The following is a 72,089-nucleotide window of genomic DNA, read 5'->3' as shown; positions in this document are numbered from 1 at the left end:
AACTATTTATAAATTTTTTATAACTAATTTTTTTTATAAAATAGTAAAATATATATTATTAGAAATATAAAAAATATATAATTTTTCTATTATTAAAAAAAAATTGAACTAAAGGATTTATGAAAAGTAATTTTATAAGAATAATAATATTTTAAATACATTATTTATTATATAAAAAATTAAACGTTTTTTTTTTAGGAAAAAAATTATTTAATACGAATTTTAATATATTTTACTTTTTTTTATTTTCATGTTAATTATATTTTTCTTTGTTATTATTATTTATTTTACTACTTACTATTTTCTTATGTAAATAATAATATTAAAAAAAATTACTTTTTATTTTTAAACTCTTCTATATTTTTATCAATTTTAAATTATTCATTTTACTTTTTATTATTTTTATTGTTTTTATATGTAATAATTATAATTTTATATTTTATTTATATTTTTTAATTAACATTTTATTGCTTTTTAAAAAATCTACATTTGTTTTTATTATAACTTATATAAAAAATTTTATAGACTTTTTTATATATAAAAAAATACTTGTTTATTAAAAAATTATTAATTTATTCATTTTTTATTTAATATAACTTTTTATATATTTTATACTTTTATAATTTTTTTGAATATAAAACTAAAATTAGCTTTTTTAAACAATCTTTACTCATTTTTATTTTTTTATATATATAATAATATTTTTTATAAATTTTATATATTTTATAATAACTTTAACAGTTTATTATTAATAAAAAACATCATTTATTTTTCTTTCTTTTATTATAACTATTTATGAAATTTTTTTAGCATTTTTGTATACAATAATCTATATTTTTTAATTTAATAATAAATTTAAAAAAAAATTATTTATCTTATTGTTGTTAGTTTTTATTATAACTTTTTATATACTTCTATACTTCTATAATTTTTCTATCTATTTATTTAATAATAACTTTTTATGTACTTTTATATGTTTACAATTTCTTTTCAAATATATAATTTAATACTGAATGCTTAAAAAAAATAAAATTTATATACAATTTTTTATAAACTTTTACAGACCTTTTAATAATAGAATAATTTATTCCTATAATTTCTTGTATTTCCTTTTTATATATAATTAACACAAACTATTAATACAAAATATATCGTTTTCCTAAGAAACACTCGTTATAGTTTTTTATTATGAGTATTAACAAACTTTATTAGACTTTTTCTTTGTATATATAAATAAATATATATATAATATTTATTAAAAATTTATCAAAAAAAATTTTATATTATAAATAGTAATAGTTTTATTATAACTATTTATTTACTTTTGGAAAGTAGAAAAAAGATAAAAATTTATAGTTAAAAAAAATTATATATATATTTGCTTCATTTAAACTAATTATATACTTTTGTAGACTTTTTGTTTACACAAAAAAAAATTATTTATATTTGCTTTTAGATTTTTTTTATATATTTATATCTTTATATTTACTTTTATATATATTTATTAAAAATCAAAATAAGGCTTTATTATAACAATTTATTAATTTGAAAAACTAAAAAAAGATTAATATTCATTATTTATAAAAGTCTTTATATATTTGTTTCCTTATAACTATTATACACTTTTATAGACTTTTGGCTTACACCAAAAATATTTATATTTTTTATATTTGCTTTTATATTTTTGTTTACTTTATATATTTTTTAATAATAAATAAAAATAAAAATTAACATAAGTTTTAATATATATGAATTTATACTGTTTTATCTTTATACATTTATTGAATTTACTATTTTATAATTATATTTTTTAATATTTTTTAATATTTTTTATATGATTTGTTATATTTACTTTTTTTTTTCTCTTTCATAACCAATATTTATTATTATTATTTTTTATAATAAAAGTAATAATAGTATTAAATATTTAAATTTTTTTTCTTTTTTTTTTCTTTTTATACACTATCTTTTTTAATTTATTCTATTTTTTATTATTTTTCATGAAAACTCGCACTTACCACATTTAGAAAATTATTTTTTATTAAAAAAAACTTTTTTTATTTTAAAAAATAATATATTATATCAAATTTTTTTGTATGTATACTTTTTATATATAAAAAAATATACTTAAAGTTTTTTATTAACCACAGAAAATATTTTATCATCTTTTTTTATCTATTAGTGCCATAAAGTTATGAAACAACAATATTTTGTATAATAATTTTTGGTGGATTTCAATTATTTTATAGTAAAAGAAATAAAAATTAAATTCTTAAAAAACTTTAAAGAATATTAATTATAATAAGAAAGTAAAACAATTTTTACATGTAAAAAATTTAATAAGCTCTTATAATTAAATTTAAAAAAAAAGTAAAAAATAAATCATAAAAAAAATCATAATATAGTTATGAAGTACAATAAAATTCCAAATTAAAATATAATTATGCTATAATTAATCAATTAAAAAAACATAATAATAAAGTTATAAAAAAAATATTATAAACTATAATTATCAATTTGAAAGAAATTGAAAAGAAATAATGAATATAATAATATTACTATTAACTTTTAGTTAGAAATGGAAACTTTCTGTTAACCACCCCTCACCTTCCAAAATGGTCTCCAAGCGTGATTCACACCTGCATTTTGTGCAAACCACGTGCCTTCTGCCACGTGATCCATCTTGGCCTGTATTTATTGTGTTAAAGCATTTTTATGGGTTAACAATTTATCAACATTTTCTTCAGAGAAATTTTTATTACCGATATTTATAATAAAATAAAAATATAATTTTTTTTAAAAGTATATGTAAAATTTATATAATTTATAAGGAAGAAAGTATATAAAAAAATAAATTAAGAAAGGCAGCAGGAGAGAGCAATATCAGGCCATTGGTAAAAATCTAACACGTGGTTTAAAGATCTTTAATGCTACCAAAATACACCAAAACATCCAAATTGATTGCTTTATGCTTTATGAAAACTTTTTATACTTAATCGGTTTTTTTCCCCTGAAGAAACCAATCAAAAACAGTATTAATCTGATAATGAGATAGTAACCAATCAACTAGAAGTGTTAATAAACTTACAAATAGAAGAGTGAATAGTTTTAATATAAAACGGAATATCAATGATCCACACATCAAATTCTCTACTATTTTTGTGTTGTTATTGGTTTGCTAATAATAACTAATTAATAACTCAAACCCGTTTAATTATATATTTTTTGTATTATCTTTTATAATTTTACATATTTTTTATTTTAATATTTTTTTCACCTTTAATACTATTTTTAATTTTCTTATACTATTACATTTTGTTATTTATGTTATTATAATTATATATATGATAAAATTTATTGCTAAACACAAAATATATAAATAAAAAGTTAGTAATATGAAAAGATATTTAATTATATTTTTCAATTTTTTATTTTACAGTTGCAAACCCAACTAAAAATATGTTTAATTAAGTTTTTCTCATACTGCATCTCATTTAACATTTTTTTAGAATCTTTTAGATAATCTTATTAATACTTCTAGATAATAATGGAGATATTTATTATAATTCTTGCTTTTTGTAAAAAAGAAATAGCATTAAATAAACTAATTATAATAAATAAGTTAAGTTTTATACTTTTAATTGTTTTCGCTTATTTATTTAATACTAAACTATAAATAAAAAAATGAAAAGAAAAGTACAGAAGTTGTATTATATTATTCATATATACTTATATACTTTCAGTCTTTTTATATTTTATATATTTTTTACTATTTAAATGTAAAAAAAAAAAAACTTAATAAAAAAAATTTTTACTATTGACTAATAAAGCGAAATTTATAATATTAATAAGGGTTTCAAGAAGGTGATTCAATGAAAATAAGACTCAACGTTGATGCCTTTTATATAGAAAAAGCCATTAAAACGGATGCTGATATTCAAACTTCATTATTATGAATAATAAATTAATAACACAAATTTACACAAATAATTTATTATAATGAACGTAGTATACTAAAAGTAATTTATAGTCATATAATAATAAATATAATAAACCAAAATATTATAAATGTATTATTTCTTGATTATTATTATTAACTAAAATATTAAAAGCGAAATATTTTATGTGCTTTCTACCACTCAAGGCCTTTTTCTTTACCGAAAATTAATTTAATTAATAACTTAAAAAAATATTATATTAGATCTTAATAAATTTTAAAAAGTTACTAAAAATAAGATTAAAAAAAACTTTGAAAAATTTTTTTTAAGGTAGACCGCTATTTCTATTTTAACTTTATATAAAAACGTTTTTACCTTTTTTTCAAATATAAAAAGTATTGTAGGCAAAACTTGTTATAAAACTTGCAATGCTTTTTAAGCAGCGTTAACGCATTGGACGCATTTTTATGGACACATGCTAGTGGGTTTTCATAACAGAAACAATAAATAAACTTCTCTCTTTATTCTATTTCATATTTAACTTTATGCACCGTTAAAAAACTTTCATTTGTTTATTATATACCTTTTCGTTAGTTCCTAAGCAGCAATTTTTGAAAAAAGTCGTTAAGCTGTTTGATTGGCCGAGATTTGTGGGGTCTCCCAGTATTCCGACGACTGCAGCTGGAGTGGCTCTCTCGAGGCCGGCGTCATCTGTTTCTACAAGATCATTGGTTATGCCATTCAGTGGATTGGCTCTTTGTTGATTGAATGGTTTATCAATTGCGCTAACCTTATTGGTCTTTGTTAGAAGTGTAATGAGCTTTGGGGTTGTTTTACCGTCGCTCTACGCTTTACCTTCTTCATTTGCGAAAACGCCCTTCAGCGCCGCCATTAAGTGGCTTTATCATAAGAAACACAGTTCAGTTTCAAGAAATTCGTAGCATCATTGCATAGCAATTGCTGCGTATATTGTTTTTTTGATATATAATATCAAGACAGTTCTCAGCAACCCATTAGATTACTAGTTTCGTTTATTGGTTTGGTTTCTCTTTTTTTTCTTTCTTAATTCCAGTTTTATATAATCGTAAGCTCTATGGACGAAATAAAAAGACAGGAAAAATCTCTATTAAAAACAATCACCTATAAATGGTGCACCCCCATTAACCATAAGTTTCATGGTTAATTACGGTATTCAATGCCACAAATTGCAATTAGCTCGCAATTTAAAGTAATGACTGGCTAATGAGGCACCCTTTTAATTTATATAACCCGGCGGAGTTAGTGGACGACGTCCAATAAATTGGTTGATTTTTAAGTAGATTTTTTGCATGACAAACTTCACAACTTGTAACCCTAAAAACGTATGCAACCGGATTATTTATTAGGACGGAAGTGAATTTTTGTCTGATTTGGGAATGACCGTGTACATAAACTTTTTGATGATATACACTCGTCCCAACTTATATAAGAAGGGCGGGTGATTTAATAAAAGCTTATTTTAGCGCCTCGATCGCTATCGACAGTGGAGACCCTTAAAAATTGCTTTAACTCTCTTTTTCGACTGTGCGTCAGTTTTAGAGTTGCTAACACCCGTATTATCTGCGTGCTTATTGAGAACATTTCAATCAAATTCTGTACTCAGTTGTTCCTGGCAAAGTGTTAAGTTTGCTTTTTACTCCGCAAAATAAGATTTAGCTATTCGAAATTATATAATGGTGCTTGGATAACTCTTCGGGGAATCTGCGTTATGAATAAAGTACATATTGAAGCCTTTCTCTTACCCCTCCGTAGCTTATTCTACTGTCCATAGCAAACGGAATAGTCGTAATATGTTTTTCTTTGAGGTTGGCACCTTTATACAGTATATACTTTTAAACATAGCTATTGCATTAAAATAACTTCCATTAGCACACTAGGTATCAGTGTGCTACTAGCATTTAGTAGAAATACTCCCTAAATAATGTAAAACTCGGTTAAAACCTAATTATAATAATGCTAGGAGTTCCTAGCTTTCCTAGAAATGTGGTATTTGGCTAATTAGTTTCCAACTCCATAGTATAATAAGGATCAGTTTGGCTAAAAGTACCAGAATTTTGTTTTTAGGGAAGTTGCACACTTACCTACCAGACCAGAAAATGTGAGTTGGCGCTGTCGGGATACGAATCCGTGACCTTGAGGGACAATGTTCTAACCACTGAGCTACGGTGACAACTGACATCTTCGGTCGCTAAATTATGTATACAACTTTTGTTAAAAAGCTTAAGCACTAAGATTAAAAAAATGCAGGCAAAAAACTATTATCCAACGATAGCGGCAGACGAACATTTGCACATAGCGACACTTGTATAATTAAGAATATTTCTAAGTACAGCCGGCGGTAATGCGTACTCGGTGAGAATTCAAAGATAGAACCTTCCTCGGGTACAACTGCCCACAGCAAGTTCCACCAATGGTATTTTAACGTTAATAAAACATCACCAATGACTCTCAGTGGTACTACTCAGACCCTTAGTTCTAGCATCAAGGTACGGTAAACACATTCATAATTATTAAGCTGCTGTGTGTCTGGTCTTTTTCGAATAAGTAAGATGCTCCCGTATTCCGAAATTGGCTGAATAGCCTGAATCCACAAAGAGTGTAAATGCTATATAAGCATTTCAAAAATAGTGCTAGTCAGTTAAAAATCTATACTGTGCAAATCCTTTTTAACTAATTTTGATTATCCAGTTATTAGAATGATTTTGTAAAACTACTTTAAAAAAAAAATTTTTCAAAAATGACTTATTTTATCACCAAATTATTTCCCTAACAACCTCTAAACTTCGAGTTTAATTTTTTTTTTATATCCTAGTGATCAAGATTGTGAAACTCATACGTATATCTATTTTTACAATTTTAAATCTATACTATTCCAAGCTGACTAAATATAATTGAAATCTAAGAAGCACAAGCACATTAATAGTTTAACTAAATAAGCTAAGGTAGGAAATTAGGATATTTCAATTTAAAAATAAATTACTCCTTTTCAATCCAATTTTAGTTGCTAAAGAGATTGTAATAATTATTAATTTATGTTCTACTTATCTCGAAAGAACAAATTATATTAAATAAATTTACTAGTCAAGCATGTTAGAATTTGTTATCTCATCCTAACTGGAGGAAGTAGTCTAAGGTGGCTAGAATTGAGCTAGTATAAGTAAAGAATCTAAAGGTAAGACATAGTTCAGTAGTCTAAATTTGAGGAAAAGGGCATTTTCTTCTTTATTCTATTCAGGTAAGCCCATTTAACGGGTAGTAACTTCAAAAGTAGTTTAATATTAATATAAAACTTAAAAAAAAACTTCCTTCGTAAAATTTACTAAAATAACTGATTTGATTTTGTTTAACAACTTTGATTGTTTTTTTTTAGCTAAGGTTTCCAACAAAATAGTTCAATTAAGTTGGTTCCTTTAGTAAACTGCAAATTATAAAAACACCTAATGTAGGTTTTTTTATTTTATGGCTTATAATAAAAGGGAAATACCTTGATACCTTTATCTTTCTTTTTTATTTTATCTCCTATTTTAAGGATTAGCTTTACATTTTTCCCATTGTAAATTAACTAGTTCTATTAAAATATAAAGTATCTAAAATAATGGATAAGAAAAGATATATATATGCACAAAACAAGAACACAACGCTACACAGGAAAAGGAACAAGAAAAAAAAGAAAAAAAGGATTTGTTATTTAGATTATATGGAGGCGATTGAATTCTTTTAAGTTCTGTGTAAACAAAATGTTCATTGCATCGAAACTCTAAATTAGGGCCCTCCCCTCTAGGTGAGGAGTTTGTAGGCGCCTGACTGGCAGCGGTGCTGGTCAGTGGCTCCAGGTAGTCTCGGGTCTTTATGCCCAAGGCTGTCTCTCCCGGGTGATGGTTTTTAGTGGTGTTCCACCGCACCAGGCGTTTCTTCAGTCCTTCGGGACAGTCATTATAGCTCTATAAGGAAGGCACACCTGTGAGCACTCGTGCTTTAACTCCTACAGAAGAGAGGGATTCAGACTGAACGGTTATAGATCTTCGGCCGTAGTACGCCAGTGTCTAAAAATAAAAAAATAAAAGTTTTTAAGAGGATTGCTAATTCTTATATACTATTTAAGTACTAATTTAAATATTTGTAGTTTATCAGTTTAGCACATATTTTGATCGTTAAAGGTTACTAGCTAAATAATTTTTCCGCAGAATAACAGCCAATAAATTCGGTTGGAGATGCCTGCAAGCAAGTAATCGACTTTCTGCTAGTTTTTACGGCAGCAGCATGATTTCTCTCAGTCCAGGACTGTCTTACGTATAATCAGGTTAATCCGTTAAATCTCAATATTATAATTTGAGGGCCTATTTGATACCTTCAAGTCTCTGTTTGTAAATATTAACCTTTTTTAATTATAATCAGTATCGGGGCTTCATTAGAAAAAAGTGAATAGATGAGTAAATAAAATTAATTGAAAAATAAGAATTAAGTTAAGAGATAATAACTTAAAGTAACAAAAACAAAATAAAGGAAAAAGAAATGCGGAATTGTATATACAAAAAAAAGGAAGAACTGAGATTAAAAATCCGATGTTGACCTTTATATATTTGTTAATTATTTGTTGATCGTTTAACATACTATAGTTGTTATATCTGCTATAACAAGAACTGCTTAGTCTGAATTTCCTTAGTATGGAGAGGGGGGAGGCTGCCGCGTTTATTAAATTTAAGGCCTCTCGGCCATCTCTCTAAAAGTAAGGCAGCGATGTCTCTACAATTGTATCATTTAAAACAATTTTTTCCTCCCTCTTTATTATTTCTCTAATTATCTATATCTATTCCTAGAACTTCATCATAGAAAATTATACTTTTTACTTGTGTAATAACCCCTGCTTTTAATAATATAGTAAGCTGTACTAAGAGCTGTGAAGTAGCAAAAACAGTGAGCCCAGGCCTTGACTGTTACAAACCCAAAATCGTAATTTCTTTGAAAAAAGTAAGAGCCCATTAACTAAACTCTTTAACATCTAAGGGTAGATAGGAAATAGAGAAGAAAAAAGAAGTAAAACTTTTAAGAGCTTGGTAGAGCAAGATTGGAGGTAAGACACAAATAAGTTAAAGTTGTACTCAAGAGAGCATGGGACTAATAACCAAGAGCTTGAGATGGAAATGGAACTCAGAAATTAGGAAAAGTAGAAGAGAAAAGCGACTAAGCAAAAAGTTTCTCATATAAGGAAGGTATCAAAAACGGATCATTATTATTTGTGTATTTACGACAGTTTCTGGTGCTTGATCGAGTCAAAAAACCTCGAAGCCTTGAGCTCTCTGTCAAGAGTGTTCGCAGACATATTACAAAACATTTTTAATCGATAAGATGTCATTTTTTTAACATTACCAAACGAAAACTAGCAAAAACTCGCGTCGGGGGGCGGTGATAAGGCGCCCCGTCCTATTGGCTCGTACATTAGTTTGCTCACTGGCAAAAAATTAGTGGTGCCTGGCTTGCCTACCGTAAAAGGCGTTAGCATTGTGTTGGAAGACGACATCTAAAGGGCACAACTCAAGAGCTCAATGAAGAGCTTCATTTTTCGTAAACCACGAAGACGCTATTGCAGTGGAGTTGTAGGTCCAAGCAGCAAAAGCGCATGTCATTATTGGCTGGATGTACGACATATACGATTGCCATTTGTTGCGCAAAGAAAGCTTGCGCTTATCACAAATCGGGACTTTACTGTAAGTGGGTAGCCTTAAAAAGAATTATGAACAATTTATATTGAATTGGTTGCAACCAAAAATTAATTCTACCAAATAAAAAAAGCTGAAGAGTTATTCTTGATCATAGCATTACCTCACCAATAAATACTACAAATGAAAAGAGGCGGATCACGAAATCCAACTTTTGTTACTATTATTTTTAGTAGAAAAGGTTAATTGCGCTACTGCCGGTCCACACTAAAGACCATTTGTCGTTTATGGCTTTGTGGAGTCTAATTAGCTAAGTTAATATAATAAGCTGAGCTGAAAGGCAAAAGTAAATGTTTCCACAAGCAAAGTTAGGACTGTTGTATCACTTAGTGAGAATGAAATAGCACTTGTGCTTATTTTCTACTGTTAGTATTGTTTAAGGATTTTTGGATAGAGGCTTTGATTGAACTTTAATATAATTAAAACTAAATGACCCTACTAGTACTCCACTGTTTCTAGAAATCTGACTGGAGAATTGTACTAATATAAGAAGAACATGTTTCTGCTGGGCTCATAGACGCTTTAATATTGTTATTTTCCAGTTATTACTATATATAAACGATGATGCGTTAAACATTAAAATATTTAAAAGCTATAACCAGCTTTCTTATTATTATATATACATTTAAATATAGTCAAAAAAATAGTATAATTTTAGTTGGCCCGTTGTGTAATTTGCGTAAAAGCATTCAGTTTAACTAAAAGAAGCTACTGGGCTCTTCCTTCACCAAGTTTATTTGGTTTTAACTTAACTTTGCTTGATAACTCGTCATAAGAGGTAGTTATTATAATAATAAAATTCTTTTTAGTATTATATCAAAGCTATATAGTATATACCGTATCGTATACTCTCACTTTTAATTGCTATATAGCTGAGTTTTCTTGGTAGGTCCCTTAGTAAACTTTTCGAATTATTTAATTTAAATAGGCTGAGTTAAATAAATCTTCAAATGAGGGTGGGGGGCGGGGTACGAAGTAAAATTTATTGTTTAGATAAAACTTTCTAAGGTAAAAGTACTGATTAATAATTTATTTATTAAATAAAAATATTAATTACTACTGAATAATTGTAATGAAATAACTTTCTTACGTGTAACGTACAATCGGAACAATATATAATTTCTATTAAATATTATGTGGGTAGACTTTTATTAAGCTCTGTACAATCTCAACATAATCTAAACAAGTTACCTTAAGGTATTATGAGTAGCTTCAATAACTTAACAAGCACGCTAAAATACTGAGTCGAGAAATCATTGGTTAAATGAGAGTTATTACGTTGTCTTATTGTTATAACCAAGACAACTATAAAGTTGGAACTACCATCAAGCTAGCAAAGAAGATAGAACTAAATCGCAGGTAAACTAAACGAGCGCACTAAGGATACTAAGACCGTAGAAATAGAATTAAGAAGATCGCAGACAATAAACGAGAACAAGAGAACTCTAACCACGTAAAGATGGCATTTTACTATAAAGAATTCAGCAAATCCGTTCCACCCGAGAAGACGTTTAATTTATATACCTGCAAGAGAGAAGAGAAAATAATTAATTGCGTCTCATTATAACTAAATAAGGTTAATATTTTTATGGTAGGCACTTAATGGCGTTAACTATAATAAAACCCTCGAATTATAGGTTTAAGATAAATGGAATAATCTATAAGGCAATAAAGTGCGCTGAGATGACGCTGTTGCCTTAACACTTGTAGCGTTAAGATACAGATTTTAAACAATGCATTGAAACACTACTTTAAAAACTAAATTCGGTTTCAAGTGCATTAAAAAAAAATTGGTCATTACTTTTTTTTTTTAAGTGTTTTTAAAATATATTCCTCACCTTGAACATTCTTAGCCTTTATTAATTCGACATCCAATGTGAAAGTAAAATATTATAGTTAAAGCCTCCTTAAATGAATCTAAAGTTTGAAGGCACAAATAAATTTTATTTGTAGGCAGAGAAAAGTTTGTAGGTTGTACAGTTTACATCAAAGTTACAATCATATATACAATAAATTTAAAAGAATACTATATATACATTGTTTAACAGATAGAGAACAAGTAGTTTAAATTAAAATTAATTATACAAGCTACTGTTAGTACCAAACCTATTCATTTCTAACTTTTTTCTTGCATAATAAGTCTTTGCAAACAGAAAATTATAATTATTTTTATATAGAAAAAAAAAATAATTATCATTTTTATATGATAGAAAGGGCTCAGTACAGGTTCAGTTATAAAAAGCATATATATTTTTGAGATTCGTGAAAAAAAAAGGGTTGGAGCCTTCAAGTGTGATTCGTTAATACATCACGCCAACGCCAATATAAAAAGTAAAATATTTTTTATCACTAAAGAAAATGCTTCTAGTTATTATGCGTAGAGTAATTACTATATGTATTTCGGTAAAAATTATTTTAGAATAAAAGTTAATAATTTTTTTTAGTAATATCTTATTAAATTTAGAACATTTATAAAAAATTTAAGTTTCTTAAAGTATTGATATATTTAAGTATAAAAGCATAATAACAATAGTTTATACGAATTGGGAAACATAAGTGTATAAAAAGAAAAGAAATTAAATACTTTTTGGTAATAAGGTTTGCTAATTTAATATAATTTATATTTTTATTTTATTAAAAAGTTATTATCTGGAAAAATTTAACTTTTAATAATATGATTATGATTTTTTACAGTTTTTTTATTTTAGCTATGATGTCCCCTTCTGGTCATCATTTTAAAATTCTGGTGCTGCTATTTTCTATAGGATTTGTTATGCTAATGGGTGTGTACATCTCTAACAATGTTAATACCATCAAAATCCATAACAAAAATTAAATAAGATTTTTTATAATATAATATTTATAGAATAGTTTTTTTATTTGTTATATATGTAAAACTAATACTGAACTTGTATTAACAGAAGAACTTTTTAATAAAGTAATATTTTGATTTTAGTCGAGTTTGTTTAGAATATGAAGTTAGAATTTTATATTTTGAAAAATCGTTTAAATCTTTCCTTAAAACAAATTACATAATAGTTAACTTTTCATATAAATAAAAAGAAAAACTTAATTTTTTAATGCCGGATTACTACAATTTATACTAATACTATAAAGTTTTATTATGGAGGGCGCATTACCATAAAGAAGATTTTCTTTTGAAAAAGTGTAGAAAAGATTTAGGTTAACTTTATTTCGAAGGAAACAATTTTATTAATTTTTAAATTTACTTTCATCTTTTATTAAAAAATGCTCGTTAAGTTACAACCGGCGATTTTGAAAAAGTAAAGCAAAAACTCGAAGAAATGAACACGTGGCTTAACCGAGCTTTCAAAGAAACTTCTTTTATCAACGTTAATAAAGTTTTTGAGCCTGGTAATTTTCAATCTCTTTGTTTTGTTATAAATTGATAGTTAGAATTAGTTAACCTTCTATTCATTTAGCTTTTTTCATATAAAAATAACTATAAACTATCAAATTTATTTTAAATTTGATTTCTTAAGCAATTTATATTTGTACCTGGTAAAGAAAATTTTCAATCTTTTTTTATAGATTGATTAAATATTCATTTACCCACTTAACATATTTTAATTAACTGTATTACTATTTAATAAATCTTATATAAATTTAACTTATTTAAATTTAACTTATTTTTTTATGAAATTTATTATAATATAATTTTAAGCTAATTTAAAGTTGTTTATACTTAAAATTTTTAAATCTTTTCCCTATAGGCTAATTGCCTTCATTTTATTTAAACTTTAATAAAACTTTATTGCCCGGTAAATTAAATTATAATCCTTTTTTTATAAATTGATTGAAAATTTACTATTAATCAATAAGCTTTTTTTAAATTTTAATTTATTGTATAAGAAATTATTATTAAAGTCATTTTAATTTTAGTAATTTTAAGTTTTTTTAGATTTTAAAATAATTTTTTTCACAAAGTTTATATGCTTTCAGTTTATAATAAAGTAAATTTATTAATAGGTTTTTTTATTAAGGAAGTTTAAATTTTTATTTGCTAATTTATTTTTAATTTACTTAATTTATAGTAACCTTTAAATTTTAGATTATTTCAAGATTTATAGTTTTTTTAAAAAAGTTTACATGCTTTTAGCTTTAGTGAATATAATTGTTTTTGGTTACTGAAAAATATAAACTTCTATTTTCTATTTATTTTTTTAAATATTACTAAATAATTTAAATCTTCAGCAAACTTAACATTTCCAGATCGTTTATTTTTAATAACTTTAAATTCTTTTTTCACAAAGTTTTTACTTTTAGTGAAAAAAGGACTGATTTTAGTACGGTTAAAATTTAATACTGTTTTTTTTCACTACTGTTAGTCATGTGCGTTTTATTAAATTAACTCTAATGGTTCACCACGAATAAATACAAAAGTTAGATTAAAAATCGCATGTACTTAAGCAATGACATCACTTAAAGATGTTTTACGCGTGGGCACGTATGTAGCGTATATAACCATAAATATAACGAACTTGCTTTAGAGATTTAAAAATCTTTCGGGTGTAGTGCGAAGTAATATATTAAAAAGTTTACTTCTACTTTCCTTTTATTATGTAAAAAAAAGGCGCTATAGTGAAATCGTAAGGACTCAACAATACCGATAATTATAAATTTCCATTGCTAAATTCTACTTTTTAATAATTTTTTATTATTATATAAAAAAAAAATAGTTCGAACTATTATATATATATAAATTTTATTTTTTTATAAACTCTATAAAAGTATTTTTAAAAAAAAGTTAATATGTTCTTTTTTGCTTCTTTTAATTGACTCCAAAAAGTTTTCTTATGTCATTATTATCACACAATAATCGTAATTATTATTAATTATTATAAAATAGTTATATTTTATATTGTTATTTATACTATATTATATAAATAAATTATTTTTTATTATATTCTATTATGCAATATATTTTTTCTATTATTTTAATTGTTTACTTGAATTTCATAAAATAAGTCAATATTTTTTTGTATTTCAATAAAATTATTTATAATTATATATTATAATAAAAAAGTTTTCTATTATACTAATTCTCACATTAGATAATAAAATATACTTTTTTATAGTATTTTTAGAAAAAGTATATTTGATTGAAAAAACTTTAAAAATAACATAAAATAATAAAAATATAATGGAACTATCATAGTAATTTTATTGTTATTATTATGTAAATAATAAATAAAATTTACCTAAAATTATTTCATTAGTGACTATTTTTTTAATAAAGGTATATTTAAATCTTTTCATTAATAATGATTATAAATTATAAAAGGTATAATGAAGTTAGTTATTACTATTTTATTTTTTTAAAAGTTTATTATTGATAAAAAAGTTTTTTATTACTAATATATTATAATTATTATATTATCCTATAAAAATTTTCTAATTATATAAAAGTTTCAGTAAAAAATTCATCATCGTCTAAAGTAATAAATAATAGAAAATTATATTTTTTAAATTTTTTATTAGTAATATTTAACTTTAAGTTTGAAAAGTTTCTAAATTTTATTGTTATGAAAATGATATATTTCTTTTCATAAAATATATTTTCTCATAGTTAATTGTTTATTAATAAAAGAGTTTGTTACTACTGATATATTATTTTATGTTAATCTATAAAATTTTTATAACTATAAAAAAGTTTGCTTAAAAAATTTATTATTATTTATAGTTGTATATAATAGAAAATATATTTAATTAAACTTTTTAGTATTATTAAGATTAAATATGTAAAAATTTCTAGATTTTATTTTTACGGATAAAGGAATTTTATTTAACATAATATCTTTTCTTATAGTTATTAATTATTAACTAATAAATCAGTTATTACTAATTTATTTTTATTAATACGTTATTCTATAATTAATTTAATTAAGAATTGAAAAGTTTGCATTTAGTTTTTTTAATAATAATTCTAATAACTTTTAATTAGCAATATATTAAAAATTATTTTCATTAATGGTTTGCTATGTATTAATATTTTAAATAATATAAAATTTACTATATATAATTAATAAAAAAATATTTTTTTTATATAAAAAATAGTTGAGATATAAGAAATTTTTTTTATTGGTATATTATTAATAATATTTGTATATAATTTAATAAATAAAATAATATTTATATTATAAAATTCACAAAATATAATAATTTTCAATAAGAAACATTTAAAATTATAATACAATTTTTTTCTATCAATAAATATATATTATTATAACTTTTGTTTTATTTATAAAAAAGTTATTGTTTATATTAATATAGTTAAATTATATAATAAATATCTCAATAATAATAACTTAAAAAAAATTTAATAAAATAAAAAAAAATTTTTATTTATAAATGAATTAATAAAAAACTTTTAAAAAGTAAAAAGCACAATTTTTATTCTATTTATAAATATATTTTATTATAATATAATATTTAAATAAGTATATTATTATAAAAAGATTTACTATAACTTTTGTATCATTTAAATAAAACGTTACTCTTTTATGCAATTATAATAGTATTACATCATAGTAACTTATATTAAAGATTTAAAATTTAATATAATAATTTATTAATCTATAAGTTTTTAAATAGCCAAAAGGTTATAAACTTCATTTTTTATAAAAATTTAAAAACCTTTAGAGATGTAGTAACTAATAACTTGGAACCTGCCGTTTTAAACTAAAGTAAACTCTTTATTAAAAGAACCAATAAGAAAAAGACATCAATCAAACTATTGGCCGTCTTTAAATAAAACTTTTCCCCACTTTTTTGGCACCCAGCGATCCCTCTTTGAAAAAACGACACATCTTTAGCGGTTGTCCAATCAAAGACCCATCCTTCGACGTTTTCGTACAAGTCAAAATTTTTTCAGCAAGCACGTAACAGTCGGAAGGAGCGCAGTCTGGGGCCCCATGGAGTGGAACTTCCCAGCGAAGTGGTTCCTGAGATTCCCTAATACCCTTAGTGACGCGGGGTCGAATATTATTACTGGTAAATAATTCATAAATACATTAAATAAACGGCTTCAAAATAATAATAAGGAAAAACTCGTGAGCAAGAGGAAGAAATAAAACGAGATGAACTTTATTGAGCTTCACGAGTAAAATATATATTAGTATTGCGCCTGACTCAGGACGCAAGATTCATCATCCCTATGAAGATTATATGGCAGCAATTGTTGTTCTAGGGTAGTATTATTTAACAGTCATGAGCACGATTACTTTATGCTTGTCTTTTTTGCACGCAATGCTTGACTGATAGGGAACATGTACTATTGGTAAAGATCGTGTTTGGCCAAGTTACAGTATTTACTAAGATACTATACTTTCTGGTCCCACCATAAAAGAGCATGACCTTCTCTTCACGTGTATTGCGTTTTGGCGTAGACGTTGATGGTTTACTTGGATCGACAACAGTCTTTCGGCGTTTAAAGTTATTGAAAAAATTCTTTTTTCATCGCCAATCACAATTCGGTATAAACATCCCTTAATATTTTTGTCTAGCAAGCAGAATTCGGAGATGGTATCTTTTGATAATAAGTAAAAATATAAAAAGAGTTGGACGTTTAAATTAAAATATGCAACTTTTGAAGATTATATAAAGCTAATAAAAAGTAAAATTTGGATATTGTCCCGCAGCTTTTAAACTTTAAAAATAGTAAGGATCAACATTTCGGCAACAATCTTCATCCACTAATGCCAGGAGATCTTTACGGATCGTGTCAAGATCCTTGTCTCCGATAGGTTAAGTTCTCCATTGGCGTCAAAATAATTCAGCAGCAGTTTTCTATGATTGTTTGGAATACTGCCATTTCTCAGGAGGTTAAGAACTGGCTTCTTTAGACAATAAAAAACTTTTTTAATACTGAATATTGTTGGTCAAATATGATATCTGCTTGAATTTTACACTTTTTTTTGCTAGACGGCGGGTTTTAAGCTTTGATTTATTAGATAATTATGATAATTGCATTACGTGATAAACATTTCATTATTACTTATTATGTAAATAAAAACGTTATTTTTATGGCATTATTATAACACTTAAAATTAAAGAATATACTAAATTTATTTTATAATAATATTTATTTTATATTTGATATAAAAACTTTGAAAATATAACAACTACAATTTTTTTCTATTAATGAATATATTTTATAATAGTAGTAATAATAATGTTTATTTTTATAAGTAAAAATTATTTTTTTATATTATAATTACTATTAATTTTTTTTTTAAAAAGGATATTATGATAATTATTGTTTTAATAAATATTTTATTATTATTAATTCATTATATAATAAGAGTGATGGTCATAACTTATTTAAAAAATGTTTTTAATTTATTGTTCAAACTCAATTTATTATTTTATTAATGAATTGAAATTTAAAAATATTACAGTAATTTTTTCAAAATTATTTTTTAATTATCAAATTAATTTTATTAAATGAAAATATAAAATATTTTTTTTTTGTTACGTTATATTTATATAAAAAATTTTACTATATAATGTATTTTATAAATATTTCGATAAAGTAAGAGATTTAGTGTATTACTAGTGTACAATATAAAGTATTTTATATTTACTTTGATAAAGTAATGAAATTTAGGATGTCATACAATTTTATAGAATATTATATAATAAACTTTTTTTTAATATTAAATATACGTTATCATTATTTTTAAAAAGTGAAAAAGATTAGCATATTAAACCATTTTTTCAATATTTTATATTACTAGTATATTTTCCTTTATATATTTTAATAATAACTTAAAAAAAAGTTTTGGCAAACAAACTTTTAATATGAAAAACTATATTATGCATAAATTTATATAAATGCGATGAATATTAAAAATTTTTTTTTAATATATTAATATGAATAATAATAAAAAAAGTTAATATAAATTGTATTTATTTTACTAATAAAAATTATTATCATAATGATTTTGTATATAAATATTATCACAATTTTTATTTAATTTTATTCCATTATTTTAAAAAATTTGTTAAGAAGGAAATTTTTATTTTTTTAGTTTAAATTTTTTTAATATATTTATTTTAATAACGTAAAAGAATTATATTATTGTACTATTTTTTTTAATATAATATAATTTAATATTATTATAATAAACACAGTTAATATAATATTTTAGTATTAACTTTTAAATAAAATAATTATTATAATTATAATTTATATGAAATATAGAAAATTAATATATTAGAAAAAAAAATTATAATTAATCAAAATTTATAACAATATATACTTAATAATATGATTATTTTATAAAAGTAAAAATTTATATTATTGTTATATTTGTTTCTTATATAGTTTATTATTATTATAATAATATTTTCAAGTTAAAAAAAAAATTAACATATATTTTTTAAAAAAGTTATTATTACAGTAATGATTTTGTCTTTTACTTATTTTTTATAATTATCTAAATAAGTAAAGGATTATTGTATAATCATTTTTTTTTATTCGATAATTTTTTATTTTTTTAATATATTTTATTATAATAATAATAAAAATTAAAAATTTACAGTAAAAAATCATTATTGTATTTAAAAAAATTTATACAATAATTTTTTTTTAATATTGATTTTCTTTCACTATCTTTTAAAGTATTTTTTTTATACTAATAAAAAAATATATGCAATTTTTTTAAGTTATAATTTTGTTAAATATAATTATTACTAAAATAATTTTTTATTAATATCTATATTTACTATTATTATTGTAAAAATTGATAAAGGTAAAGGAAGTAATATTTTTATTATTAACGTATTAGTATTATTTTCATTGTTATTTAAAAATACTTTATTAATTGTTATCATTTTTATTATATATAATAAACTTATTTATATTTTATAATTTTATATAAAAAATTATTATTATACTACCTTTATATAATTATATTTAGATTAAACTATTTATATAATAAACAGTTAAAAAACGAGACATTTCCTCCCGAAAGCGAATACTAATTACTGGGGGTGCTGGGTTTGTAGGGAGTCATTTAGTGGACGTTTTAATGAAAGATGGTCACGAGGTTTTTTTTTCAAAATAGTTTATTTTTAAATATATATTTATAAAGATTTACCTTTTTTATTTTTAATATTATGATAATATATTAATAAAAGTATAATAATAATTATTATTATGCAACATTTTTATTTATTTTATAGTTGATATACCAAAAAAAACGTTTTTTGTAATATTAATTTTTATTTTATTATTATTAAATAATCTTTTTTCAAACTTTCTTTATTTATTTATTAATATAAGAATAAGCCTTTATTTTATAATTTTTTAATTATTTATTATAAGATGTATTATAAATTTGTTCCATTATCTTATTTATATATTTTAGGAAAACTTATACTATAAAAATTGTTTTACCTTTTTATTATTTCTTATATTATTTATATTATAATAAAACTTTTTCGATAATTGTTTGCCTCTCTTTTTTATTTATTTATTTACTTCTATTACAAAAAAAACTTTTATAAAAATTATATTATTTTAATGTTTTAATATATTATAGTTATGATTATTAATATTTTAATGACTTTTTAGTAGAAGTTTATTTATCTTTTGATTATATATATCTATTCTATTATTAAAACTTTTAAAAACTAATAAGTTTTTCTTGTACTTTATATGTTTTGTAAAATAAAGATAATTTGATATGAAATGTTTATAATTTTCTATATTATAAACTTATACAAAAATTATTATTCTTTTTTTTATTTTATTATATTTATACAATAAAATAATATTGTGATGAATATTTTGGGTTTATTTTTTAAAACTTTTTTAATAATTTATTTTTTATATGATTTATTATATAATATTAAATATTTGGGTATAAATTGATAATAATTGTTGTAATAATAAAACTTTTATTATTTATATAATAAAATATTTAACTCCTAATAGTGATAATAAACTTTTTTTTAATTTTTATATAATTTATTATAAAATATTAATAATTTGGAATAATAAAACTTTTATTATAGTTTTACTCTTTTATTATTCCCACAAAAAATATATTACTATTAGTAAAATTTATTAGGAGCTAATAAACTTTTTTCTTTATTTTTTATATTTTTTATTATAAAATATTAATAATTTGATTATATTTTTCGGGTTAATAAAACTATTATCATATAAAATAGTTTTACATTTTTTTAAAATACATATGTATAAAAAATATATTACTTTTATAAAAACTTCTAAGAGCTAATAAACTTTTTATTTTTTTTCATTTATTTTTTAATTTATAATAAAATAGTAGTTTTAGTATGAAATGATTATAATCTTCAGTATAAAAAAATTTTTTATTCAATAAAGTTTTCTTTATATATATTTACTTTTTTATTAATATAAAAATAATTACTTTTACTTTTATAAAGATTTTTGTTTGTGCTTTTTATAAAAAACTTAATTTTACTTTGCTTTTTACTGTAATTTACTTTTTATAGTAATAATAAATATACACTTTACTTTTTTATTATTTCTTTTACTTTCATTAAAAAGATTTATTTAATATAACTTTTTAAAATATTTTTTTATAAAAAATACAGAAACTTTTCTAAATACTTGTTAAACAAAACTTCTAACATTACTATATTATTATAATGAAAGATGATAAATTTTTATGGGAGAATACTCATGAAAAAATTATATTTCCACTAAAAAGTATAAAACTTTATAGAAAATTCGTTATTTTTACTAAAAAAAGTATTAAAATTCACTATAAAACTTGAAAAAATATTATTATTAGTAAAGAAAAGTAAGAAGTTTAATAAAATAATTAAAAAACATATTTTTTCTATTAAAAAATATTTATAAAAATCATTAAGATTAATTAACTTAAATTCATACATTTTTATTGTTAAAATTATTTGTAATTTTATAAAAACTTATTAAACCAAATTTCATGTTATAATTAAAAGTTTAGAATTTTTATAAATTTTTTTTTAATATTATTATTTAAAAGTATTTACCTATATAAATTCAGTAAACTTAATTTTATATGACTATTAAAAGTAATAAAAATTTATTAAGGACTTCATTAAATATAAATTTAGAATTATTATTATTAAAGTTATATAGCAAAAAGGTTTATTAAATATTGTTATGGTTATTAGAAATTATAAAACTAGGATATTAAAAATTTTTTATTATAAAAACTTTTATAATATTTACTTTTTAAAGTTATTATTATCATCATTATTATTTCAAAAAAAACCTTTAATGATATTTTTCATCACCAATAATTTGTTATACTTTTATTTAAAATTTATTTTTAAATATTAAAATTTTTTTAGTTTATTATAAAAATAATTAAAGTTATTATTAATATTATTAAAATAAAACTTAAATTCTTCTTTTCTTCTAATTATATATAACACTTTTATTTAAGATTTCCATTTTTTATGTTATTATAACTTTAATAAAAATAAAAAAAATATATATAAAGTATATTTTAAAAGTTGTTATTATTATTACTAGAAGAGTAGTATTAAAACTTTAATAATTTATATTTTATTTATAATAATTTACTTTTAATAAAACTCATTTCTATTTATATTACTTTTTCTTATTAAATTTATCATATAAAATAATATTTATATTATAATATTTAATATAGAAGAACGTTTTATTATATATGAAAATGTTTTTTTAATATTTTTTTCTCTAAAGATTTACGTGATGGACAACTTTTATACTGGACGCCGTTGCAACGTTATTTCGTGTATACTAATAAAATAATAATACGCCCAAAACTTTATAAATATAGTAATCGCTGATAAATTTTATAGTAAACATTGAAAATTTTTTTCTAATTTAAAAAAATTTATATATCATAAATATATAATTTTCAATAAATAAATTTTAGTAATAGTAGTAAAAAAAATAAGAAATAAATATAACAGGCGTTTTAAAAATAATTAATAAAGATAATAAATAATAAATTAAAAACGAAAAAGTACTGAAAATATAAATACTATTTTTAAAAAATAATAACACTTTTTTTCTACACTATAAATATATTATTATAATAAAAACAGTAATAAAAATAAATGAGTTATAATAATAGTAATGAAATAAGAAAAAAAATGTTAGGGAGTTAAAAAGGATATAATATTAATAGGAACACCTTAATAATAATAATTATAAAAAAAAATATTATAAATACATAGTTATAACAAGAAAACAACAATAATAGTGGGTAATAATAATAGTAATAATGTTTATGATCATGATAATAATAATTATATGTGCGTTAGAAATTAAGAGGTTTACTAAAAATAAACTTTAACACTATTAGAATAATATAAGTGCTAATATTAGTAATAGTAATAGAAATAATAAAAATTGTAATAATAAAAATACTAAATAAAAGATAGAGCACTGGATTGGCCATCCCAATTTCGCGCTTCTCCATCACGACGTTACGGGTACAGTTTAACTCTCTTTTTTAATTAAAAGTTCACAATTTAGTTAAAATTCATCAATATTGCCATTCGACGTTTTTGACTCTTATTAAGTAGTATATCTAAGTGTCGCAGTTTACTAACTTTTGGGTATATTTTTAATAGTGGAATTTTAATGTGTACAAAATAACGCGTCTAATTTTTTTTAAATAAAAATTATAATCGGATGCTTAATGATTATGCCAGCTCAAATTTTTGGTACCGGTTACGAGGCTTGGACCCCATTTAAAAGATAGTTACTATCTTACGGGCTTATTAGCAGTCGGCATTAATATAAGTTTATTCTGGTGTATGTTATTAAGGGACTAATGAACTTTTATCTTTCATTCTTATCGGTCTAATTATTATTTATCTCGAAAAAAAAAAATTATTCACAATGTGTGTATTACTGTTTATTATTATTTATTATTATCCATTTATTATTATTATTTAATATAATTTTTTTATTATGATTTATTATCAATAAGTACTAATTATAACTTTTTTTTGCTAATAATAATATTTAATAACTATAGAACCGTACTTACTGGAAGTTGATCAAATATATCATTTAGCTTGTCCCGGTTATTACTTATAATTATTATTTATATAAATATCAATAGTTTATTATTATCTATTGTATTATAAATCATCTTTATTAATTCATATCCTGTTATTTATTTTCATTTATATATATTATTCTACTAAAATTATTATTTATTTTATATTATTACATTTATATGTTAGAATTATTTTATTTCATATTAACATTTATTACTTAATTTAATACTTTTATTTATTTTATTTTAATTTGTTATATACTATTATATATATATATATACCTGTTAATATTATATAATATTATATTTATTCACTATAAATTATTATATTTATATTTTTTTATTTTAATTATTTAATATTATAATACCTATATGCAATATCTGTTATTATTTAATAGTATACAGGTATTCATAAGTTTTTATTTATTATTAACATATTAAATATTTTTATATTTTTAATTTTACATGTTATTATGTGCATTCATATGAAAATTATCATTAAAAATTATTATATACTGTTATGTATATTTATATTATATTTTTATTTACTTTTATTTATTATTATTATATTTCATGTTTTTTAATCATTTTTATTTTTATAGATAATTATTTTCCTTTAATTATTAGTTAGTAATATGTTCGTACTTTTTTTATTTATTATCAAACTTCTCAAAATTTTTTACTATTATTATAAATTTCTTTTATGATATTTGATTACATTTACTAATAATTATTAGTATTATTAAAAATATAATATAACAAATTATGGTAGTTTCCTTTCTTATCGTATTGATAAACTTTTTTTATAGCATCTCCCACCCATTATCAGTATAATCCAATAAAAACCATTAAAACAAACACACTGGGCACAATGAACATGCTCGGATTGGCCAGGTGTTATGCTGTTAGCCTTTTTTTTATCATTATTTTTACGTTTTATTATTCTTTATATTATTATTATACTTTTATAAGTCTATAAATATATTTTTTACATTTTCCTAATGATATAAATTATATACACATTTTTTTATTCAAAGAAGATTTAAAACCTTATAATAGAAATTCGTGACTATTTTTTTGAAACGAATATATATTTATACTTTATTAATTGAATGTTATATACTTGTTACATAATATTTTTTGTTATTATATTTTAAAAGTCTCCTCTAGTATAATTATATTTATATTATTTATGTTTAACTTTTTTTATAAAAAATATATATTTAAAGTTTTAATTCTTTATAATTTCTCGTATTCACACTTAATAAATTACTTTGTATTATCATTTTATATATATAAAAATTTGATATTTTCTTTATCATAAAACTTTTTGACAAATTAGTGGTATTTTTATATACTAATTCATTTATTATTACTATTGTTATTAGTTCATTATAAAAAAGTATATCATAATGAAAAAGTGTTTATTTATTTAGTATTAACATACAATAATAGACGCATTAAAGCAACTATGCTCCTCGCTTCATCCTCAGAAGTGTATGGAGATCCCGTACAGCACCCTCAAAAAGTTAATAATAATAATAATATTAATAATAGACTATACTATAAATAGTAAAGCACGTGATTTTTACTAATAGAATTTCTTTATTAGGAAACATATTGGGGTAATGTTAACCCCATTGGCCCGCGTGCTTGTTATGATGAAGGGAAGCGAATAAGCGAAACTTTGTGCTACTCCTATTACTCTCAAGAAGTATTTAATAATAATACTCAATATATTTATGAATGTTTTTTACTAATTTATGATAGTAACAATAATAATGGAAGTAAATAGAAATATAAATATTAACGATATATACGTAATAGCAATAATAACAATGTTGATGTTAATATTATTTATAATAGTAATAATAATAGCATTTGTAATAAGGATAATAATAACAGTACGAACAGTGCTAAAATATATAATGGTAATAAATCTAATAATTATGATAAAGATAATAGTAATAATAGTAATGATAATTTTTATATAAGAATGTCAGTATTCGAGTGGCTCGTATATTTAACTCTTTCGGTCCTCGCATGCACCCGAATGATGGAAGGGTCGTGAGTAACTTTATTGCCCAGGCAATAAAAGGTTTATAATAAAATAAAATAATTAATAAAGATAATAAATAAATTACATATAATAAAGGCGAACACTTAACTATATATGGAGACGGCAAGCAAACGCGTTCTTTTCAATACGTAAAGGTTGTAACGATTATTATTATTATTATTATTATTATTATTATTATTATTATTATTATTATTATTATTATTATTATTATTATTATTATTATTATTATTATTATTATTATTTATTATATTATATAAATAACTATTAAATATTAATATTTTATTGTAATATTTAGGACTTAGTAAGGGGATTAATTGCTCTTATGAATTGTATTAATTATTTTTATGTTATTATTATTGTTTTTGTTATTATTTATTTTTATATAAACTACTTTTCAAGCAAACTATAGTCTTCCTGTAAATTTGGGAAACCCTGATGAGTACACCATCGTGCAGCTTGCAAGCGTATCTTTTGCAAATAATAATATTAATATATCAAATAAATATATAAAACATTATTTATTATAAATAATTTCTAAAAAATTCTTTTTTAGACATTTTAAATATTATTTTTTATTTAATAATGAATCAAATAATAATAACAATACGAAAAACATTAAATTATATTATTCATTATTATCATGCTTTTTTGCATAATTATATTAAGAATAAAAGTATTTAAACTTTATATATAATGCATGAAAATTATATAAACATAATAATTACTTATAAATAAATATAAATTATATATTAATAAGTAAAAACTAATAATAAAAAATTTATTTATAATATTATAACTAATTAAAAAAAGTTCACAAGAAAATTACATAAACATAAATAAATAATTATACATATTAATTAAATATAAATAAAATATAAAAAGTAAAAATTAAGATTTTCGTATCATTTATAAATGTTAAATACAACTTAACAAAAAAGGTTATAACTTTTAATATTTAATATTATATTTTTTATTAATAATTATTAAAAGTTTTGATTTGAAATAAAGTAAATATTGGATAAAAATTTTTATTAATAAAAAATATTAAATAATGATAAAAAATTAAAATTTATACAAATACCGATTAGTTTTATTTTAAAAACTTAATAATAAATTTGTGTAGTAATCTAAAGTTTTAAAAGTGGAAATTATTCTAAAAAATAAAAAATACTTTAATGAAATTATTATTTTCCAAAAAAAACTAATGAAAAAAAAAATTATAGCAAAATTTATTTTATTTTTTATAGTAAGAAAAGTACTTAATAATTATTATTTTATATATTATTTTATAATTTCTATAATATGAACGACAACGAATAATAATTTTATATTATTAAAAAGTATATAACATGATTTATTTATATTTTTTTAATAAAGTTTTCATATTTTTTAAGGTTCATAAGCAACCAATAATCACTATTATATATATAGTATTAAAAATTTATTACTTTTTATATGTAGATTTATATAATATGAACCGTTACTTAATAATATTTTTTATATTATTAAAAAGTATATAACAATTAATTTAATTTAGTTATATTATTTTTAAAGTTTATACAAAGTAACCAATAATTATTTTTTATAGAATAAGAAAGTTTATAACATTTCTTTTAAAACTTTATATATTTTTTATATTAGAGTTGTAAAAGTACAATATAAAAGGTATATAACAATTATTTATTTCATTTTTCCTAATCTTTCTTCTATTATTTTTAAAGTTTTTAAAAAGTAATTATTATTGAATATTTTTTATATTAATATTTTTCAATAAACTTTTTTTTTATATAAACCGTAATAATAGAATTACAAAGTATAAAGTAGTGATGAAATGTTATTGCTAATACATTCGTTATCGTTATTTTTTTATATTTTTATTTATAATTATTTATTATAATTTTAACTATTCATTTATAAACTTCATGAATTAAGATTATTAATAATAATTTTTATAATAAATATTGGAAATATATTCTTTTAATACTTTTTTAATATATTTATAAAAAATGTATTGTAATAATTATTTTTATATTAATATTTCATTTACCAGCACATAATAAATCATACATAAACTGTATACATTAGAAAAACCATAATAATATTAGTAAAAAATATATAGTTTGTACATATATATTTTTATAGTTCACTACTTTTATTGATATAATATTTTTATTTACTTAATATTATTAATATATAAATAACGTATATATTTAAAACTATAAGTATTAATATTATTTTTATAAATAAATAGAATATATCTATTATTTTATATTAATATTTACACTTTATATATATATAAAACTACAGCATATGTAGTTAAAAAAAGTATAATTTGTTAATATATATTAAATAAATAATGTGATTTTTTTCTTTATATTAAAAATTTTAATTATATATTATAATAATAAATAAATAATATATAAATTGTTTATATATATGAAACTAATAATTGGTAGTATAAATTGTGTATCTTGTCTATATATATGTAAAAAAAATAATTTATTATATAGATTGTAAATTTTATTAAATAACATTAATTATAATATAAATTGCAGTATATTATCGACATTACACGCTCAAATTCTTCTATTCAATTCCTCCCGAAAGTAAAGGACGATCCACAGCGGCGCCGACCAGATATTACTGTTGCAAAAACATATGTTCGAGCTTATTATTATAATTTTATAGATTTTTGTTTGTACGTTTACTTTTTAATATTACCACTCTTACTTAATGTAGTTAAACTGGAAACCAGAATGGGAAGTAAAAAAGGGCCTGCAAGAAACTATAAAGTATTTCAAAAAAGAATTCGAATTGGAATAAATTTAATAAGAATTTCACTTATAACGAAGAAATGACTTTTTACAAAAAATAACAATATTAATCATTATTATTATTTTTGAAATACTATAAATTTAAACAGACTTTTATAATCAAGAGTAGATAAAACCCTACAAATTGAATTTTAATATTAATACTGTCAAATGTTATAATATTATTATTATTATTATTATTATTATTATTATTATTATTATTATTATTATTAAAATCATACTCACTTTACTAAGCAGTTGAACAAATAAATCTCTAATAAAAGTTTTTTTTTTAATTACTAATTAAGTATTGCTAGGTTTAAGATTAAAAAAGTACATCTCCCTTCTAAAAATTTTCACCAATTTCTCCTATCTCATGATTTTAATTTTGTGTTTTTTTATTATTAGCAACTCAAATGTTTTAAGTCATTCGTACTTCTTTATTAAATGCTATAAAATACGACTTTATCTAATTAAATTTCTGAACTTTTTACTAAATTAATTCCTTTTTTTAAACAGCCAAAATAAAATTAAGAAGTTAATTTGAAGTATATTTAATTAAGTAGATTTTAAATAGATCTATAATATATTCTTAAAAATGCTTGAGAACATTTCGGTAGTAATTAAATCATTTAAATCCATATTTTTCGTTTTCAAGGATTATTTTAAATAGTGCTCTTTAATTTCATGAAATTTTTAATTAAAATAGTACTAATTTTTAAAAATGAACTAACGAGTGGATATAAGAAGAACAACGAATGAAAGGAGATTATTAAAAGTGTGGATGAATTGAAAGGAATAACAAAATGGTTCGTAGAAAAAATATGCAAATGTTTTTTCACCAAAAATTTAATTACAGTAAACAGAATTTTTAAAAAAAAATAATTTATTTAATAATAAAAGTTATATTTTCCTGGCGCTCGATCTGGTCATTATCAACAGGAAGCATACATAATTATTTTAATCTTGTATTGAGAATATTTTAATATAAATAAATATATTTTTAACTTTCTATAAAAGTTAAAACTATAAAAGCTTCAGGGGCTAAATAAAAGTTTAAACAAGAAAATGGCTTCACTTAAAAATCTCTCGGAGCTAAAAAAGATAAACATTTATTTTTTTTTTAAAATATTTTCATGTTTCTCAACTGGCTAAATAAAAGAATATAACTAATTTACAAGGTAACGTACAAAATAGATTTTTGCTGCAACAAAAAATTTCATATATATATATGTGTATACTAGTCTCAACTATAATAGTTTTAACTTTTAATTAGACTTAAGCAATAGTCTAAAATTTCACTTAGGAAAAGGCTTGGTTAAAATTTCATAAAGATTGAAGTTAAAAAAAGGAGCGTTTTTTTTTTTTAATATTAAATATTTTCGTGTTTCCCGGTCAGTTAAAAAAAATCACAGTAATTATAAGGTAGTGTACATAATAGATTTAAGATTGTATTATAAAAATTTTATATATTTATACAAATATATTAGTCATGACTGTTTTGGTTTAACTTTTTATTAGATCTAAAACAATAATAATCTTACGAAAAAGGGCTTCTCTAATATTTTAATACACAACAACACTCACTCATTTACAAGGAATAAAAAAAACAATAATTTACTTTACCTTCACAATTTTTTTTTTCGTCTAAATTACTTACACTACTTTACTAATTTTTTATGCGTTCCTTGCGATTTTCTTTACTTTAAATACACTTTTTTTAAGCATTTAATTTGTTATTATAAACAAAATATTATTCGCTTAGCTATTTTAATTTATTCTGGTGTTTGAGCCCTTTTTTATATATGATTCGCTGATAACTTCTTAAATTTGTCATTTTTAAATAAAGTACGTTTAAGAATTTATATGCTATGGCCTCTATACATGTAATAGATCTACAATTTAGATCATTTTGAATTTCATGACTCCTGTATTACCGCTTACTAAATTATTTTTGCTTTTAACTTTTTTTTTAAAAAACCTTTTATATAGAACAGTAAAAATAAAAATTATTAAACCGATCAACTCTTATTTTACTTCGTTTTTAAAAATCTCTTTAATGTAACTTGTTGATATCATTTTTTCTAATTTATTTCCTCCCAAAGGTTGATTGAAGTATAAATAAGTTCAAGTTTATATATACTGTTAATTAACTATAAAAAAAAAAATAGCGGTTATAGGTGCTTAAACAAAAATCGATTTTTTCATTTAAAAAAGAGTGCTTTTCGGGATTTTTTGCAATATTTTGAAAAGTCAAGTAACATACTTGCGTAATTAATTTAACAACGCCGCACACTATTAAGTTGCTTAATAAACTTTGAAAAAAGTTGTAGCACAATTTATTATATATAACAAGAAACCGTTTTAAAAGTTACCTCTATAAAGTTTTGTATTTTTAATGGAAATAAGGTGGTTTGTTAAGACAACAAATTCTCTCTTTATAAAAAGAAGGTACTTGAAAATTTATTATGACACTCCATAGTTTTATAATAAATTATTTTTTTGTAAAATACTTCTCTTCTGCACGATAAAAACTTAATAAAGTTTTTTACTAATAAGTATTTTTCTAAGCAAATTAGTATTTTTGTGGTCCTTTATTTCAATTAATTTAGTGATGTTTTTTAATTTGAATCCCAACAAAAAACTTTGGCAAAAGGCTTTTATTATTTACATTTCTGGTTGAATTATTCATTCTCTTAATACGAATTTTTTTTATTAAACTACTCTTGTTGAAAAAAAAAACTTTATTTGTTTCGGCTAAAAGTGAAGTACAATAACAAAATTAAAATATTTTTAGTGTGTTGGGCAAAAAATTTATAATACCCATATCAATACTTATTATCTCAAAAAAACAACGCAAGAATTTTCGTATTCATAAGTACTTTAAGTAAACAAGTAAAGAATAATAATTTTTTGAAGTCAGTTAGTGGTAAGAGAAAAAAATAACTTGCGAGCTTTAAAACTTTTTCTATCCACCTCAAAGTTGTTAGTATACGTATTTCCGTTAATTTAATATTATCTTTAAATTTTTTAAAATTAAAAAGTTATTAAAATTTTAAAAATACTTTAAAACATTAACAATGATAACTTAACAAACAAGAGATAGACTACACTTTAATAGGTGACGGGATTATTATATTACTAAAAAAAATACGTATGTACATCCATACTATCGTTCTTTATTCTAAAATCTCTTAAAGTTTATAAATTCTCTACGCATAAGCAGTAAAATAGTTAATTGTTTAACTGCTTATGTATTCGTTTTAAGATTTTTTTATAAAACAGTAATAGTTCAACTTTATATTTAAATATAAACAAGATGCTTACTAAAAGAACATCGTCGTGGGTGGAACCAAAAATTATAAAGAGAGTAAAACTGAAAAAAAACTCTAAAATTAGTAGTGATTGGCAAATTAGAGGTATACATAAACTTTTAAATTTGCTTACTTTTCAAAAAGGAATGCTAATAATTATAATTAGATCTTTTTTCTTATAAGCCAAACTGGAGATCTTCAGATGATATTTTATATAAAAATTTCTGGGAGGAAAACGATAACGAAATAATTTTGATTAACACCAACGAGCTTATACATAGCGAAAGCGAAGAAGAAAGGAATCAGAAAAGTACGTATGAAAAAGATTGGGTGGATGTTAAGATTCTTTCGAAAATAAACTTTTCATACTTGGAAGCTTTTTTTGATTTGTGCGGTGATCGCGTAATTTTGCTTTAAAAAAAAAATTAAATTAAAATAAAACTAATTCAGAGTCCAAGGAAATAAGCAATTTTCTAAAATATGATATAAACTATGAAGCTTCAGATGCTGTACTGTATAACTTTTATAAGAAAAATATTACTACTTTATACTTTCTTTTGAAGTTTTTGCTAGCGATAAGCTTTATCTACTTAAGAAGACTCGGCCTAACGCATTTTGATAAGAAATCTTTTTATGTTTCTTTGTAAGTCTAAATTTTACATATTTTTTTTAATTAATACGATAAATATAAACTAATTATAATATTATGATAATAATTCAATATATAAAACTTTATTATTACAAATAATTATAACTAAAAACTTGACGATCCGAGATTTATTGCAAACGAAATAGAAGAAGAAAATCAGGTAATTATTATTTTAAAAACTTTTATATTTATAATAATGTAATTTTATAAATTAAATTTACAAAATATAATTATATAAACTTTAATACTAAAAAAAAAAATATATTATAAATAATAAATTTACTTTAAAGTTTATTTTTTTTTTATTCTAAAGACTGGAAGCCAAATAATAATAAACTGGATTATTGCAAAAAAAAAAAAAATATGCTCAAAAAAGAATGTAAAAAGTAAGTTTATAATATTTTATTAATAAATGCTCTCTAACCATACTTGTTACTACTAAAGTTAATAATATTTATATTTATAGTTTTCATACTAATATATATTTATTATAAATATTACCAGGAAAGTTTATATAAATGTATTTAAATTTCCATAAATATATATATGAATTATAAATTAGATCTGTAAAGTATATGTATATTAGTGTTTTCTTATATAATTATTATTATTAATAGTTTTTTATTTATATATATACGTATATTATAAATATTACATGTAATGCTTATCTATAAATGTAGTAGTACTCCAATAAACATTATTAATAGGTTTTATATTATCTTATACTTATTATAAATATTATCTGAAAGGTTTATATATAAATATTAGTATTAAAAAATATATTATCTTAAAGGGTAGTTATAAATTAATTATTAAAATCTTTTTTAATTCAGTATCTAATATCTTTAAACTAATATTATAATTATAAAAAATATATATTTTGCTTTTTTCTTTTGCATATTTTTCTAGAGATTTGATTTTTTAAATTAGTTGTTAATTTTTAATTAATAATTCTACTATTATTACAAAATAAAACTTAAGAAGTTTATATTAATATACTTTTTGTACAAACTTTTATTATTATCAAGTTACTCTATATTTTTTTTTTATCATGAGAAAGATCTACCATTATTATTACTAAAACTTAAAAAGTTTTTATATATTACTTTTTGGCATAAACTTTTATATTTACAAGACATTACTATAAATTTTTAATAATTTTTTTTTAAAAGTTTTTTACTTAATATTATTTATATATTTATTGATTTTTTACTTTAAAAGGTTATTTGTGTTATTAAAATAAACATTACATATTATTATGAAAGCCTTAATAATTATACCTAGCTTTCTTTCGTAAATTTTATTATTAACAAAAAATTACTATAAATTTATTGTTACAATTCCTAAAAGTTTCCTTATAATATTATTTATTTTTTAATATAATAATTTTAAAAATTTATATAAACAAATTTTTTGTCATTAGTATAATTTTTTTATTACCATTATTAGTATTTAAATTTATTTTTCATATTAAATAGTTCAAAAAATAAATTTCATTGTTATAATTATAATAATATTTATATTTTATAAATTTATTGGTTACTATTTAATAGAAATAAAAAAAAAGCTTCTCTCGAAAGCAATTTTGTTTGTAAAAGCGATAAACTTTGAAACGTTGGTCTCCCAAAATTCCTGCAACCACGTGAGTAACGCTAATAAATAAAATATTACAAAGAAAAAAAATATTATATTTATAAAATATAGATAAACAGTAATAAGTAAAATGATAATATATAAGTAAATATTATTATAATACATACTTAAGAATAATTAAAAAAATTATTTTTTTTATAAATAAGAATATTTTAGACATTAAGAAAAGTGTTTAAGATAACCATAAAAATTAATACAGAAATATTATAATAATAAAAATAATACTATTATATAATGATAATATAATAAATAAATACTACTGTAATATAAATTGTAGTAAAAAATAAAAAAAGTTAATAAATAAAAGTAGTTAATATTATGATAAATATATGATGCAGAAGAAATAATTATAATAGCATTAATACTAAAAAAAAATTATAAGTAAATGTAATATCATTATTGTAAAAAATGAAACCAATTTTTTTAATGTAATAAATTTCTTTTCCAAAGAATAATAATAAATATAACTAAAAAAGATTAGAGTAGTTAATATTATTATAAAAAACATATTATACGGAATAATAATTATAATAATAAATATAAGTGTTACTATTATATTATATTATTAAAAATATAATAAGTAAAAATTACAATGAAAAAAAAAACAGCAGAATAAATCAATTTTTTTATTTTTTAACAGCAAAAAAAGATCAATAAGTAATAAAAAAGTTACAATAAATAATATAATAAATAATAAAGCAGAAAAATATATAAAAGCAATTTATTATTTATAATAAACATAAATTTCCTTTTAGTTTTTTAAAGAATTATAAAAAAATATATCAATAATAATAACATAAACGTTTCAGTTAAAAATAACAATATAAATTATTTATAATATAACATTTATTTATATTCAAAATTAATAATTATAATAGAATTTAAAGTTTTAAAATAAAAATAAACAATGAAATCGATCTGTTCATAGTTTAAATTTTTTTGTTAAGTAAAATAATAAATAAAAATAAAGAAAAAATAATTCAAAAAAAATAGCAAACTATAAAAAAATATAAAATATATAGAAATAAATTTTTACAAGAATTGTTATATATTGTGCGTACTTAAAAAAAGTAATTCGAAAAATACTATAATAAACAAAATATACATATAAAATATTTCCAAGTAAATTGATATTTATTTTATAATTTTAATATAATGAAATATTTAAAATGTATCACAAAAAATTTTTTTATATATCTAAAAATAGTCATATTTTTTTAAAGATCATAAACGCTTGCAGGCACGTAATTTGGACGAGAAAAAGATAATAGAAAAAAGCAAAGTTTATAAATAAAATAACAATTTTATTTTATAGTTTTTAATCTTTCTATTATTATTATTACTATTATTGTTATTAAGTAAAAAATACCTTTTATTGGTCTTGGAAATTTGCCATCCAATAAAAATCATTTTTAAGAAAAATAAAAGTGTTTAAGTCCTTAAAAAAAAAGTAACGAGTATAATTACTATATAACAAACAATAAAAAAAGTATTTTGATTTTGCAAATAGTATAATATATAAAAATAAATAAATAAAACTGTAATAATAAAATTATTAAACAAAAATCATAAAATAGAAGGAAAAAAAGTTTTAATCACAAATAATATTTAAAATAATACTATTAAATTATTATTAACAAAATATAAAAATTTTTATTAGCACAAATAAAAGTAAAAATTACTTTTCTTTATTACTTACAAATTATTTATTTATGACTTTATTACTATTTAATAAAAGAAAAATATTTTTTTAAAAGCTTTAAAAGTATTACTATAAAAGTAAAAAGTTATTATAATAACAATAAAAAAATTAATATATATATTAAAAAAGATATATTAATAAAAAATAAACAAGTTACTTGAAAAAATTATATAAATAAAAAAATTATTAGCAGTTATATTGTTTCTGAGTAATAGTAATAATAGAAAAATATAAAGTAGGCAAAAAAAAGCGAAGAGAAAAACGTACATTTTAGTACAATTTCTCCCATGCGCATTACTCAAAGTTTTTTTCAAAAAAGTTTATAGCACTTATTTAAACCAATCATTACTATCATTCGCAAATACTCACCAATTAGTCAATTAGCAATGTCAATAAAGTAAAGGAATACAAGTAAAATTTTTAATAAAAAAGGTTTAATAAAAAAAAGGGTACAAGAATTTTTTTAAACATAAAAACAGATTAATAAAAGATTGACAAAATAAGGAAAGTTTATATATAAATTCATTATCCTAATACTCGCAAGGCGTACCAACAAAAATATCGAACGCCTTTAATCACTTATATTGAATATTTTTGGTTTATAATTGTTAATAAAAGATAAACGAGGACGAATACGACCGCTTCAACCCTTTTAAGCGCGTAGTTATTGGCCCACTGGTACTTTTTATAATTTGAACTTACTACAATTGGCTTACATTACATGTTTTTAATTATTATTGGCCAATAGTCGCAATTGTCTATAATTAACATTAGTTCCAGTGTAATTTTTAGCACACACCCACTGGCCAATTAAAAGCTGGCTTAACGCGTAATTCTTACTATTATTAGTCATTCTATTTAAAGTTCGATATTGATAAATCTTTTGTCAGACGTCTTAAAATAAATACACATACCAATAAAAGATCATAAATTTTAAATTATTATATATTGCAATTATTGGCCATTGATAGTAGTGTGCATCCTAGTTAGTGACCAACAGATGCGCTTTGCTCTTAATAAGCTTTAACTACTACTTCGACTTTTCAAGAAACGAACAAACCTTTAACACTTATAAAAAAATTAATATAAAAAAATAATAAAAATTTTGCAAAACAGATGCGGAGAAGAGTTTAAAAAAAGAAACAAATGTGTTATTATTTATTCATAAAAATTAATAATAATAAGCTTCTATAATAAAGTAGATTTATATTTTAAATAAAACTCTTAAAGTTTTCCTTTTGTAAAAAAAATCTTAAAGATGCACATATAATAAATTAATAAAAGAATATTTAAAAATAACACTAAAAAGTACAAATTAAAAAGTATTCTTTATTAGTTGTTATTATTAAAAATGAAATTAATAAAAGTAAATATGAACGAGGTAAAGATAAATTTTTTTAATGATAATAATAACACCTCTTTAATAGTTTTGTACATTTGTAACTTTTCGTTATAAACTGGAGAGTTCGGGTAAGACCAAAAAGTCAAGGAAACAAAAGGAATGGCAGAACCATTAAAAACTAAATTCCTACTATATTTAAATAATATAAAGTAAACAAAGTATACTTGATAATAATAGTAACAACAATAGTGTTAATAATAATAATTATAATTATAAAGAGAGAAGATAAAGTATAAAACAGCAAACTTAGGGTTTTCATTATTAACTATATTATATTTATAATTTACAACTATAAAATTTTGATTTTTGTAAAAATATAAAATAAAAATTTTTATTAATATTATTTTTATTAGAAAATATAACTATTTTCGTTATATTATAAACATTAAAAGGTTAAAATCAACTCATAAGAATTTTTAAAAAAAATAAGAATGTAAAAATAAATCATGCGCATTAATAAAAATTTATATTGTAAAAAATAAATAATTGAAAATAATAGTAATAAAATTCTAATTAAAAAAAGTTGTTAATTAGAACAAATAATTAATAATTATAATAATGATTTCAGAAAGATATGAATATATTATAAAACATTTTTAATAGCAATAATAAACTTTACAAGGTGTACAATAAAAATAATAACCGTGAAAGTTTTATAAGTAATTCAATAGTCGCACTGGAAAACAGTCCTCCGCGTAGGATATATAAAAGAAAGACGATAAATAATAATAATAAAAAAGAAAATAATTTAAAAAGAAATAATATTATAATAAATAATAGTAATAATATTAGTAATAATTATTATATTGATATTAATATTAATAGTAATAGTAATAGTAACAATATTGACAGTGATAATAACAATAATACTTAGTTATAATTATAGCAGTGATATTAGATAATAGTAGTAGTAAGAGTAATTATAGTATTAATAAAAATAATATATAATCAGTAATAATTATTATTATTATTATTAAACCTTTTCTTCTAATAAAAGTACATTCGATATCGCGAAAAGTTGTATTTTCCAGAAGACTACAATTGTAAGTTGTAAAATATTCGTCCGACTTATGAACTTTCCTATAATAATAAAAAAAATTTTTTAAAAAAATTAATATTAATAAATTTTAAGTATTTACAAAATTATAAATATTTATTAAAATATAAAATTGTATTAGTAATAATAATAATAAAAGAAAAATAAACTCGATAGAAAAATTTACAGTTAAACAAAACTTATTTTTCGTTAGCAAAATTTTTATAAAATTAATTATTAATTATAATAGAAATAAAAAATATAAAAAAAAATATATAAAATTAATAAATGCAAACTTTTAATTAAAAAAAAATACAAATAATAATAAAAATTTTTACAGCAAAATAATGGAATATAATAATAAGAAAAAGTTCCAACATAATTTATATAAAATTTTATTTTCATAAAAAAAATAGTTATGAAAATTATAAAAAGTTAATCAAAATCTATAATAATTATAATTTTTAATAATAAAAAATTACAGAAATTATAAAAAAGAAATATATTTAAAAAAAATAAAAAAATATTATGAATATAGAAAAAGTAAAATAATTTCTAAAAATATTATTTTTATAAAAATAAAAAAAATTAAAATTTATTAAGAAAAACAAATTTTATATCAATATTTTTATAATAAAGAATAATTGTAAAACTGCAAAAAAAAGTAAAACAAAATTTATAAAAATTATAAATTTTTAAGATAAAAATATAATATTACAAAAAGTAATAAAAAAATTTATAAATAATTTGATAAAATAAACGATAAAAAAATTATAAAAATTATAAAGTAAAACACCATTATCATAATATAAAAAATATTATAGAAGGCTGATAGAATCATTAATAATTAAACATTTTTATATTAAGAATAAAAAGAACTTCAAATATTAAAAAATATTTCATCTTACTTATTATTATTGTTTTTATTAAATAATATTATCAATATTATAATCAATATTACATTATTATTATTATTATATAAAGTTAAAATGTTATCAAATATATTACATAATTAGTTCATTATATTAATAATAATAATTCTAAAGAAAATATACAATATGTTTTTTATTACTATAACTATTATTATTAAAATAGATACAATAGTGATAATGATAAAAGTAAACTATAAAAATATACCAGATAATAATAATATAAAAAAAGATTCAGAAAGCTTTGTACAAATAATAAAATCGTAAAAAACTACAAAAATTTATAAGATATATAATAATTAGTAACAAGTAGATTGAAAAATAGAAAAATTTTATTGATAGTAATAAAAATAAATTAATTAATTTTTAATATATTTATAAACCAATAAAATTAATTTTCTTGAACTACAACAACATTAATATGTCCAGTCAAAAAAAATATATATAGACACGTGTCAATGCCGCAGGAAATGAGGCCCAGCCATTCTAGAAGTTGTTCGATTGGCTCCTCTAAAAAGTCGGCAGAAGCGAGTTCGACGTGAGGAAAGTCGCATGTAAAGCTCTATAATTTTTATGAAAATTGTAAGGTTTTATAAAAGTCGTATAATATAATAATATAATAATATTAAATAGTAATGGAAGTAGTAATAAGGAAATATAAAATACTATTTAATAATAATAAAAAGAGATCTATAAATAATATAGCAATAATGGTATAAAGATATAATAATAGTTAAAATAAATAATTATAATATTTTATAATAATAGCTAAAACTGATAGTGACGTACATTAAATGCAATAAATAATAATAACAAATAAAATAGAGAACAATTTTAAAGAATAATGATAAATTGCAAAGAACAAAAAATATAAAATAATTATAATAACAGCAATAATAGTAATAAAAAAATAGATAATAATAAGAAATAAATATTAGAGTAATAAAAAAATAGTAATAAAAAAAAATTATTATGAGAATTGACATAAATAACTATATGAATTGCTATAAAAGATATATGTATAATATTTTTATTAAAAAAGGTTATAACAATAAATAAAAAAAGAAACTTTAAGTAAAAATAGGGTTAAAAAAATATGTATTAGAGTATTATGATTTTATAATAAATAAATTAAAAAAATGTTAAAATAAAAATAGCATAATGAAAACTTTTATAATAAAGTATTAGTATAATATAATAATAATGTTAATACTATAAAACTAATAAAATATTATAATATACAAAATAGAAATAATGTAATATTATAAAAAATTATATATAAAAAATTTAAAATAAAGTTTATTATTATAATAATAAGAAAAAAATAGTTAAAAAAAGTGGTAATTATAAAAAAATAATTTACAAGAAAAGAAAAAAAAAGATTAAGTTTTTTTAAATAAAATTCTTATAAATTTTATAATTCTATATAATAGTTATAAAATTTTATAATTTTGTTATAAGTATATTCACATTTATTTTTTCTTATAAAGTGTTATTATAAAACAATATAACCAAAAAAAGAAAACATAAAAATATTTTAAAAAAAAAGTCTTACAATAAAATAATATATATAATAAAAAATTTAAGTAAAAAAAATAATATTTATTAAATTTTACAATAAGTATTACTATTTTAAATTATTATAAAATTAAAGTAAAAAAATTTACAGAGTAATAAAAAGTAATAGTAAATAGTATTAATAAAATAAGAAAATTTTATGAAAGTATAACCATTTTATAATAAAATGTAAATAAACATAAAATTTTTTCAGCATAATAAAAGTAGTTAAAAAATATTACTTAAAAAAATTTATAAAAAAATATTACTATAACAAAATAATAATAGATAAATAGTATTAAAAAAAATTTTCTAATAAGGCAATATTATTTCATGATAAAATATAAAACAAACAAAAAAAATTTACAAAATAATTATAATAAATTATAAAAGTAAAATTTACAGTATAAAAGAAGTTACTAAAAATAATATTATAAATAATATTAAAATAATATAAAGAAAAGTAGTTAGTAATAAAATGTATTTTAATATAATTTTATATAATATTATGATCGAAATTTGACTTTAACGCTAACGAGTGGGCTTCGAAGTTGAAGTTGCGAAAAAAATTTTGATAGAAAAGAAACATCTTCTAATAATAATAATGGTAAATAAATTAGTATATTTTAATAAAAGAAAATTTAATAATAATATCTTAGTATAAAAGGAAAATCTACTACTAATAATAATAAATAAATAAATATATTTAATAATAAAATGGAAATCTATTAGTATCAATATTAGAAATAATAAATAAATAAAAAATATTAAGGAAGAAAAGGAAAATCTTCTAATAAAATTATAATAAATAAATGAAAGTAAATCCCAATTTTAATAATAAAATAAAAATACACTTATTAATCATTAATTTATAGATAAGAAAAGTAATATAAAAATAAAAAATAATTGGTAATAATTATATTAAAAAGAAAAATAATGAATAGTAACCATAAAAGCTTTATTATAACTAACAATAAATAAATATAAAAAAGTAAAATATTAAAAAAAAAAAATTACAAAAAAAAATTTTCAATTGCAGTAAGTTTTCTTATATAATAATAACAATAAATAAATATAGAAAAAAAAATAACCGTTTAAAAAATATAAAAGAAATATATTTGTTTAGAAATAATATAAAAATACCAAGAAAAAGAAAAAAATGAATAATAAAAATAATTATATTTATAAATAGAAAAATCAGAGAAAGTATAAATTTAAGGAAAATAATTAGAAAAAAAAGTAAAATAAAGAAAGAAAAATTTAAAAAAGACAAAAAATACGAGAATAATAAAAATATTAAAAAAAATAATATTTAATAAAAACAATAAATTTTATATGTAAACATAATAAAGTTTCTTGATAATAAATATAATTATATAATAAATAAATATATATAACGTATAACTTTTTTCGCTGAGAATTTGCACAAAAAGTTCAGGAAGTAGTGATAAACGTTTTTGAGTTTTATAAAAAATATTTGTTTCATTTTTAGTGAATAATTCAAATTCCAATTCTTCATTATAAAAATTTGTTAATACAAAAATAATAATTTATTTACTGTTTATAAAAAAATAATATCATTGATCACAATAAAAAGTAATAATAAATATAATAATATAAAAATAATAACGATGAAACTAATACTTTATAATGAAAAATGTTTTCCATATAAAAAAACTAACAAAAAAGAATAGTAACGATTATAAGTTTACTATTACTCTTATTAACAATATTATAACTTTTATTACTAATAAAAAATATATTTTATGTATGTAAACTTTTCCATAAATTATTTATAATAATAGAAAAATACAATGATAATATAAGTTCACCGTTAAATAATAAAACTAATAATGATAATGAAACTTTATTTATAAATTTATATTTTTTATCATATAAAATTTTCTATTTAGTAGTAATAATTTATAAATAATTACAAGAAAACTTATTTTATATATCTTATAAAAAAGCAAGTTTTTTTCTATATGTAAACTTGTCCATTTTATAATAATTATTAATAAAAATAATAGTACTTTTATTATTTATAAAAGACATAATTTTCTATTTATATAAAAACTTTTTCATTTAATAGTAACAATATTAAATAAATAAAATAAAACTTTCATTTCTAATAAACTTTCCCACATATTATTTACAATATAAAAAGTTATATTTTATATATATAAACTTTTTCATTTAGAATTACTAATTATATAAATAATAGTTTTAAAAAAATAATAGAACTTTTATTATTAATAGAAAATGCTGCATATAAACTTTTACAAACTTTCCAATTATTTATCATTAATAACAAATTAAAAAGTAATGTAAAATATATTTTTGTTAAAAAAAAGTAAATTATTATTGTTATTGAATAAATAAAAAATATTAATTATAGAAAAAAAATATCAAAACAAAAATAATAAATATAATATACAATAATATTTTAATATTGCACAACTGATGAAATGAATAATAACATTTTTTTATTTATTAAAAAAAAAAATAGAAATTAAAAATTATATAATAAATAAAAATAAATAATCTAATATAAAAAAAGAAAAGAAAAAATAAATACTACAATCAAAAAAATTAAAAAAAATTATAATAAAAATTAAAAAAAGTAAAAAAGTAGTTATAATAAATAATATTTACATTATACCAAAAAAAAAAATATAAGCAAAACTTATAATAATAATAACAATAATAAATAAAAAATACAATAAAAAAAGTAAATACAAAGTTTAAAATAATAATAATAAAAGTATAAACAAAAACTTTTATTGATTATTATAATATTTTTATTTTTTAATTTTTTATAAGTAATATTATTATACACTTTTTTATTTAATATTATTATTATATTTTTTTTATTATTCTTTAATGATACTAATATATTTTTTTTATTTATGATTATTATTATAAGATTTTTATTATTATTCTTTAATGATACTAATATACTTTTTTTTATTTATAATTATTATTATTATAAGATTAGGATTATTATTCTTTAATGATACTAATATACTTTTTTTTATTTATGATTAATATTATAAGATTTTATTATTTTTCTTTAATGATAGCAATATACTTTTACTATTTATTATTATTGTTATATTTCTATTTTAATTTTTTCTAACTAATTTTTAAATACACTTATACTATTTTACTCATTATCTTATTAGATTTTTAATTTATTTTTTCATTAATATTAATATACTTTCACTGTTTATTATTATTAAAGTTATTATTATTATAGTTTTATTATATTTTTTATAGGTACTACTAGACGTTACTATTTATTACTACAATAAGATTATCAATTGTTTTTTTATAATACTATAAAACTTTTACTACTTATAATTAGTATTATTATTAAATTTTTATTCTATAAGTTATTTTTTATTAATAATATTATACACTTCATAATTTACTAATATTATGTATATACTTTTACTCTATATTGGCATTTAATTATTTTTTAATAATAAAAATTGTTATAAACTTTTACTATTTTATTATCATTATAATATTTTAATTTAATAATCCTTTACATTTTTCCTATTATTAATAGAAATAAAAATTTTTTATTATAATATTTTACTTATAAAATAAAATATATAATAATATTTTAACTTTTTTTTGAACACTTTTTTTATAATTAAAAAATAAATCTATTACTATATAAATTTAAATTTTTTTTTTCTTATTATTTTGGAAGTAAATAATACTTTTCTTATAGTAATAAATAATAACCTTTTGCTTTATGTAATACTATTATTTTACTTATTATTATTGTTACTGTTATAAAAAGAATAATTCGCTTTTAGATTAATAATAATAATAAACCATAATCTTATAACAATAATTCATATTTTTTACTTATTACTAATTTTATTATAATAATTAATAAAAGTATAAATCATATAATTTCTTAATAATTATAATGCTTTTTTTAAATATATTATAAAAGAAATTTATTCGAATATTTTAGTTAAAATTATTAATTGTAAAAAAATTAAAAAGAAACTTTTTTATTATAAAAAAAATTATTTACGTTACAAAAATAATCTTTTTTATAATTAATAATAATAACTATTGGCTTTACAAAAAATAATATATTTTTATAATTATTAATACTTTCTTATTTATAAAAATCATTTACTATATAAAAAATTATTTTTTTATATTATTATAACTTTTTAATTATTACCAAAAAATTAATATCATTTTTTTTACAAATAATAACGATTTTTGTAATTGTTATTATTAATTTTTCTATTAATAAACTCTTTTAATAATATTATCATTAATACTTCTTTTAGTATAATAAAAGAATAAAAACTATTTGCTTCCAAAATATATAATACTTTTATAATTATTATTTTTAAGTTATTAATACTTTTTTTATAAAATAAAATATAAAAATCGTTAACTTTAACAAAATAAAAATTTTTAAAACTATTATCATGAATTTTATTAATACTTTTTCTGGTCAACTAAATAAAAATCATCCACTTTACGAAAAAATTAATTTTTTAATTATTATTATTAACAATTTTTTGTTATAACAAAAATAAAAAAAATATACTTTTCATTAAATATTATATTAATCGTTTTTAATATAAAAATAAATCATAAATATTACTTATTACTTTATAATAATTACCTTTTTTAATTAATATTAATAATAAAAATAAAATAATCATAGTTATAAAAAATATCAGTTTTTATTTTTTATAAGTTGAGAAAAATTCTATACAAAATATTAATAATTTTTTTTACTTATTATTACTTTATTACTATAATTATTCTTATATAAAAAAAATTTCACTAAAAAAGCGCTGCAGTATATTTTAAATAACCATAACGCGGGGATTCTGTAAAACTTTTAACTTTTCTAGCAGGAAGGCCAAGTGATTTATAGAGTTCACTGGAAACATTCATGTATAACATTCCTAATAAAAAATAAAATTTATTAAAAATAAATATTTATAGTGAAGTTAATAACTTTATTTATTTAATAAATATATTAAAAAATATTAATATATATATATATTTGAAGTAAAAAATTAATAACACAAAGTAAAAATAAAAATAAAAAATTTAATATTAATACATTTAAATAGTAATATATAAAAAAAAAAGTTTTAATGATTTTAAAAATCTAAAAAAATACAGAAGTAAAAGTAATTACTTTATTATAAAAATATAACAAATAGTAATAATAATTTATAGTAGTAATAAAAAATATAAAAAATAAAAAATAAAAAATTCATAGTAAAAAGTTAAATATATAATAAAAAATTAAATTTAAAATTTCTTATAGTATTAAGTTGAATATAGAAAAGTAAATTTTTCCTATAAAAAATATTTAAAAAAAATATAAAAAAATGAAAATAAATATTTATAAAAAAAAGTTAAATATATAAAGTAAAATAAAATATTTATATAAGTATTAATAAAATTTAATAAAAATTAAAACAAAAAAAAATAAAAAATTTTAGAGCAAAAAGCGAAATGTACAATAAAAAAGTGAGTCTATTTAAACTTATTATGAATAATATCAATTTACTATATATGTATTGAAAAAAAAAACAAGAAATTAATAACATAAAGAAATAAAATAAATTATTAGTATTTTTAAAAAAATAAAGGTTTAAAAAATGATAAGTATATAATATAACAAAAAATTGAATAAAATAAGGAAAAATATTTCTATTAAAAGTAGTGATGAAAAAATTAATAAAATAAGTGTTATAAATAATATTTAAAAAGTATTAATAATATTAATACGCAAATATAATGGTGCTATAAAAAAAATTGTACTCCTATAAAAATTTTTAAACTAATCAGAAGTCTGTCTTTACTAGCACCATAAAAATATTGATTTTTCATTACCCAATAACTACAACTAGCCAATAAAATAATGAAAACAGACACTAAAAAATCCCTAATATTTTTTAATTTTTAGTTTATTTTATACAGCAAAACTTTTTTTTGTAGTACAGCATTTATAAAACTTAATGATGAAAATAAAAAATTGACAAATTCTGAAATAAGAAAGAAAAACACCTATACAAATTAGCACGTGCCAATGTAACACGTGACATAACAACGCAGTGTAGCACGTGTTCTTTAGCAAAATATTCGGGCTTACAGTGGTATTTATCAGGCAATACAGAAAAAATAACCACGTAACCGGGAGTATGGCACGTGGTTAAACCCGTTGTTAAAATGCTTAAGACAAGTCTTCTCTTAGTTGGGAAAAAAATATATATATAAAAAGTAGACTTACATATATAATATAGTAAAAAATAATAAAATTAAAATTTTTATTATAATAAACAAATATATTTTAATAAAAATTTATAATAATATACAAAATAAAACTAAACAAAATATCATAATAACTAATATAATTATATTAATGCTTTATAATATTTAAAATTATATTATAAAAGTTTGCTTACTTATATTGTTTTCTTCTTTAATAATTTTTATTAAGGCCTTTTTTTTAAACAATTATTATTTCTAATATTAATATTATATCTAGGCAGGAGTTAAATAGAATCATAAAAAACGTTTAAAGTAAAAAAAAAAGTTAACATTAAAAAATCACGTACTTAGAAAAAAACGAGGATGGTTTTAACTTCTTTTTTTAATCATAAATATTTTTTCAGGCAGTTTTCAAATTTTTTTATGAATATATATATAATTCTAAGATTTTTACTCTTTGTTAAAACAAATAATACTCAATATTTCTAAACATATAAAGATATAAGAAATATATATAAAATTATCACACTATAAAAAAAGTTTGGAAAAATAAAAAAATGAAAAATAGCAGAATCATAAAATTAACAAACATCAAAATTTTTATAGTTAAAAAAATGAAAATAATTAATTTTCATTGGTTAAAAATGATAAAAGTCCAACCAATAAATTCGTTAATTAATTTATCAATATATTTCTTACTGGTTTAAATAATAAACCTCTTTTATAACTATTTTATAATTTTTTTAAGTTTTCTTTTTATTATGACAATAATAAATTAAAGGAAAAGTAATTAAAAGTAAAATATATTAAAAATATATATAAAAAACAATAATCCACAATAAAATTAAACATTATTAATATATATAATAAATATACGTATATAAAAATAAACTTCCAATAATATTTAAATATAATAACATGGATTATTCATATTATCATATAAAAGCGAAACAAAAAAAATATTAGAATATATAAAAAAATAAATTTTGTAAGTTTAAGGAAAAATAATAATATATTTATAAGTACGTAAAGTAAAAAAATATATAAATATATATATAAAATAATACCTTTTGGTAAAAGAGAAAAAAAAAAGTCAAAAGGAGAACTGCTTAAACCAAAACAATATAATTTCGTTGCTGGTAAAAAAAAATTTTTATTAAAATTGATAATACGAAATTATAAAATAATAATAATTATGTAAAAAAATATATCCAAAATAATAATAAGTATTTAGTAGTCACTTTCATTATAAAAATTAATAACTATAAATAAGTTCTATATTATAAAAAATTAAAAAAATAATTTTTAAGAAAAAATATAAATAAATATATAAATTTTTCTTAATAATATAATAATTGGTATTAAAAAATATTTAAAAGCTATAATTCAGAATAGAAGTAAACAAATTATGTTAAATTATGAACCAAATATCAATTTAATAATTAAAAAATAAAAAAATAAAAAATAGTAAACTAAAATTATTTAAAAAACATACATTTTTGTAAATAAAATTATAAAAAGTAAAAGCAAAGTATTAAAAAAATAAAAACTGAAGTAAACAAAGATCAAATTTAAATAAAAATTAGTAAAAAAATTATTTAATAGAAATTAAATATGAAGAAACATAATTTTGTTTCACTTATAAATAAAAATTTGTAAACAAATAAATTTATTTATTTATATGAAACAAAGGGATCTAAAAAAAATTGTAATAGGAGAATTTAAAATGAATAATTTTGAAAAACAATGTATTTAAATAATATATTTCTATATAAAATATTTAACATATTTTTAAAAATAAACTAAATAAATCAAAAGTAGCTAATTAATACTAATTAAGAATTAAAAACGATTTTATAATATATAATTTAAATCAAATAAAAAACTAAAATATTAATTTTTTAATAAAATTATATAAATAAAACAATAAAACTAAAAATTAATACAAAAATGATTAAATATACTCGTTTTCTATATAAAATATTAAAATAATATATATGTAACCTTTTAAAAATTTAAGAAATGATTGAGCAAAAAAAGAAGCAAGATGACAACTGCCAGTAGCCCACACTTGCTCTCCGCAGGCTACAAACTCGTTAGAAATCAATTCGTTTTTGAAGGGAAGCAAAATATCTATCTAAATAATTTTATATAAAAATGTAATAAATTTAAAACTTTTTATAAGCATATAAAATTTAATTAACTTTTATTTTGTCTAATAAAAAATTATAATAAAATCTTGATTATTCCCTAAGAAACTGATGTATAAAAATATTTAAGATAAAATAAGTATAAAATAAGTATAAACTTCACTTGCTTTTCAGTACACAGAATGGTAATATATAATATATAAAGATTTAAAGGCTTATTAAAGTTGAAGCTTTAAAGTACTGAAATGTATAATATATATTTAAAATATGAAAAACAAATTCTAAATTTTCCTTAATTATTTTCTGGTTTAAACTTTTTAACAGCCTAAAAAAACATATGTTAAGGTTAATTATTTTCAATCCCTAAAATTATATTAAATACTAAATCTTAATTATTCTCTTAAAACTTTATCAAAGAATAGCTATAAAAATTATATAAAAAAAAAAGGCTTATAAATGTAAATCTATCAAGTAATTAAGAAAATTAATAATTTTTTTTAAATAAATGTATAACGAATATTTAAATTATGTAAGAATTTTTATAGTTTTCTTATTTTCTCCCTAACGTTTAAATTTAAGTAGCCATCATATGGACAATGTTAACTTTGCTTTAGTTTTTCTTAAGTTTTTTTAAAAATATTACTATACCTTAATATCTTTACAAGGTACAGCTTTAATTATATATGCTTTAAAACTATTATATTTTTAATATATATACTGGTACAGCCATAAGCAGAAAACAAGTTTAAACTTACTAGAAAAGAAAAGTTTATATAGTAATAAGTGAAACATTATTAAGTATATTGAAACAATAAGAATAATGTAAAAATATATAGCTTTATATAATATAAATTAGTTTTTGAAAAGCATAAAGATTGAGTAAAAGAGCTTGGTTCACAATAATATATTATTAAAAATAAAAGGTAGAAAAGATTTATAATAAATAATAGTAATAAATAGAAAATAGATAGTATCCACAATTAAAGGTTTCTCAACTCTTTTTCCTTTGTATTGCATACTTAAATAATTGCTTTTTTAAGTCTAATAAAACATCTATAACATAAAAATAGTTCATCTAAAATTAAAGACATAGTGCTAGCTTTAGTTAAACTATAATTAATTCTCCAGAACAAAAACTGAGTCATTTCGCTACATACGAAATAGTAGCTTATAATAATAAATTTTAATGATAAAAAAAAATTGTTTATAAAGATGTTAATATGGCTTATAATTAAAAAATTAGTAATAAGTTAGAATTTTATTCATGGATTAATAAAACAAAGCAACTAAAAAAAAACCTGATGAATAAAAGTTCGTCCTTGAATAAATTTTTTATATTTTAAATTTTCACCAGTAAATGATGAACGTATAAAAGTTCCCTTCATAAAATATAGTATTCTAAATTTCAATTATCACATTAAATAAAGGAGAATTTCACGGGTCTGATAAAAACTTTAAACTCGAATTTTGTTAAGAAAAGTTTGAATTTTAGTTTTTAGGTTAAAAAAGAATCAAGATTCTAAGATTTTTAACTATTTTTTATTTAATAAAATTTGATCTTAAATTGTGACGCTTAAAAAAAAGAACCCCAAGAACTTTACAAAAACTTAAAACTCAATTTTGTTAAGTAAAATTTTTTAGACACTGAATTCACGCTTTAAAAAAAATAATTTCAGGACATAAATTTAAATTTTATATTTGCTGCCCCCAACCTGGGGTTCCGGCTGTAGCTCAGGTGGCAGAGCGGAGGATTGTAATGGTTACAAAGCTCCTTAGGTCGCTAGTTCGAGTCTGGCCAGCCGGACTTCCTTTTTATCGTTTTTTCTTTTCAACTGTCCCATTCTCTTTTGACCTTATTATTGACATTTTTTCTTTACGTTTATTAATGTTAATTAGGTTTTAAGAAAATATTTAGTTACTAGTTTGACTTTATTGACTACCTAACTTCTTTCTGCAATAAACTAATATTTTAACCAAATTTTAAGATTTTTCCTGTTTAAAAAAATTTTAACTTTATAAATATATTTTAGTTTAGTTATTAACTATAGTTTATAGTTAGATTTTCTTGCCTACTATAACTTCTTTCTGCATGAAACTTAATATTTTAAAATCGAGTTAAGATACTTAAATTTAAGCTCTAATCTAGTTTTTAGTTTTAATATTTTTAACTTTTACTTTTTTATTACTGTCAACTATTTTATAGCTATAGCTTATTATTGGAATATTAGTTTTAAAATTTTTCTTTTATTAGTTTAACGCTTAATTTACGTTAACCTTATAAGTAAGTTTATATTACTATGAATTTTTTAAACTAGAATCTCTGCTGTATTATTATTTGTAAAAGCAAGCACACTTTACCTTAATACCTTTGGATGTAAACATTTAACTTAGTGTCATACTTCTAGTTAGATCCTTTTTTAACTAGTTTCCTACTTTTAGTATATACTAGCAAAGAGCACAATAGTAGGCCAAAAAAAGTAGTTCAAAAAAAAAAAAAGGTTGTTTTTCTAAGTTTTAAAAATAGTTAAAAAGAATTTTTCTAAGCTTTTAACTTTGCATAGTCAATCACATTAGTAGAAGGAATTACTCCTCGCAAGTATTGCACTAACTACATAAATGAAAGCCAAACGAGCTTCAAACAAGAACGTATACCTTGAAGCCAGATTCAAACTAAATCGTTTAACTCGCGATTCGTTTTATATATTTTTAAAAAATTAATCTTGTGATGTAGTTAATACCGTTTTGTCTTCTTTATCCGTTATTGCTTTATGGTCTTAATGCTTACCATTTAATATCTAATAATCAATAGTTTTGTGGTTATTTAGTACCAATAATTAATAATAAAGACTTCGTTCTCATTCAATTAATACTTAATCATATTTTGTAAAGAGTCAAATGCCTAAGATAAATTCCTATTTTTTCATGATTTTATTAAACTAGTGTGGAACTCTTGCCATACCTTTCGTTGAGGAGTATGGATTTATAGTAAGCTTGAGAGTTATAAGAGGGGTCAGCAAGACAATAATTAATGGCTAGGAATAATTGTTCTTAAAAATAGTAAAACTGTTTAAGAACCTCAGTTATGAGACAGTAATAAGAAGGTAGGCGAAAAGCAATAAAGGAAAGCTAAAAAAATAAAGAAGGAGGATCAACCCCTTACTCCTATTATTATTGATCTTTTTAAATATACTTAACAAAACAAACTAAAAAATAACAAAAAAAATTTAAGTTTAACTAACCACTAAGTCTTCATTATGTTGTGATAATTTTTTTAGAGTAAATTTAAACATTAAAAAAATTTTAAAAGGTGAAAGAATAATTTGTACTATTCTTATTAGACAATTATTAATTCAAATACTAGTTGAAACTAAAAGGAACTGCGCGATATACTTACATATACTGGTTACGCATACACCCAGCGTTTACTCAAGGCGATCCTATACATTGCTTTTAGATCTAAGTAGGATCCCAGTTCAACTCTGATTTTTTAAACGAGTTAAACTAAGTTTTGCTATTTATTTATTAACCCTACAGTAGTCGCACCTCCTATTTCGACATTAATAGTTGCGTAAGTCTTTCAGACCTCCTTAAGTTTTTAATTTTTTACTTTTAACATAAATAAAAAATTCCGTAAATCTTTGAACACTTGTTGTTTATTGAGATATTAGGATACAAGTCACACTAAACTTTACCTTTTTATCTAATTTGAAAATTTAGAAAAAAAATAACTATCAGATTTGTGAGACCCCCTGCGACTACTATAGGGTTAACAGTATATTAGTAACCAGTACTACAAAGGTTACATAGAACAAACTACCTTGTTACACCCTTAACATTGGTTTCTACTAGAAACTAGCTAAGTGGGTTTCTAAGCTCAAGGTAATTAAGTTCACAGAATGACTTTGTTTGGAAACACCAACTAAACCAAATTAGTGTACAAATCTAGTGCCATGACGCCTGAAATGTGTCAATAGTTTACTTCTTTGAAAATATGATTGTAAAATTGGTAAAACTTTCACTTTAGGTATAAGTTCAAAGAGAGGTGCTATAAACGTATTTTATGAAGAAGTTTTTAGTTATTACGAAAGCTTCATTTATCTTTTATTTATTTTAAGTGCCGGCAGGCTACAACTTATTTCAGCAAAGAGCTTAATGTATGTATTTTTATTACATATGTTTAAATATAAGATTATTTTACATTTATATTATGTAACAGTGGTAAAGGCTTTCTGCGTGGGCAACTCGGTATTTATACAAAGCACTTAACCACTTATAATCCTCAGTAATGATCTTTCTTATACCGTCTTTACTTAACTTGGTTACCCCAACCCAAAACTTTAAATACTAGATGTATATTATGTGATATAATAAAAGTTAAGGGCTTTATAATAAATGCTTTAATAGTTTAAAACTTTCCCAAGCGCATATACGCTATCGCTCATGGAAAAATATGGACAAAAGATAAGAAATTATAAAATACTACTACGTAAAAAGCTCTTAAGCGTTCCGATGACCAGTTTATAGAGCTGGAAAAAAAAAGGTCTTACTGCCTTTATCGCTAATGTGAATCTTTAATTTTAAAACAATTAGAGGGTTTAAGTGTTTTAAGACCTTCCCAATTTTCAATGCTCTTAAGCCGGATAACGGTTTTTTCCAGAAATGTCGACACGGGAGCTGCCAGGGAGTGCCCGAATTCCAAGGAGTGACTGATTATGTACGGTATGTGCCACCTAATCCTCATTATTCTTTTATACTGCAGTCATCGCATAAACCCAAGCGAGTAGTTTTTATTTATGTTATGGGTTAACAAGAGCACTTCTAGGTGGTTTGTTTTTTTTAAAATGGCGCTTGGAAAAGCCTTGAGTTCAGAGCTTGTAACTCTACACTGGGTGGTTTTTAAGTGTGGTGGATCGCCGAAAAAGTGGGGTGTGAAAAAATCTACTGCCCATCAAAAATCCCTCGATACAAAAACGCAGGAATCTTGAAGACCTCAAGCGCCTTGATCCATCTAAGAATAATTCAACAGCCGACGACCAAAGAATAAAATTGATAAGAATAATGGACGTCTTAAGCCCCTAAAATTACCGCAGATTTTAATCGGAATTGCCGAAGCGAAGTTACCGTCAGTACAGTAAAAAGGCCCTTTCAAGAAGTCAATTTACACAGTCGATGTGCCGTAAGAAACCAATACATTGACGAGAAAACAAAACAAAACGTCTTCAGTGGCCCAGAATACATGAAAATTGACACTGGAGGACAGGAAAAGCGTGTTGTGAACTGACAAGTTTTCGGCCAAAAACTTGGAATTTTCGTCCGAAGGTACAAGGACGAAAAAATGTTACCCGCATGTGTAGTTCCAATAGTGAAGCACGGAGGTTGCTCCGTGTTAGATTGGAGTTGTTTCTCTTTTGCAAGCGTCTGAGATTTGTTCAAAATTGCTGAGATCATGCGTAATAAAAATTATTTTCATATTTTGGAATTAATGCGGTGCCCCCGGGGGGGCGATTTATCGGTAATAATTTTACCTTTTTGCAGGATAACAAAATCTGAACAAAAAACCGAGTGAGCTTTATTACACAAAGCAAACTAAAAAGCGCGAGGTTTGAACAACGGTTCCGTGCTCTCTATATATATTATTTTTTCGTATAATTTTGAGAAATTTAAAGTTTTCAGCCAATTGGTTTTTTCCGAAAATTGGACGTTGGTATCTCTTCTTAAGTTGTTGCTGTCTACTTTGCATTTTCTTATGTCCAGCGGGGCTCGTGATACTTTTTTTTTTGAACGGGGCGTATGTTTGTTAAGGGCTTCTGTTGCCTTTTCTTGCAAATTAGAAGCTATTAAAGCAAACTCCCCTCCCAAATAGAACGTTCTACCATAAAAGGCTTAAGAAAGTTTCTTACTCCTTAACTTTTTTAAAACGTTCTGTTGAACACCTGGCGCCATCCAACGCCCCCTTGCTAAGTATCTATGTATTATCTATATATTTTACAAACCCCTTTCAGGTCATGTCTGAGGGTAGGAACCTCTGTTGGCATGTTAAGACTTCATAGGCGTTAAAAAAGTAACTATGAGGAAAAGTTTAGGCTTAAGATTATATATATCAAAATTTATAAACTACAATAAATTTAATACTACAGATGTAGTGCGAAGTCTATATTGTTAAGTTAATACTAATATCTTTATACGTATCCATGAGAGTGCCACCTTTACAGCTCGCTTTTGCCTCTTCAGCAAGAAGCTACGCAAGCACAGCAGCAACGAAGCGAGGGTGGATCTTTTGGTTTTATAATTATACTTGCACAGTGCCATGAGTCTTCTGATCCCCGTAGTTATAAAAAAAACCGACAAGAGGAGTTGAGAAAATACACCATGGTAGACGGTATTTTCGAAATATATGACTATGTTATTATATGAAGAACGCACTACGATTTTGTGTTTTTGTGGTTTATATTTTGCACTGCCGTACTTAGCTATCGGAATAATAGTCTGTAAAACAGTAAAGTTTTGTCCTAATCTAAAAGGGCTGAGAAATTAGAGATCACTGAAAGATAAAGCGAAGCATAGTTAAGAATTTGTTGGAGGAAAGAGTGTTACCAAACTGGCTATTACAACAAAAACATTAGTTAGTAAAGCTAGTGAACCTCAAAAGTAAGATAATTTTTTAATAGATAAAGGTTTAAGGTTACACCAAAATTATTTGGGAATATAATTAACCAGTAGGCGGAGGTAGGATCTACATCTTTTGCCATTATATTCTACGAACCCAATACAATTTCGGTATACACGCTTCTTTTTTCATATCTGTATTCGGATATATTTGTGATTTTTGTATTTTGTCCGAGCGAGTATTTGAGGCGTTCTTTCCCCATTTAGAGCTTGTAATTCCTTGTGTTTTTTGGCCTGATCTAATTTATGAGTTCCGTTATACAGTTTTCTAAATCCTATTTCTGTTCGACCTTCTTTAGAGTTTTACTATTAAGTTTTCTTCTTACCTCTAGTTATATATATATACATTCTTTTTTGGTTCAAGTTTGTGATTCGTTGAGCTCTTTGACTATCTTCACAGACCTACGTTCTCAGGGCGTAGCAGAGGGCAGGTTTAGGTATCAATACCCCTAATTTTTTTTAAGGTTGTACTTCAGGTGTATAACCAGGTTTTTATTTCGGTTAAATGAAGTAATCTAGAGAACTTTTAAAAAAAAATAAATGGCGCACAAACAAAAGAAAAAGAAAAAAGAAGAATTATCAAAAGAATATTTGGCCAAATAATATAGTTAACTGTTTTTCAAATAACGCATAAATGAATTTCTACATTAGGAAATAGGCGTTAACCTTTCTAGTAGCAAAAATATTATCCAAACCCTCTGTTTACAGAACCCCGACAATTTAGACAATATCCATACACAAGTAAAGTTATTAGTTTGATGTACTGTCAATTAGCAAAGTTTTCTCTCCCGAAGTTAGCAGGTATTTTTTTAGTAGGGTAGAATTCTACCGAATTGCTCCCTTTTTCAAATTCGTCTTGATCGTAGTGGTATTCCACATCAGTTTGCCTAAATAGCTTTCTTCCACTACGAGAGCTCATTTGTATAAAACTCAAAAGTTAATTTTTTTTTTGTTATAATTACTTAAAAGAAAAGGGCGGATTTTTAAATAATATATTTACAAGTCTTCCTAGATTTGCTTCCTTTACAAGTGTGATTAAAAAAAAAGGGTAATATAAAAATTATCATAGAAGCCTTCAATATTTCAACAAAATTTATCCACAATTTAATAAGCTCTTATATAATATTAAGCTATATCTCTATTTAATTCAATAAATATAGTTATTTAGTTCGTTGGAGATATTAAACAGAAACTTTTTTAATGCGAAAGATATTAAAAGAAAACCTTTTTAAGTACTGAAGGAGGCCATTATTTTTAACCTCAGTACTATAAGTTACTGGAGATCGTGTTAAAAATGTCAATAACCCGTAAGATCTCTGCTAATAGTAATTTTTTTTGAGTATGATTCACACCTTATTTTGTTATAAAATAACCATACATTTTTTTTTATAAAAATAATACACTAATGAAAAATATTATTTTTTTTGCTTCCTACTACACAATTGTTAATTCTCTACATTTACATGCTAATCTACTTTCAACTTAAAACTTTTCTTCTTTTATTTATGAAAGTTTACTTTTCTTTTATCTTTTTTTTATAATGTAGTTAACGTCTTATAAACTTTAATTTTAAAAAATAATATTTTATTATAATTCTATGTTTTGTTTCTTATTAAAGTTAACTTTTTTCTGTTTTTCTCTCTTTTATATTATTGAAAAGAGTTCAAGTTTTTAGTAAAATTTTTCTCTTTTGAATTATGTTCATAAGAATATATACCTAAATTTTATCTTTAAGTTTATTTCCTTTCATTAAATAGCACTAGTAAACTATATTATATCTTTGTAATTTCAATTAATTTTTTTTTAGCCCAATTTTTAAGTAAATAACTATAACTGACTTTTTATGAAAGATTTAATTTTTTACTATTTTTATGTCTTACTATTTTTTTTTACTTGCCATTTTTTTAATATTTACTTTGATATTAATTTATCTTTCTAGGAGGCCTTTAAAATATTAACATAAAAGTTTTTCTATCTAAATAAAAAAAAAGGAGATTTAACAACAATGAAGGTTAATAATTTTTTTCCTGATTTTCTTATTATAACTTTTAAATAAATAATAACTTTTTAAAAAAAGTAATTTATTATCATCTTAACTTCAATATATTTAATATATATAGTTATTTTATTTTATATACATTTTCCTTCATTTTTTTTCTGCTCGTCCTTTTTAAATTTATTGCACCATTTTTTAGTTAATCATTTAATTAGGGTTTATTTTAATTTAAAAATTTACTTAAATTTATTAAAAGTTCTATATTTTAATTATATATTTTTTATTTTACTTTTAATTTATTAACTTTTCCTCCTTTTTTTTCTACTTCAAAATTTGCATTTACTTCAACTTTATACTTTTTAATTTTTCTAGACTTAAATAAAAAATATGGAATATTCGTTTTTTTAAATATTTTTGTTATTTCTTTTATAACAATCTTATTATTTCTTTATATCTATTTCTTTTATATACTCATTAACTTAATATAAAAAACTTTTTCAAAAAATTTGAGTGTACTATTCTTACATTAATCTTGAAATGATAGTTTATATATTTTTTATCATTAATTTTTAATTGACTTTATATTTTACACCCTACATTTTTTTATACTCTACAAACAAAAGTATTTTATATGCATTAAACGATCCTTTTGTAGAGACTTATAAAAGTTTGATAGAAAAGTAAACTTTGAACTTTTATTCTAAAGCATGAATTTGATGTAAATTTTTAAAGTTTTTAATTTTTTCTTGCTAAGCTGTGGTACTTTCAACTACATTTCTACTCTGCTTTAAATTTCAGTTACTTAATTATACTTCTTTTGGCGTTTTTTAGTAAAAAACATTAAAAATTTTCATTTGAAACATTACATTTCTTTAAAAATTGCAAGGAAAATAGTTTGGTATATCTATAATTTTTTGCTTATTGGTTACAAAAGTGAACAGGAGTTAAAAAAAAACTATTGGTGCTGCTATTTACAGCATTTTTAACCAATAAGAAACGGTAATTAAAATTTCCAAATTTCCATTAATATATTTTCCTCTTTTAAAAAATATTCATATTACTAATTATATATAATGGTAGATCATATTTATTTTTTCTTTATTTCCTGCCAATTTGAATGTCTTTTAGTATGCAACTAAGAATACTTCGCTGATCGTTATGTTATTAATGAATAATTTCAAATACTGAGCATCTTCAAAGCAAGCATAGAATAATATCACACGTCTTTAGGACCGGGTTGTATTTGTCCTACAACACACGTGCTTTTTCATGTCATCATCAATCTTGTGTTGGAATAATTTATTTTACTATTATTGGCCAGTTTATTTACAAAATACCAAATAATTTTTATATTGGCAGCAATCTTGAATAAATTGCAGAGTTTTCATGGCGTACACTGCTTTTTAGTTAACTTTTCTAAAGGAAAGTAAAGCAAAATTTTTGGTGATTATTTTTTTTACACGACTTAAAAAAAAACTGCAAGATACATTGATCTTAAGAAAAAATAGAATTACTCTAAAATTATTCTTAAATCATTTTCAGCATTTAGCGCCCGATTAGTTTGTTTAGGCATTGTCAATTTGGATCTAACTGTTAAAAGAGTGTGTTTCTTTTTCGCGAGAGTTCTTGATATATTACGAGCTCTGTTCAAAGCACGTGCCATAAATTTTACAGAGTATAAGTTTTTTTTTAAAGTTAATACAAGTAGAAAAATAATAAGAAAAACTACTTGAGCATTACTTTTAAAGTTATTATTTAGTAAAAGGATTAAAAAAATTCAGTGATAAATTTAATTAGTTTAAAATGAATATATATAAATATTTAAAAGTATATATATTAATATATTTAAATAATAGTAGTAAAGCATTCGAGTGATAGTTATACTTTAATATAATAACTATGTCAACAGTATTTTTCCTGGTTAAATAATAGTAATAATAACGCTATTAAACTTATAAATATATAAATATATATCGAAAAGAATAATAATAATATAAATAAAGCAACAAGTGATGATTATACAAACTAATATAAAGTATCATTTAACTAAAATAAATTATGTATTAAAATATTCATAAATATGAAGTAAATAGTTATATAATATTCTTAAAATATTTTCTTATAATTATAAAAAAGTTTTTTTTATTAAAATGGAAAGTAACAATGATAATAAGTAAAGTAATAAATGATGGTTATACGAATACACGTGTATAGTAATTTTTATTAACATATATATTAAAACTATTAAAAATTTAAAGAATAATAATACAAGTATAATAATTATATTAACAAAAATATATAGTATTAATAGAAATAATGACAAAATATAATATAAATTTTTTTTTTACAAATATCATTAATTATAATAAATATAATAATTTGAGAAAAAATGAATAATATTAATAAAAAATGTAAAAGAGATAATATAAAAGTTTTTACTAATGTTATTATAACAAAGTATAATTATATTTAAAAAAAAATATAAATATTTAGAAAAATATTTTAAAAAAATAATAATAAAAGTATTTTTATTACTAATATTATATTAATAATAACAAATATAATATTTATATTTGTTACTACTTATCACTAATTTTTTTAATAACATTTTCTTTCTCGAATTATAACAACTCGAGGATTATTACTTTTAATTTTTAGATTATTATAATTTCTTTATTACACTTTTTAATTCGTTTAATTCAAATACTTTTTATATATTTGTTTATATATATTTTTTACAATTTACTATTATTTTTTTATTAATAATTTTTTTCTCGTATTCTAAAAAACTTTACTTTTATTCTTTTTAATTATTTATTAGTTTTTATAATTTTTTGTTTAATTCGTATAATTTAATATTTATTTATAGATTTTTATAATTTTTTTTTACTATCTATTATAGTTCTTTTATTAATACTTTTTCTCTTGTATTATAAAAAACTTTAGAATTCTTACTATTAAAATTTTTAAGAATTTTTTTTCTACTTTTTTAAATTTTTGTTTAATTTATATAATTTTTTATATATATTTACAGAGTTTTAAATTTTTACTATTTATTAATTTTTTTTATCAATATTTTTACTAATTTTTCTATAGAATTTTTATATTTTTTACTATTTTATTATAATTTTCCTATTAATATTTTTGTTCTCGTATTTTAAAAAACTTTTATATTATTACTATTAAACTTTTTATTTTATTACTACTTTTTTAATATTTTGTTTAATTTATATATATTTTTTTCATATTTATAGATATTTATATCTTTTATAATTCATTATTATTCTTTTATTAATAATTTCACTAATTTTATTTTATTTATATAAACCTTTAATATATATTTGTATTTTTTACCACTTTTAATTTTTTTTTAATATTTTTCCTAATTTTTATATGTATCTCCTCATAAATTTTTAAATTTTTTACTATTTACTATTATTTTCTTATTAATCTAACTTTTTCACGTATTATAAAAACTTTATTAAACTTTTTATTTATTTTTTTTACTTTTTTACTATCTTTTTGTTAATATACTTTATTATATAATTTTATATTTTTTTACTATTTATTATTATATTTTTATAAAATAAATATTTTTACTAATATTTCACCTTTTTTATATATCTATTTACATATTTTTATATTTTTTACTATTTATCATTTTTGATATAAAAAACTTTAGAGTTGGTTTTCTAGTCTCTCATATATTATGAAAAAATCTCCCGAAACAATCCCCATCGTCGTCTTAACGGGCGGTTTTTCTATAGAACTACCCGTTTATTATATATAGTGTGACCCTTTTGTTAATTTGTTTCATCTTAGCCATTTCAGTGGTAGCTATTAGTTTTTTTTGCTACAATTATGGCCCCACGCAAGGCGCCTGGACAAAAGGTTTTCTATAATACTTTTTTATTTTATATTTTTATGAGTTTTTTCGATTATTAATATTGTAAAAAGTTTTCATTTTTTTATTATAATTTTGTTTTATATTTTAAAGTTTTTTAATAATATTTTTTCGATGTTTAGTTTTGTTATTACAATTTTTTTTATATTTTATAATAAAAGTTTTTTTAGTTTTATTTTTATATTCGTCTTTTTTTTTTTAATAATTTCTAATATAATATTGACTATTAACAATATTTATTATAAACAATTTTAAAAGTTTTAAATAATAAATTTTAAATACTTTTATATATTCTCTTTTATAAAAATTTAATTTAGTACTTTTTAAATTTTTTTATTAAATAATAGTAAAAGTTTATAATTACTTAACTTAAATAATATTATTTATACTTACTAAAAATTATATTAGTTTTTAAATTTTAACAATTATATTATAGTTTTAGACTGTTGTTTTTAAATTATTTTTTTTTTACTCCTTTTATTAATGATATCCAATTATTATTTTTAGAAAATAATATTTATTACTATCTTTATGGTTATGCTTATAATAATTTAGTTATTATTATTATATATATCTTAAAATTAATTTTTTTTACTTTTTTGGGAAAAACTTTACTTTTTACTACTTTTTAAAAAATTATTATATTTTTTATATATAAAAATTGATACTTGTTATATTAAGACATTTATGTTTATTATAAGTTTATTAAAAACAATTGTTTTATTTTAATTTTTTTTAAAAAAATTATATTATAAAGTTATTTATTCTATACTTAAGATTATACTTATTATTATTATAATATTTATGTTTGTAATAATTCTTTTATAAACTACTTTTATATTTTTTTTAAAAATATTAATACTTTTCTATTTTGTAAAAAAAATTATATATTTATTTATTCTATATTTATAATTATACTTATTATTATTATATTTTAGCTGAAAATATTTATATTACAAAAAAATTTCTATTTGTTATTATTATAAACGTTAAACTATTGAGAACTTTAAGTTCCACAAAATTTAAAAAAAAATATTATTTAATATATTAATTATACTTATTAAATGATACTTATTATTGTTATAAATGTTTATAATACTTTTTTTATTTAGTAAAAACTTTATTTTTTGACTTTATTTTTAATATTACTTATTAGTATATTTAAGCTTAGAATAATTTTTTTATGAAATGTTTATTATTATTATTATTACAAATAATATATTTAGAAAAACTTTATTTTTTTATTATTTATTCTCTTAAAAATTATTTATTAAGTTTAATTCTTTAAAATATAAACTTTATTAATATTTTTATAATATCTTTTTTTACTTATTACTATAATACAAAAAAAAAATGAAAAAAATATTGTTATATAAAAAAATGTTCGATATTATTGGAAAATTTTATTAATATATTGTTTATTATTTTTTTAAAAACACAAATTTAGTAAGTAAATTTATTAGAAAATAATATTGCAAATAAAAATTTTACTAAAATTAATAAATCGTATAACTTTTTTGTTAGTTTCTTATATTGGACTTAAAATTATTTGTTTTTTTATAATAAATAAATAATAATAAAAAGAAAAAGAAAATATTTATAAGTTTTTCGTGAAACAAGGATAATTTTAAAAAAAATTTATCTAAATATAATAAAATCATATAATCATTTTATTAAATTTTATAATTTATTAATATTTTTCTAAATAAAAATAAATAATAAATGGATAAATATTATTTTTACAGGATTAAGTTTTACTAAAAAATATAGTATTTTTATGTGCTTTGCAAAATATATTTATAAAAAAAAATAAATATTACGTTTTTACTATTTACTAAGTAAATAACTATTTTTTAACAAAAAAGTATAAAAAATTTTTTTTTAAAATAAAATTTACTTTTTATTATGTTACCTTTTATAAGCATTTATAAAGGTATAATAGTATATTTAACTTTTTTATTTACATTTTTTATTATTATACTATTTGTTTATTAATTTTTTTATCAAAAAAAAGAAAAGTATCAAAATTACATATTATTATCATTTGTTATACTAAATTATATTTTTTTATAATTAGAACTTTTAATAAAAATTATTATTATTTTTATATATTATATATATATTAAAAAAAAAAGTTTTTAACAGGAAAATTTCTTGTAAAAATTATTATTTATTATATATTTCTATAAAATTCAGAACTTTAAAATTTTTTTATACTACTTATAAAAAGTAAAAAGAAGGGTTTTTTTTACTGTAATATATTATATTATTTATAAGAAGTAATATAAAAAAGTTTTCACTATAATCTATTTTTATTTTTTTATTTATATTAATAAAAAGTTAAATAACTATAATGTATATATATTAACATATATAAAAAGTTAAAAAAGTTTTAAGTTATAATGAATAAAGTAAGAAAGTTTCTATTATATTTATAGATATTTCTTACTTTTATATTTATAAAATTAAAATTAAAAAAAGGTTTCATCTTCATTATTTTTTTAATATAAACTGTTCATTAAAATTATTAAGAAAGACTCTATTCAAAGTTTATTATTTATTACACCTTTCTATTATTTTTTTAATAATTCAGAATTTTATAAATATCTTTTTATATTTTTTATTTATATTGGAAAAAAGTGAAATAAAAATAAGTTTTAGCTATAATATATATTTACTTATTTTTATAATTTATGTTTTAAAGAGTAAAAAAAAAGTTTTTTATTATAATATATTTATATATATTTTCAATTTATTATTATTATTATTATTAAGAAAATCGCTATTCGGAGGCTAAACGTGACGATGACCGCCGCGTGAAACTTTTGGATCATTTTTTTGGTTCCGATCGAATTTCTAAAAGTGAAAAATAAAAAAAATACTATTTTTTCACTTTAATAATTTAATTAATATTAATTTATATATTGACTTTTTATTATTTACGAAAAAACGAAAGACTTTTATTATTACTTTTATATGAAATAAAAAGTTTTAATATTTTTTACTCTATTATCATTTTTATAGCAGTAAGAAGTAAAAATATTAATTATTATTTTTTTAAAAGAAGAATAAAATTATTATATTAATTATTAATCAAATTTAGTTTAGTATATTTATTAATTTAATTTAAAAAATATATATTTTCACTTTTACAAGTTAATAAAACTTAAGTTTTTAATAGTAATATTATTAATAATTTACTTTTTATTATTTATAAAAATGATAAAACTTTATTATTATTTTATTGATTAACAGAAAAATAATTTTTTTATAAGCAAAACAAAAAGTTTTAATATTTTTTACTTTAACGTATTTATAGTAATAAGTTAAAAAAAATTATAAATTATAAGATTTATATAAATATATTAATATATTAAATTTTAAAACACTTTTGGTGTACGTATTTATTTTTTGTATATCATAATAATAATAATATTTATATAGCAATAGAATAATATAATGATATTATACAAATATAAAGTATATAATTTTGATTTATTCATCAAAATTTATATTATAAATATTAAAAAAGTAAATAATTGCATTAGATATTAATACACTTTTGTAATCAATATTTATTTATTTCTGTTAGAAGAATAAAAATAATAATTAGCCTAAAACTATAATATTAATTTATTATAAATAAAAAATATTTGAAAAGAATAATATACTTTTTAAAAATTTAAATATATATTTTATAATTATTCAAAACATCAATGTAAATAAATATTTTCATGTTTAAATTTTATATTACTATAAATAACAACACTTATTTTACTTATATATTTGCTATAACTAGTAAGTAAACATAAAGTTTCGCATAAATTTATTATTAATAATATAAGTTAAAATAAATATAACTCAATTTTTCAAATTCACATGGTAATACCACGTGTTACATTAATCACGTGGTAGAGTATCACATGGCTCCACTAACCCTGCTTGCATATTCATAACACGTATAGTAGTACGTGTTATGAAGGAACCCATATTTAGCTCTCCAACGAGGAGACTTGTTTATATGTAAAAAAAGTTTTAAAAAATTTCAAAATTTCACTAAACACAAATTACAACAAAAGTGGCTATGATTTCGAATTTAATTTTTTTTTTTAAATTACGCCTAACTTAAAATAAAATTTACTAATAACTTTTTCTATTTTTAAAGTTGGTAAGGTTTTATAAAGATAATAAAGTGCGCCAAATTTAAAATTGAAATAATAAAAGAATATTAAAAGTATAAAATAGTTTAAGTACAATTTATTAAAAACACAATACTAACACATGAAAATGAGAAGGAATTAGTGATACAACTGAGAAAGAAACTTAGAAAACGAGGTTAAGCCCAGAAGCAAGAACATGAAAGAGACGCAAGGTCTTCTTTACTGTAAAGAATAGAACAAGAATCAGGTTGCTCTCTTCCGGCGCAAGCCTTTTACCTAAGAGTTGACCCCAGGGTAAGTGGAAATTAGGTGCACGAGGTAATATGTGCCCACCGTAACAATAATTCTCTATACACGATGGCAGAACGTGAGAAGTTTGCTTAAAAGTAATAAAAATATAAACCAGTCAACCTCTATAGCTCTATCTAAACTCGCTTGCTAGCTAGTGTTATCGGTTAAGTCTCCTTTTAACAGAGCAAAGAGCAAGGAGCTTTTCATAGGAAACACTCTTCGCTGCTCGAAGCTATTGACTCATTTTAAAAACCAAAAATTAAAAAAATTAATATATGTAAATTTGTTAAAAACAAAGACATAAAGACAGAAGTAATAATAATAAAATGGAAACATAAAAAATAACAAGAGCAACAACGTTTATTTTGTTAGATAGGTACTTCCTTTGAACAACTTAAAATATATGGCTTGACCTATATACACACTCGTTTTATTAAAGTACATAATAACATTTATTATGTAAAATTTTGTTATAAACTATGTAAATTTAAAAAGCGACCCGAACGCTATTCCGTTAATAAGAATAAGGCTTCTCTTTCGGCAAAAAGCGAAGGCTCTCTGTGTTGTATAGTTTGGCCGTTCATGATATATACCCAGCTTGCTGTCTGGCCCCCTCCAATAGCTTTTTTGCTTCGAGTGACACAAAATAAAGTGCTGAGTATTTATGGTTTGTACCCAATGATACCCTGTTATAGACTAGGAGCTACCTCAAAAAATTAGTTTCAAAATTTAAAATATCCAGAATATTTCTAATTATCTGCATAATACTATTAAAATTTCAGTAGATACAAGCGATGAAAGTAATAACGATGACCCCTATTCCTTATTTCCTTGTTTTTATGCGGTTAAACTGCACCGTGAAACTACAGGTAGAGTCGCTGGTCACAACCAAGAAAGGAAAATCAATAGAAAATTTTCTGTAAAAAAAAAGTTAAATTTACTAAAAAAACAAAGTAACAGTTGAAATACGTAAAACCCAACATACCGGTATCGAGAGTTGCCATCGTAACTCAGCGGTTCAGAGGATTGGCGCGTATACTCAAGGTCGCGGTGGGCCTCACCTCCGCGACTCACTTTTTCGGTTTTTGACAGGCGCGTATTTAACCTCTTCTCTTATAAATTCTCCTAGTACAAAGAATTTAATTAATTGTGATACTAATTTTAATTGGTTCTTCGAATCTGTTTTCCCCGGTATTGGCTTTAAAAGCGTAGATATATTTATACTCAAGGTAGGAATAAATATATGAATAAATTTATTAGACAAAATATATATATAACACAGTAAGGCTGCCCCTCTCCACGTTCCACGCAGGAAAGAGCAGAAAAAAAAAACTCCTTTCCTATGGGGTTGTGCTATCTCCATTTATATCCATGACATGCTAATTAATGAACGCTCGTGGCCAACATACCGTTGAGATCTTACAAGATGAGAAAGTAGCCCTCTGCTGTTTCCCTTTGCGTGTAAAACGTTACTATTTAGATACTCCCAAAGATACCGCAACTAGCTTTTACACCGGAAAAATATCGGTCCGGAGCCGCTTAAATGGTTAGCTTTGTTGCATTCATGCGAGTGCTAGTATGCAGCCGCCGAAATTAGTGTCTGTGTATTAGTGCTCTGAAGAGTACTGCTATTTACTAGTATATATATATTTATATATATATTCAACGCAGGTCCCGTTAGGTCGCCATAGTCATTCCTTCCCTTTTTTTTATAACATCCTAGAATCATGCCGTGAGGAGCATAACTATCATACACATGTTGGCGGGGCACATGTTAAAAACTTTTTTTTGAGTTTGCACAAGCCCTTTACACGTTAAGCTCCTAATAAACCATCCTATAGGCAGTTATCGACAATATTCTGTGCGGTACTATAAACCAAGACAATATGTTAAACCTGCCCTCCAGATGATAAAGCTTAAACTTCTTTATAGCCTTACAGACCGAAAGAACGCCACGGTTAACAATAAAAACGTAAAGCGTACAACCTCGGTTGCGTGTAATCTACTTTAGTTAATTATGCACTGTAAGTGAATCATATCATCAACAGTACACTCCCTTTTAAACGGCTAACAGCGGAAGGTTTACAAGAATCTTCTACCACCCTTACTCTTTGCCCTTTATTTGCACGAGGTGCCACTGCACGACAACCTCCATAACGGATTACAAACAATACGGCGGCTCGACATCAAAGGCGCCAGCCTTTGCAGCGCTACTTAGTGACCATTGCCCACTATTTTCCATTTGAAAGATTACTATAAATGCGGAAAAAAGCGAATCCCTATTTATCACGAGGAAATGCAGTGCGCCCCCACTGCCGTTAGCTCAGGCAAGGTATTCTGTTTAGGATAAAATCACCTTTCTGCACGGACTTGCGACTTAACAACGGGAGCGTTGTAACTATTGTTAACTAAATAGCTCTGAGGTTAATAGCACCATAAATGGAAAACACATATATATTTATTTTGTATAAAAACATTTGTGGCTTCTACATTCTTTTAATCCACTCTTTCTTTATTTTTCGGTGTTCACCGCGTCTTTGTTGCTAATAGTTTAATCTATAGGGCGTCTTAGTCGAAGTTGCTTAATAACTTGGTAGACTAGAGGACAACTAATTATACACTAAGTTAATTAAATTTACTAGATGTTTTAAACAGATAAGAAAATTTTATACAAACAGGTTAAGATTTTACTTTAAACATGGCAGCTGGAGGTAAAGTATTTTGCGATAAAGGCAAAATTCTATTATTTTACTTAGTACCAAAAGCAATTTATTTGATCGGATTAATTTTAATGTGCAATTTTAATTCTTTCATAATTATATTTGCGTTTTTACATGTGAACAGCTGCTTAAGGCTTAATACCTAAAGTTATGATCTTAAAAAGTCTTTCTATTATTTTGTCTTTAAGTTTCTTTATTTTTATCTACAACTCTCCAGTTTTCAAGCTTTATTGATATTTTAAGCTCTTAATTGTAAAATGCTATGCTCGCCTGCGCACGACTTTTTACTTAGTTGTGCCGTAGCCGTTGTGTCTTTTGTTCATATTAGTTTACTTTTCTATTTTTACAACATTAAGCTCTCAGAGAGTTTATTTATTTGTGCTAATTATCTTTAGAAAACTTTACGAGCTTAGAGTAGCAAGTTCACTCCTGGGCTTAAGACAAGCTTGTCCTTGTAATAACGGCCATTCCTTCTAAAGGAAACTTTACTTTAAGGTCTCTATTTTAAGCTCTGGCTACCTATTTTGGATGCAATGCTGATACTGCTGACAAAAGTTTTATTAAGCACACTAATTAATATAAGCAGAAGAGCTAAGCTACGAATCTTGGCCGTCGGCATGGTGTAACTTGAATATTTGTTGTATCCATCTTAGGGTTTAGGAGAAAAAGTAATTGGATATATATAGAAAGTTACTTTATTATACAACGCTGAAAGCTAACAAAATTCAGTTTTTTTTTAAACAATTGGGAGCAGGAAGCACCATTAAAATACTAAATAAAAAATTAATATACGTTATTTGTTATTACACCCAATATACCACTCAAGCTACAGGTGGTTATTTGTAAATCTTAGTTATAATAGGTAATTATATCTATTTGGGAGCTTGTGAATTAGGTGTATTATCCCTAGTTATAATTATTAATTTAATATTTAAGAGCTCTTAAAATAGTTTTTTTTGACACTATCGACCGCCAGAAAATATCTGTTTGATTTTACGGCCTTAGAAAGCATTATATTTTTTCTTCGCATGCTGTAGACTATATTAAATTTTTTTAAAAAGAAATCCACTAGTTTCGTGGTGATTGGTGATTATGTTTATAATTGTGCTTTTTAATCTAAAATTTTTCCATTTATCCTTCAATATGTATTAAGCAACTCGAAACAATTAAACCGCTAGTTTAACTAAAAAACGTTAATAAATTTATTTTTGGGGGTATCTTGCCCAGCATGCGTAGCAAAAATTAGTTTGTCTTAAATGAATTTTACCCATCTGAGTAAAAGTATAAGTAATTTTTTAATTTCTAAGGTTGAGAGAATTTAACTTTAACAAATATTAAATAAATCTTTGCTTACATAATCACAAGGCACCTCACAGTTGATATACAGAGTTTAATATTTTCTCTTCCGTTCACTGGATATATATTTTTTTTAACTAGTTGGTTTCCTGCTAACTGACTCATATTGTAAAATATAATTGTAGCACAAACTAAAATTTTATTATTTTTATTAGAAAAAAGTAAAAGTTAGCATCTTTACTTCACTACACACAGAAAATAAAGTATTTTTTTGGCAACTACTGGTCGTTTATGCTACAATTATTTTTTTCAATAAAAAAAGGACTTTCTCAAAATTTAGAATTATATTAGTACTAACTCTTTCGAACTAAAAAATTTTCTAACTGCATCGAGAGACAACAATAATTTAATCGTATAAACTGTTTTATACGCTAAACATAAAGAATTTTTACTGAATACTTTTAAATTTATATTTTTCTCCCATATCCTTTTAAAATATATGTGATTTTTAACATAATAAAAATTATGCGCCTTGAAAAATATACTGGACTATAACTATTAAATTTTATAATTTAATTTCTTTTGCTTGTCATAGCCCAGTTCACAGCTACGTAAAATTATAAGTTTATAGCTAATACGATAAATATTTTTTTACACTATTGCTAAGTTTGCAAGCTGAAAGTGGCATGTTATAAACAACTAAGTAATATAATAGATAACATATAAAATGGAATGTAGGCTGTAAAGTGATAAATAAGTTAATCAAAATACTTAAGGCACTGTAGTTTTACTTATTAATATTTAAAAAACTCATTATGAATAAAAAATTATAGAAATTTTAAAAAGTAACAAATCAAAAACACACGAATATAAAATGTAAAAAGTAATAAAAATGAGAAAAATAATTTAAGTAGCAGCTGACAGGCAGACTCCTTCAAATAAGCACGTGCAAAATGCCTTCTGGTATTAATTAGTTAAGTCTTAAAATAAACACACTATCGAATTTTTTTTATAACTTACTTTTATACTTTTTTTGCAATAACTTTTATTATCACTCATCTATTTTTTAGTAAATAATATTTTTATTAAATTTGAGATCGTCAATGCCATTTAATTTTTAAAAAATTTTTTTTTCGTGGGTATAATATGTATAGGATTGTTGTAAGGTTGTTACTCTGTAATAGTTTATCTATATAATTTACTACTTTAAATTTTTTCTCTATCTATGTTGAAGGAATGTTAAGTTTTTGTAAATTTTCAGGAGCATTTATAAATATTATACCATTTAAATACAAGTTAACTGATAAACTGAATTGTATGTACGAAGACTTTGGAAATAACAATTTCCTTCAACTCTTTATTCGAACTAAAACAATTGTATCGAAGAATCACGAAGAAAATTCTCTGACACATTTTGTTTTTGATAAGCATATAAAGACTACTGTTAATAATACTTTAAAAGAAAATGAAAATATTTATAGTAATATTAATAATCATAACTTAGTAAATTCCAAAAATATAAAAGATGAATTGTGTAGTGATTCTGTTTGGAGAGGCAACATAAAAGAATTGTTTTCTATGGTTTCGGTTCCTTTTGAAAAAATATATTTTTTAATTTTTATAATTTTTAAATATTTTTTAGTTAAAGTTTAAAATTAGTTTAATTTGACCTTTATTTTTTTTAATATTTCTAAGTTGCTTTAAATAAGATAAATAAAATTTAATTTTTTAA

The 72,089-nt window shown here is 20.7% G+C and overlaps 2 protein-coding genes, 1 long non-coding RNA gene and 1 other non-coding gene across 8 annotated transcripts in view; all 4 read left to right on the top strand.

Annotated features, from left to right (window-relative positions):
- The window catches only part of LOC135139867 (origin recognition complex subunit 1-like), a 19,593-nt gene extending 15,630 nt beyond the window's left edge, over positions 1–3,963 (top strand). For all 5 annotated transcript variants that reach the window (XM_064070219.1, XM_064070218.1, XM_064070216.1 and 2 more), the window contains one exon: positions 3,853–3,963. In XM_064070219.1, the coding sequence (XP_063926289.1) occupies positions 3,853–3,956 (104 nt within the window). In that variant the 3' untranslated portion in view covers positions 3,957–3,963. The remainder of the gene's footprint in view (positions 1–3,852) is intronic.
- An 8,482-nt stretch (positions 3,964–12,445) lies between these two features.
- LOC135139864 (UDP-glucuronic acid decarboxylase 1-like) lies at positions 12,446–29,417 on the top strand. Its single transcript, XM_064070210.1, has 17 exons — positions 12,446–12,477; positions 12,812–12,877; positions 12,956–13,069; positions 19,664–19,767; positions 22,428–22,469; positions 23,131–23,185; positions 23,737–23,784; positions 24,570–24,654; positions 25,216–25,288; positions 25,373–25,474; positions 25,756–25,858; positions 25,916–25,974; positions 26,136–26,169; positions 26,240–26,304; positions 28,396–28,500; positions 28,580–28,632; positions 29,363–29,417. The coding sequence occupies exons 1-17, from the start codon at positions 12,468–12,470 to the stop codon at positions 29,373–29,375; spliced, it is 1,131 nt and encodes a 376-aa protein (XP_063926280.1). The 5' UTR covers positions 12,446–12,467; the 3' UTR covers positions 29,376–29,417.
- Positions 29,418–51,044: 21,627 nt separating this feature from the next.
- On the top strand, positions 51,045–51,128 carry Trnay-gua (transfer RNA tyrosine (anticodon GUA)). Its single transcript is given in 2 exon segments — positions 51,045–51,081; positions 51,093–51,128. It is a non-coding gene; the product is annotated as a tRNA-Tyr (tRNA).
- Positions 51,129–57,934: 6,806 nt separating this feature from the next.
- On the top strand, positions 57,935–64,791 carry LOC135139855 (uncharacterized). Its single transcript, XR_010282211.1, has 4 exons — positions 57,935–58,001; positions 61,669–61,741; positions 61,809–61,877; positions 64,666–64,791. It is a non-coding gene; the product is annotated as an uncharacterized LOC135139855 (long non-coding RNA).
- Positions 64,792–72,089: the final 7,298 nt, after the last annotated feature.

Source organism: Zophobas morio, unplaced genomic scaffold (genome assembly GCF_036711695.1).
Source record: "Zophobas morio isolate AGI-343-1 ecotype UQ-CSIRO unplaced genomic scaffold, CSIRO_AGI_Zmor_V1 ptg000037l, whole genome shotgun sequence".
NCBI lineage: Eukaryota > Metazoa > Arthropoda > Insecta > Coleoptera > Tenebrionidae > Zophobas > Zophobas morio.
This window is presented reverse-complemented; position numbering and strand designations above follow the sequence as displayed.

Coding starts and splice junctions, on each gene's coding strand:
- LOC135139864 (XM_064070210.1), top strand. Junction 23,186..23,736: donor TCTCCATCACGACGTTACGG/GTACAGTTTAAC, acceptor TAATAACTATAG/AACCGTACTTACTGGAAGTT. Junction 25,475..25,755: donor ACTCCTATTACTCTCAAGAA/GTATTTAATAAT, acceptor TTTTTATATAAG/AATGTCAGTATTCGAGTGGC.